Source organism: Elaeis guineensis, chromosome 4, assembly GCF_000442705.2.
Source record: "Elaeis guineensis isolate ETL-2024a chromosome 4, EG11, whole genome shotgun sequence".
In the NCBI taxonomy this organism is placed as follows: Eukaryota; Viridiplantae; Streptophyta; class Magnoliopsida; order Arecales; family Arecaceae; genus Elaeis; species Elaeis guineensis.
Window position 1 is genome coordinate 21,909,120 of NC_025996.2, and position 72,089 is coordinate 21,981,208.

The 72,089-nt window shown below is 39.8% G+C and overlaps 2 protein-coding genes and 3 long non-coding RNA genes across 19 annotated transcripts in view; 3 read left to right on the forward strand and 2 right to left on the reverse strand.

Annotated features, from left to right (window-relative positions):
• Positions 1 to 23,873: 23,873 nt before the first annotated feature.
• On the reverse strand, positions 23,874 to 37,558 carry LOC105043556 (uncharacterized). Of its 11 annotated transcripts, XM_073255832.1 has the most exons (21): positions 37,120 to 37,548; positions 35,836 to 36,232; positions 35,632 to 35,751; positions 35,434 to 35,538; positions 35,164 to 35,280; positions 34,658 to 34,756; positions 30,133 to 30,229; positions 29,756 to 29,941; positions 29,062 to 29,102; positions 28,897 to 28,965; positions 28,725 to 28,825; positions 28,521 to 28,599; positions 28,306 to 28,431; positions 28,160 to 28,228; positions 25,303 to 25,352; positions 25,055 to 25,136; positions 24,863 to 24,957; positions 24,356 to 24,772; positions 24,113 to 24,219; positions 23,978 to 24,030; positions 23,874 to 23,911 (listed from the first exon to the last, which is right to left on the reverse strand). In XM_073255832.1, exons 1-18 carry the CDS (start codon positions 37,380 to 37,382, stop codon positions 24,655 to 24,657), a joined length of 2,214 nt encoding a protein of 737 aa, XP_073111933.1. In that variant the 5' UTR covers positions 37,383 to 37,548; the 3' UTR covers positions 23,874 to 23,911; positions 23,978 to 24,030; positions 24,113 to 24,219; positions 24,356 to 24,654. The 11 variants fall into 11 exon arrangements, with proteins under 11 accessions (XP_073111933.1, XP_073111932.1, XP_073111931.1 ...); XM_073255831.1 differs by having other exon boundaries at positions 23,874 to 24,030; XM_073255830.1 differs by having other exon boundaries at positions 23,978 to 24,219.
• LOC109505781 (uncharacterized) lies at positions 24,659 to 35,324 on the forward strand. Of its 3 annotated transcripts, none has more exons than XR_012140732.1 (4): positions 24,659 to 24,798; positions 24,881 to 25,153; positions 29,408 to 29,481; positions 35,155 to 35,324. It is a non-coding gene; the product is annotated as an uncharacterized lncRNA (long non-coding RNA). The 3 variants fall into 3 exon arrangements; XR_012140733.1 differs by lacking the exon at positions 35,155 to 35,324 and adding an exon at positions 29,649 to 29,926; XR_012140731.1 differs by lacking the exons at positions 29,408 to 29,481; positions 35,155 to 35,324 and having other exon boundaries at positions 24,881 to 25,571.
• Positions 30,186 to 34,871, forward strand: LOC140857199 (uncharacterized). The gene is made up of 2 exons (XR_012140734.1): positions 30,186 to 34,384; positions 34,492 to 34,871. It is a non-coding gene; the product is annotated as an uncharacterized lncRNA (long non-coding RNA).
• Positions 37,559 to 63,541: 25,983 nt separating the features above from the next.
• Positions 63,542 to 64,318, forward strand: LOC105043410 (uncharacterized). Its single transcript, XR_831689.2, has 2 exons — positions 63,542 to 63,689; positions 63,840 to 64,318. It is a non-coding gene; the product is annotated as an uncharacterized lncRNA (long non-coding RNA).
• Positions 64,319 to 69,022: 4,704 nt separating this feature from the next.
• LOC105043409 (COP9 signalosome complex subunit 1) overlaps positions 69,023 to 72,089 on the reverse strand; it is a 14,265-nt gene continuing 11,198 nt past the window's right edge. Inside the window, exons 5-7 of one of the 3 annotated variants that reach the window (XM_073255841.1) lie at positions 69,601 to 69,835; positions 69,194 to 69,416; positions 69,023 to 69,092 (exon numbers count right to left, since the gene is read on the reverse strand). In XM_073255841.1, the coding sequence (XP_073111942.1) occupies positions 69,237 to 69,416; positions 69,601 to 69,835 (415 nt within the window). In that variant the 3' untranslated portion in view covers positions 69,023 to 69,092; positions 69,194 to 69,236. Of the gene's footprint in view, positions 69,417 to 69,600; positions 69,836 to 72,089 lie in introns of all 3 variants that reach the window. The other 2 variants (XM_073255840.1, XM_010920941.4) reach the window with 2 other exon arrangements.

Sequence of the window (72,089 nt, forward strand, 5' to 3'; positions counted from 1 at the left end):
ATTTGAGTCAATTACCGATAGAAATATAGATTATTCAACATGATCATCTACATATTTATGAAAAATTATATTTGTATGATTGATGTATATTTTATATCTACTGGTATGTGTACTATATGTTATTGAATTGATGTTGCTTGTATTATGATTACTTGGTACTTAATGATTACTAAGTGAAAAAAATTGAATTTAATATACTTGATCGAATGTGGGTGACATCTGGATTGATCGATTGTATAAGAATGTGGTGTATATGCTAGATCAGTCTCGATTGGAGTGGGCATTGTTAGCATGTCATGGGCTGAAGTATGACGATGACTAATCTAATATCAAAAATCAGATTATGATTTTAATAATATGAATAGGGCATGGATGGCATTTAGATTGTTTAGCCATGCAAGAAATGTGATGTGTGTGTTGGGTTAGCTCAAATTGGGGCACGGTATTGTGTTTGGCCTATCATGGGCTAGAGTTTAGTTGTAATTAGTCTAATACCAAAAAGACAAACATAAAGCATGATACAGGGGAGCATGTGGATTAATTGACTACATGTGAATATGGCGTATCAATCTTAGACCGAGATATTTGGCTATCATGGGTTGGAGCATGATTGTGACGAGTCTAGTACCAATTGAAGGGTATCTAAACTCGTTGGCATGTGTAAAATATGGCATTTGTGATGTCAGCCACAGATTGATATATAGTTGCCAACTAAGGATAGAAATATAAGATATGTTTGGCCTGCATGAGCTAGAGCATGAGCGGATCTGGTCTAATATTGAAAAAATAAGTTGTATGGATTAGAACTATGCTAATTAGTTAATAATAAATAATCTCATTAATTACTATTGAATAGAATTGATGATTGGTGATATATGACATAATTAGTAGAATTATACATGATGATATTATTCAACTATCATATTGACGATATATAATCTTATTATTTTTCTATCGGTTATATATATTTATTAAAAGATGTTTCAAATTCATACTGATGTGAGTGTGGGGATTCTTGCTAAGACTGTAAAGCTTACAACTCTTCTTTCTTTTTTAGAGTTGCGGGACATGATTTTTGATGAATTTGACCTAAGTTCAAGCAACGAAGTGATTTTATAGATCTTGCATGATCTCTAGGACTTTGCTTTAGGATCTATGTGGCTGTGTCATATGGTCGTTTCAGATGCTTGTTGAAAATTATATCCCAAAGTCGATCATCAGTCTGATGATGGTTGAGCTCATATTTATAAATTATATATGAATTGTTAAATAATAAAATATTATTTAAATTTTTCATCATTTTGTGTACATCTTCTTTGAACTTCTGTGTTATGATGAAGTCCTTAGGATATTTGAATCAATGTAGGAGGATATATCATCTAGTCCTTAAACCTAGTTCACGACCAAATGATATGCTATTATTAGGATGATAGCTATATCAAGTGTAGGTCATTGTATACCATGTACGTTGGTTATCCTCTTAACTAAGGAGGGTGGAGCACTGGCATAGCATACAAGTGAAATGCAGGAGTACATCTCACTGAACGTGACCAACTACGGAGTATTTTACTGTCAAGAGTAGCTCACAAAGGATATGGGTATAAATATCCATCCAATCTGAGATCACCATGATGACTTGCAAGCAACTCACTATACTTTGGTATCGGACAATCTAAATTTTTAATTCAATGATGAAATATTTTTGAACACAGTCAAATATTTATGAAGTAGGTGTGTGAATCCAGATGGAATTGATCCTCCGAAGAAGTAAGAGTTAATACATCAATATATTTTAATGCAATAAAATCTCGATCGAAGTAATCCATGTGATGGATTTGAAAAGTTGAATATAATATGGATGACTAATTCAGGATTGATAGTTAAACCTTAGGTCATCCTAAGCATTCAAGGTCAAATGGATAAATTATACGATAACATATGCCAATGAGTTCTTAAATATTGCTTAGCAATTATTCGGCCTATCTAGATATCGGGTATTATTTTTTTGTGACTTTGATTGGTATAGAAAATTATTTTTATGCTATTGGCTTAGGTTCAAACCTATGGAATCACACTCAAAAAAATTTTTTGATCGATCATATGGCTGATAGATGATTGAGAATCGTTTCAGGATATAAACATCAATTCAATTGATGATTAGCCTTGTGCAAAATTATAATAAATAATTTACTAATAGTTAGTAAATTAAGGATGATTGATAAGTAATTAACTACTAATTAGCTTAATTTGATTGAACATTAAGGTTTGGATCAACTCTAATTGAATTAGGTCCAATTAGGTTTGATCCATTAGGTTATAAGATGACCTAATTGCTAAGGATGTTCGATTCTTGATTTGATCAAAATTTGAGCTCAATTAATTTTTAATTTAATTAAAATTTAATTGAGATAATTTATTATCTAATTAGATTAGATTTAATGATCAAATTGGATATAACCTAACTTAGTTTGTTGAGAACCTAATTGAATCAATTTCAAGTTCAAATGGATTTGAATAAAACCCTTGCACCACCTTATCTCTATGCCCTTCTCTTCCTCACATGAGAAATACTTTTGCATGAAGATTTCTCACTCCCAAAAGAGGTTTTGTCACCCACTCTCAGATTTTCTTTGGATTAGGATGAGTTTCATTAGTGTTTGAATTAAAATGGTTTGAATTTGAGTTAAAACTACCTTGATCTTATCCTTATCCTATCCCTTGTTCGCCAACTCCTTGAGAAGGCTGATCTTTTATGTGACAAATGAGAAGAGAATTTGGTGAGAAATATCTCATGCCTCAGCCTTTGACGCCTCCTTGATAAGGATTAAGTGGTTTGAGTTTGAATTCAAAAGGAGTATGAATTTGAACTAAATCAACCACTTTATCCTGACCCTCATCTCATCTCCATGCCAACCATAAAACCCCTCCAATTTTGTGCGACAAAAGAAGGCTTTTACCATGAGATTGGTGTTCTTAGAGAGAGGGGGTGTGTGAAGGAACCAGATCTAGGGTTTCAGGATTAGATCTTGAAATTTTTTCAAGATCAAGCAGCGAAAGGCTAAAATAAATCAAAATTTATTTTTAAAATCAGAGAATCTCTAGATCTAAGATTCTATTACATGATTATTACATAGCATTAAATTAAAAATTAAAATATATAGAACATGAACTAAATGTTGATCATATCAACATGTTTTTATACTACATCTAATGTATGTATTAAACAATAGATCAGATCTATACCTTGCAAGTTAGACGTTCTAACCTCATTGATCTGAGCTTGAAGATGATGTTGCGAGCTGCACATATGTCTGACCTCTAGGAGTCATCCATACGAGTCACGAATCTCGATCAGAAGTCCTGCTCCAGGAAATCAGCACAGTATGCTAGTACTGCGCTGATCCTTCTTCGATGGTTGATCAGGTACCTCCTTCTTTTTGATTTGGACTCTTCCAAAGATGAGAAGTAGGAGGAGAAGTTTTAGATTTGAGACACTATTAAGAAACTCAAGATGGAGGAAGGAAAGAGATGAAACTAACAACCCTAGAAGAAGACCCTCTTCTTCTTCTCTTACTCTCTCCTAGACACCCTATCTTGTGTCTATTATATCTCCATGACCCAAAGGTCTTTCTCTCTAATTTTTGGATGTCTCTCAAATCTCTAAGTTCTCCAAAAATTTTATGAAGAAATTCATTTTATAGAGAGAGATATGATAGAGTCCTTGTCTGGGTCAAATACCTAGTCAAGGCTTATCCAAACATGGCAAGATAAGGGGCGCCCAACACTTAGGTGCCTCCTTATTTTTGTGCATGGACCACTAGCAAAGGGTGCACAATATGTATCCTAAAAGTCACAAAAATCTCAAAAAAAATCTGGATAAATTCGGTGCAAAAAAGAAAGAGTTTTGGATTTCTAAAACTCTATCTCATAGAATTTGAAATTCAAACTTATTCCTACTTTGATTTGATCCACAACCACTTTCCATGTATGAAGAAGAGAGGAAACCTTTTGAACATGGGAAAGACCTGGGAGAGGACTTTTGTCACACACAATAAGAGGGGATTGGCGTGGAATAAGAGAGAGGGCGTGGGGGCTTATGTGGCGCAAGGTGGAATCTTAGTTTTAATAGGATTCTATTTTATGACTTGTTTTAATTTGGTTTTTCAAACCAAATCAAACCAAAATTAGATCAACCCAATTAAAATAGGTCTTAACCCAATTAAGAACCTAATTTAATCAGATTAAATTAGAATTATATCTGATTTAATTTTTAATCAAATTAGAAATTAGATTGACCAAGTCCTAATTGAACTAGGACTAGTTTTTTCCTTGCACCTGGCTTATCCAATAAATCAATTGGACTTGATCCAATCAAGCCCAAACTAAATTTAATTAAATCATATTCAATTAAACTTAATCTCAGCCTATTGGATTAATCAAATTAAGCCAATTAGCAATCGAATTGCTAATCGATCCTCCTGCAATACTTGCACTAGGTTAAATATCAATCGTATTGATCATTTAATCCTAGAATAATTTTTAATCATTGATCAACATCCGATCAGATCATGAACTCTAATGTGTGTGACCTCATAGGTCCGAACCTAAGTCGGTAGCACATGAATAAATTTTTTGTACCAATCGAAGTGACATCTAGCAATGGTACCCGACGATCGATAGATCGAATGTGTAGAACAACATCCTTAGAATCCATGCGGATATAGTTTCCATATAATTCATCCCTTGACCAAAATGATCATAGGACACCTTAGAGTTCAGCTGTCAACTCTGATCAAGTTGTCCACATTGTATTTCAAAATATCAAATCCATCTGATGGATTACCCTGGCCAAGGTTTTGCTAAATTGAAATATAGTGACTCATTCTTCTCCAACTCTTGGAGTGGTCAATCCCATCTCGATCACACTCTGACTTCGCAAGTACTTGACTATGCCCAGAAGCCTTCCATCACTGAATTAAAAATTCAGTTAGTTCAGTACCAAAGCACAGTGAGTTGCTTGCAAGTCACTGAGGTGATCTCAGGTCTAAGGGATATTTATATCTATATCCCATCAGAGACATTCTCGACAGCAGAATGCTCTGGAGTTGATCACGTTCTATAATGATGTACCCTTACATCTCACCTGTATGCCATACCAGTGTCTCCACACTCTTTGGTTAAGAGGACAACCAACCCATATGGCCTACAGCGACTTATGCTCGATAAAAGCTGTCATCCTTATTAACAGCCTATCATTTGGTCGTGAACAGTTTTAAGGACTAATCGATAAATCCTCGCTTTATCGAATCTGAATAGTCCTAAGGACTTCATCATAACAACAGAGTTCATTAGAAGATGATAGCTTATGATGAAAATACCAAATATATTTTATTTATTAACAAATCAATTACCATACTTGGTTGCTCAACCGTCAACAGCTTGATGATTGGCTTTTGAGACATATTTTCCAATAATTCCACTTGTCCTACAGCCACTCGGTACAGTATCTAATACCCATCTTCGACTTGTGGTTGTCGAACTCCTTTATCGCCAGGACTTTAGTGAAGTGGTCGGTCAGGTTCTCCTTTTTGTCGATCTTCTGAAGATCGACATCACCTCGATCTACGATCTCCCAGACCAGGTGAAAGCGGTGCAAAATATGCTTTGGGTTCCTTCACCTGAGCTATGGCATCAGTGCTATCGCAGTAGAGCAGGATCAGACCATCGAGGGAGGGTGCTACTCCTAGCTCGGTGATAATTTTTCAACCACACAGCTTTCTTCACGGCATTTGATGCTGCGATGTACTCTGCTTCACAAACAGAGTCTGCCACAGTATGTTGCTTGAAACTCTTCCAGCAGATAGCTCTATCATTTAGAGTAAAGATATAATCTGACACGCTTCTGCTGTCATCATGGTCAGATTGAAAGCTGAAGTCTGTGAACCTCACAAGTTTCAAATCTGACTCATTATAAACCAACCATTAGTCCTTAGTATCTCTCAAATACTTAAGGATGGCTTTAACCACTTTTCAATGATTTTCTCCAGGATCAGATTGGTATCTACTCACTACTCCTAGTGAGTATGCCACATCTGATTTTGTACATATCATGGCATACATGATAGATCCCACGATCGAAGTATATGGAACTCTACTCATACGTTCTCTCTCTTCAGGAGTTGTCGGATAATCCTTCTTAGAGAGAGAAATTCCATGGCCTATCGATAGATAGCCCTTCTTGAAATTCTCCATGCTGAACCTCTTCAGCACAGTGTCTATGTACATGGACTGGGATAACCAAAGCATCTTTTTAGATCTATCCCTATAGATTTTCATCCTTAAGATGAGGATGCTTCACCCAAGTCCTTCATGGAAAACTGTGATGACAACCAAACTTTTATTCCCTGTAGTGCGGGGATGTCATTCCCGATTAAGAGAATATTATCTACGTACAAGACAAGAAATACCACAACTGGACCATTTGCCATTTTATAGATGCAGGGCTCTTCTTCATTCTTAATGAAGCCATATATTTTGATCACCTTATCAAAATGCATGTTCCAACTCTGAGAAGCTTGCTTCAATCCATAAATGGATCTCTGAAGCTTGCACACCTTGGACTCATCTGTGGATGTAAACCCCTCAGGTTGTATCATATACACCTCTTCAGTCAGCTCTCCATTCAGAAAAGCTGTCTTTACATCCATTTGCCAGATCTCATAATCTAGATGGGCAGCTATTGCAAGCATTATCCGAATGGATTTAAGCATTGCCACAGGAAAAAATATCTTATATAGTCAATACCATAAACGTTGACGATACCCCTTGGCAATCAAATGGGCTTTATAGGTCTCCACCTTTCCGTCTGCGCCCATTTTCCTTTTGGACACCCATTTACACCCAATAGGTTTAACCCCTTCAGGTGGGTCAACCAATGTCCATACATCATTGACCTTCATGAACTCTATTTTGAATTTCATGGCTTCAAGCTATTTTTCAGAATCAGATCTCTGCATTGCATCCATATAGGTGATCGGATCCTCATCGTTCTCATCGAGTTTGATGGGATCACCGTCCCAGACCAAAAAATCATAGTATCTGTCTGACTGATGTGGTACTCTACCAGATCACCTTAATGGTACAGGTACATTAGGCTCTAAATCTGATCTAATCAAATTTGATTCAGGTTCAGCTATTGGTGTCGGTCCTTCTACCTGTTGAACTTCATCAAGTTCAACCTTAGAGGCAACGATTCCTTCACCAAAGAACTTTTTTTCTAAAAAGATTACCTTTAGGCTAACGAATACCTTTTGTTCATCAGCATAGTAGAAAAATATCCTTTGATCTCTTTGGGGCACCCGATGAATGTGCATTTGTCAGACCTAGGTCCAAGTTTGTCTGTGACTAATCGTTTGACATAGATCGGCACCCCCAGACCCTAAGGTGTGAAAGTGCTGGCTTACACCCTGTCCATATCTCATATGGAGTCTTAATTACAGACTTACTTGGAATCCTATTTAACAGATAACGGGCTGATTCGAGTGCATATCTCCAAAGGATATCGACAAGCTGGCAAAACCCATCATGGATCAGACCATGTCTAACAGTGTCCGATTTCTCCTTTCAGACACACCATTATGCTGTGGTGTTCCTGGAGGAGTCCTGATGTATTGCATTTTTATAGTAATTATTATATTAGTTTTAATGATTTTGATGAAATTGATATAATAATTAACTAAATAAATGTAAGAACCTGATATGTTTTATGTCAATTGCAGGTAATTGAGCTAGGTCACACATAATTGGGCTTAACCATATTTTAAAGGTCAAATTAAGTGAAATTGATTGAGTCCGATTCAGCAGGGTTTGTCATCCAGAGTTATCAGGTCTTGCATCAAAATCAGAGTCTACCTCAAAGTAGAATAATCAAATCAAGATATCAATGGACCCCACACCTTATCCTTTTTGGCATCATCAGCCAGAAAAGAAATTAGAGATGCAGAAAATAAATCAAGCAGTTAATCTCTCCCATCTAGTCAACCAATCTAAATTCTGGATATTTTGGTGTGAGGACTCCTAAAAGACAATCTACAGGATCCCAAATTGAGCAAGATTAGATCCTACAGAATTTTGAGAGAAGCAAGAAAGGAACATAATTTACAGAATTAAATTCGGATTCCAGATGAGGTGGCTACAATAGGTTGAAGTTGGTAACAATGTTGGACACAACAAGAAACACCCGATACACCCAGATTCTTCTTAGTATTTCTTGGCACAAATATCTGATATGGCAACTAATTTTGGGTGGCAAAGAGCTATCTTGGAAAGAATTAAATAGAAGAAAATCAGAGTCCAAACTAATTCTGCATGAAGAGCAAACTGAGAAAGAATTGAAACTAATTCTTGAAAAACTTGATTTGGGCAGCCGAAACCTTACCTTGTTTTGCAGATTTTGTGGACCCAGAAAGGAAGAAATTCTTCTCCTCTAATTAACCATGCCTCCTTTCCTTCTTTTACTATGGAAATCATAATAAAATCAGAAAATTTGGGCAGTATAAGGAGTAGATGGCTGGTGGTTGCTTAAAGCCTATCCAAAGGAGGAGAGATTCTATACCAAATAAAAAGAATGATATATAGAATAAAATCATGAGAAAAATACCACCTTAACCCTAGCCCTAGCCCTATTTAAGGATCCTAAAACACCAGCAGGGAGGAGGAGAATCATCTTTGAAAGCTAGAAATCAAGCAAGGAGAGTTTGGAGTATCTGGAAGATTTGAAGAGAAGATTCATTCGGCTCTGCAATTCCTTCAGAGTTTTTTCTTTCTCTTGTTTACTTTGAATTTATTTTCTAGAACTCATTGTTAGGATGATTTTGGAGTTTTATTCAAGTAAACTTGAGTTTGATTTTGTTATGATGAAAAGCTAAATTCTAGCTAGGGTACCTGATGTAGCTTGAATTAAATTTCAATTCCAGAATCTTGTATTAATTTTCTTTGTTAATACAATTGTTTGTTATTTGCGCTTAATGCTTTTAAGTATTATTATCTTTGGTACTTGATTGATTTCGATTTATAATTGGTACTGGGAAGGAAGATTATAAATTGGAGTTAATAACAAACATCATAGGAATAATAATTGGAGCGGAAGCAGAAGATTTGACCTGTGGGATCTTGAAAATAATCACTGTGCTTGTTGAACTAATTGAAATCTATTTTACTATTGGAAGATAGATTATAAGTTTTAATTAGTATATTTAATAAGACTCGGGAGAGATTATTAAATAATTTAGGATTATTTATCCTTGCATTAATAATTAAATTTAGATTATTAATCGGAATAGCTGGAATTGATAATTGGTCCAAGTGAAATCAGATATACCCTAGTGCTTTATCAATCGAATTTTAATTCAGCTTTCATTGAGTTCTTTAGAGTTAATTTTATTTTCCATTATCATTCAGTTTCGATCGTTTAGATATTAGTAAAATTAGCGTTCATTTTTGGTAATTAAACTCAGTCCTCGTGGGAACGATCTCTTATTTATCATTATATTACTTGAGCGATTTCGTGCACTTGCGAAATAGGCTATCAAGTTTTTGGCGCCGTTGCCGGGGACTGGTGCTTTAATATCAAGAATAGTTGATTTTATTAGTAATCTAGATATTTTATTTCTTAGATATTTAAAAAAAAAAAATCACTGACATTTCATAATGCTTAACTAATATAGTATAACCAAAAATATAAAAAAAAAAAAATCAAACTTGATTGGACATCTTGTTTCTTTGCATTGCATCTCCATAATTAACTTTAAGGGCACTTAACCCATTAATCAGATAAGGTGGGGATTTGATCACCCTTCCTTAGCCCAAAAACCACATCCTTCATTCTGCATAACCTAGACCTTAATCTAAAATCAATTAAACGTTGGCCCTAGGATATTCGAGCTCAATAGGACAAGAAAGCCCTAAAGTTAGACCGGGTTCGAATTGATTAATTGCTCGGTGTCTAAGGCAAGTGGTTTAAGAAGGTGGTTTTCAATTGGTTCCATTGTCTGACCTGGCCAACTCAGTTGGTGTCTAAGGAAAGCAACAAGCAGGGGACCTCCCACATCTTACACTTACCTGGCCGAGACAGTTAGTCAGTTTTGGGCTTGGAGTGCTTGAAGGCGATCTTGGAACAGTTAGGAGCTGTCTAGATCTAGGTTAACCCTAGGATAGAAAGTCCATTTTGTGCTAACTTGTTTGCCATTAAAATTTAAACCTAATTAAAACACTCTTCTCTTTCATCTCTAGATTTAGGACTCCTTAGGACTCATCTCTAGAACTCTTTTCTCTCTCTTTCCTCTTCTCTCTTCTCTTAAAAAAAAAAAAAAAAAGAGATAATAATCTTTCAAAATTACAACTTGAAAAAGAGAATCGGGTCGACTGGTAAGAATTGAATCAAATCCCATTTCAAGTCAAGAAATTGAACGCACTTGTAAACAAAACATTAAAGCAGTCAGAGAAAGGAAGAAATCTGAGGCAAAAGTAGATCCAAAAATGGCTGAAGATCCAAGGAGAGAAGTAATCCTAGTAGGGAATAATGAGGTTGCTAGAGAGGCAAACCCCAGGGCACTGCGGGATTATGCCATGCCTACCGTGAATGGAGCTTCATCTAGCATCACAAGACCACCTGTGCAAGCAAACAACTTTGAGATCAAGCCTGCTTTGATCCAAATGATCCAGATAGCAATTCAGTTTGGAGGATTGCCCAATGATGACCCTAATGCGCACATTGCAAACTTTTTGGAGATATGTGATACCCTTAAGCATAATGGAGTGTCAGATGATGCAATTCGGTTAAGATTGTTTCCGTTTTCACTTAGAGACAAGGCTAAAGCATGGTTACAGTCTCTTCCTGCTGGCTCGATCACCACTTGGAATGACTTAGCACAAAAATTTTTGACAAAATTCTTTCCACCGCTAAGACTGCCAAGTTGAGGACTGACATCCAAACCTTTGTGCAATTCGATATGGAGACCTTATATGAAGCCTGGGAAAGGTTCAAGGATCTACTTAGGAGGTGTCCACACCACGGACTGCCTAAATGGTTGGTTGTGCAAACCTTCTACAATGGACTGAACAACCATACCAGAATTAATATTGATGCTGCTGCTGGAGGTTCATTGATGGGGAAGTCGCTTGATGAGGCCTATGATCTTTTGGAGGAAATGGCCAACAACAATTATCAATGGCCCAATGAGAGAAATATGGCGAGGAGACCTGCTGGGGTTCATGAGATAGACGCTATTACTGCACTCAATGCAAAAGTAGACACTCTTTTCAAAAAATTAGATCATTTGTCTATTAATGCTGTCAATACTTGTGTGCAGACCTGTGAGATGTGTACTGGGCAACATGCTACTCGAGATTGCCCGATTGACAGCTCATTCATGCCTCCAGTACAAGAACAAGTGCAATATGTGGCAAACCAAGGAAGGCAACAGAACAATCCATACTCAAACACCTACACGCCTGCCTGGAAGAACCATCCAAATTTTTCCTGAGGAAATCAACAGCAACAACAAAATTATCAGAATAGAGGATCACCTGATTTTCCACAGCAAGAAAAGAAGTCTAATCTGGAAGAATTGGTTGCAACTCTCACTAAGGCCACTACTGATTTCATGGGTGAGACTAAGGCAAACTTTCAAAACCAGCAAGCTGCCATTAAAAACTTGGAAATACAAATGGGACAGTTGGCCAATATGGTAGCTAACAGAACTCAAGGGTCATTACCTAGCAATACTGAAATGAATCCGAAGGAGCATGTGAAGACAATTACCTTGAGGAGTGGAAAACAACTAGGGGAACAACAAGGGAAAGAGCCTGTTAAAGAACAAGTAAAGGAACAAACTCAAGAAGAGACTATGGTCAAAGAGAAGCTAAAAGAGAAAAAGGAAGAGCCAGTAAAGCCCTACAATCCACCAGTTCCTTTTCCTTAAAGGCTCAAGCAAAGTAAGGATGACAAGAACTTTCTGAAGTTTTTGGAGGTCTTCAAGAAACTACACATAAATATTCCATTTGCAGAGGCATTAGCTCAGATGCCTAGCTATGCCAAATTCTTGAAGGACATCCTTTCCAAAAAGAGAAGGCTAGAGGACCATGAGACAGTCATGCTCACCGAAGAGTGCAGTGCAATCATTCAGAACAAGTTGCCATCAAAATTAAAGGATCCAGGGAGTTTTACAATTCCATGCAATATCGGCAATATCGAATTTACTAAAGCATTGTGCGATTTAGGTGCTAGCATTAACTTAATGCCTTTATCTGTTTTCAGGAAGCTTGGACTAGGGGATGTGAAACAAACCAGTGTCTCATTACAACTAGCTGATCGATCGGTGACATATCCTAAAGGCATGGTGGAGGATGTATTAGTCAAGGTGGACAAATTTATCTTTCCAGTGGATTTCATTGTCTTGGATATGGAGGAAGATAGAGAGGTTCCTTTGATATTGGGGCGTCCATTCCTTGCAACTGGCAAGGCACTTATAGATGTCCATGAGGGTAAGCTTACTTTAAGAGTGGGACAAGAAGAGGTAATTTTTAACGTGCTTAATTCTTCTAAATATCCTCTTGAGAATGATGAATGTTTTAGATTAGATGTGATTAATAAATTTGTTAGTGAAATAATTGACAATTCTGAATATGACTTGATTGATGGTGTTAAAAATAAACAGCATGTTGATGTATTAAATGATATTGAGAAAATACAGGATTCAGTAGAGGCTAAGCCAAACCCCAAGCTTGAGCTTAAGCAGCTCCCTTCTCACTTAAGATATGCATTCTTGGGAGACTCATCTATTTTTCCTGTCATTATATCTGCTCATTTATCTACGGAACAAGAAAAAAAATTGTTGCATGTGTTGAAAAAGCATAAGAGAGCATTAGGCTGGTCTATTGATGATATTAAGGGAATTAGTCCCAGTATATGCATGCATAAAATTTTAATGGAAGAAAACTACAAACCTTCAATTGAGCATCAACGTAGGTTAAATCCTAATATGAAGGAAGTAGTTAGAGCTGAAGTAATGAAGTTACTTGATGCAGGAATTATCTACCCTATTTCTGATAGTAGTTGGGTGAGTCCTGTTCAAGTAGTTCCTAAGAAAGGGAGGATGACTGTTATTACAAATAATAAAAATGAGCTGATACCCACTAGAACAGTCACTGGTTGGCGTGTGTGTATTGATTATAGGAAGTTAAACAAAGCCACACGAAAGGACCATTTTCCTTTGCCTTTTATTGATCAAATGCTTGAGAGATTGTCCGGATATCCCTTCTACTATTTTTTAGATGGTTATTCAGGATATTTTCAAATTCCTATTGTACCTGAGGATCAAGAAAAAACTACATTTACTTGTCCATATGGAACATTTGCATATAGGAGAATGCCATTTGGGTTATGTAATGCACCTGCAACTTTTCAAAGATGTATGATGTCTATATTCTCTGATATGGTTGAAAAATTCATTGAAATCTTTATGGATGATTTTTCAGTTTTTGGTCCTTCTTTTGATATGTGTTTGACTAACCTCTCCCAAGTTCTACAGCGTTGTGAAGAAACTAATCTTGTGTTGAACTGGGAGAAATGTCATTTTATGATGCAGGAAGGAGTAGTTTTAGGCCATAAGATTTCATCTAGAGGGATAGAAGTAGACAAAGCAAAGGTGGAGGTCATTGAAAAATTACCACCACCAACATCTGTTAAAGGAGTGAGGAGTTTCTTAGGGCATGCTGGCTTCTATAGAAGATTTATAAAAGACTTCTCTAAAATTACCAAACCTCTTTGTAATTTATTGATCAAGGATGCGTCTTTTAAAATTACTGATGAGTGTTTGGTTGCTTTTAACAGATTAAAGAGAGAATTAATCTCAGCTCCTATCATCACTGCACCTGACTAGAATCTACCATTTGAACTCATGTGTGATGCAAGCGACTATGCTATAGGAGTAGTCTTGGGACAAAGAAAGGAGAATAGACTTCATGTGGTGTACTATGCGAGTCGAACACTGAATAATGCACAGTTGAACTATGCCACCACAGAAAAAGAGTTGCTCGCCATTGTTTTTGCTTTTGATAAATTTAGGCCATATCTTATAGGAGCAAAAACAATAGTTTATACTGATCACTCAGCAATTAAATATTTACTTGAAAAGAAGGATGCGAAACCGAGACTAATTCGTTGGGTGCTCTTATTGCAGGAATTTGACTTGGAGATTAGGGATAAGAAAGGAGCAGAAAATCTTGTAGCAGATCACTTGTCTCGGTTAGAGTTAAGTAAAGAAATTGAGAACACTGAGGTACCCATTAATGAGTCATTCCCTGATGAGCAATTATTTGCATTACTCACATCTAGTACACCCTGGTATGCTGATATTGTTAATTTTAAGGCATGTGATATTATTCCTTCGAAATTTAATTACCAGTAAAAAAAAAAATTTTTACATGATGCAAAATATTATTTTTGGGAGGATCCATATTTATATAAGTATTGTCCAGATCAGCTTATTAGGAAATGTGTGCCTGATGATGAAATTAAAAATATTTTAAAACACTGCCATTCATTAGAGTGTGGAGGCCATTTTGGACCCAACAAAACAGCTGCTAAAGTATTACAGTGTGGTTTTTATTGGCCTAACCTGTTTAAAGATGCTATTGCTTTTGTTTCTTCTTGTGATCGATGTCAAAGAACTGGAAATATTTCTTTTAGACAGGAAATGCCACTAACCAATATCCTTGAAGTAGAACTGTTCGATGTGTGGGGATTAGATTTTATGGGGCCTTTTCCACCTTCTCATTCAAATCAATACATCCTGGTGGCGGTGGATTATGTATCCAAATGGATTGAGGCAGTAGCACTTCCCTCTAATGATGCCAAGAGTGTGCTCAAGTTCTTAAAGAAATACATATTCACACACTTTGGTATTCCAAGAGCTATCATCACGGATGGAGGTAAGCATTTTTGTAATCGTTATTTGGATTCTCTATTGATAAAATACAGTGTTACTCATCGTGTAGGAACACCATATCATCCTCAAACAAGTGGACAAGTAGAGATCTCCAACCGTGAAATTAAAAGAATATTGGAGACTACTGTCAACTCATCAAGAAAGGACTGGTCCCTAAAATTAGATGATGCGTTATGGGCATATAGAACAGCATTCAAAACGCCAATTGGGATGTCCCCGTATCGTCTAGTTTATGGAAAAGCATGCCATTTACCTGTGGAGCTAGAGCATCGAGCTTACTGGGCAACTAGGTTGCTAAATTTCAATATGGAAGCTACTGGGGAGAAAAGGTTATTGCAGCTTAATGAACTTGATGAGTTCCGCCTCCATGCATATGAAAATGCAAGAATTTATAAGGAGAGAACGAAAAGATGGCATGACAAACATATTATGAGGCGTGAATTCCAACCAGGACAAAAGGTGTTGCTGTATAACTCTCGCCTAAAGCTATTTCCAGGCAAGCTCCGGTCTAGGTGGTCAGGTCCATTTGAGATTATACAAGTTTTTCCACATGGAGCTGTTGAGCTGAAGAGTGGTGATAGGACCTTCAAAGTCAATGGGCAAAGGTTGAAGGAATACATAGATGGAGGATTTGAGCAACCAAAAACCTCCATAGCACTGACATAATGCATTGGGATAGTCAAGCTAACGACTATAAACTAGCGCTTCTTGGGAGGCAACCCAAGCAAAAATTCTTTTTATTTTCTTTATTTTTTGAGTCAATTTTAATCCTCACTATATTTTCAAGGTTTGAATGGACGTTGTTCACTTTTTGTAGGCACATTGAAGAAGACAAGAGAGATGAAATGACTGAGGACGAGTTGCAAACTCGCACAAGCGCATAGGCACGCTACAAAGGGAGTACCCCTAACCTTTAAGAATGCCTTACTATAATATGTATTGTGATGATGATCTTGTCATTGAGCACAATGTCCAATTCAGATTTGGGGGTGCATTTGCATGAGCATTTCGTGTTAATAATATAGGATTGCCATTATGTTTGCATCTTTATCTTTATTTTTTAATAAAATTTAAAAAAAAAAAATTTGGAATGTTGATTCATTGATCACTTGTAAGGATATGAGGGGGACAATTTTACTTTTGTGTTATTGTTTGGCTATCTTAGCTTTAAATTTGGAAGTCAAATTCAGGGATTGACTGTTTTAAACTTGTAAATACTTAAATAAAATCTCGTATAAGAGATAGTTACTTTGCTTCGCCAATCCTATTTGTGAGCTTTGTTGCAATAAAATGTAGACAATTTACTTGGGAGAAATGATATAGCATTCCTTTGGCATATCCTTTTTGACCCCTTGTATTTTCTTTTCATCCTATCTCATATCTACTGTTCATATTTTTTGAGAATAAATTGATTATAATGGTTAGAGCATACTGAATTTTTAGTTTTCCTTCCCTTCAAAAAAAAAAAAAAAAAAAAAAAAAGCACAATCTACTCCGCTGTTTCAAGTTGCCTAGTAACTAGGAGCATTCATGAGCCCCATGTTTGCTTTTACGTCAAACAGTGACTTGAATTATGAGTATGCAAAGCACTTTGAGTATATGACTTGCTGAGTAACCGGGTGCCTTCATCACCAATGTCGGTATTCGCGTAAAAAGGCAAATGATGACTTAAGGAAGAGTGCCAAAGTGTATAGGCTGTTCTAAAAGTATAAAATAAAACAAATAAAGGAAGGGATGTAAAGCATAAGTAATTGAGTATGTTCTGATTTATTATGGTTGATTTATTTTCACTTATGTGACCATAACCATCATTCTTGTTGCTTGCTTTCCATTTTTTTTTTACCCGAAAAAGTCCTATTGATCTCTTGAGTACGTTGTTTGCACTAGTGGAGATGGGCTGATAGGATTTTACATTCAGGATTGGATGTTTGAACCGAATTATTTTATTAAAACCTAAAGGAAGCAGGGTAGCTATTGATTGTGCGTAATTTTGTTTGAGTATGAATGAGTTTGGAATAGTTAGCTTGTGGGTTTGCTTTTCGATTTTGAGTTGGGGTGGTTAAGCCATGGCATTTGGGTATTACTCCTTTGTGTCTAGATGGATTTTGAGTATATTAATGTTAAATAAAATTTTTAGCATTAATTTTTTTGAGATTCTCCATTTTTGATTTGGACTTTTCTTTTGCTTGGGGACAACCAAAAACTTAGGTTTGGGGGTATTTGATGTATTGCATTTTTATAGTAATTATTATTATTAGTTTTAATGATTTTGATGAAATTGATATAATAATTAACTAAATAAATGTAAGAATCTGATATGTTTTATGTCAATTGCAGGTAATTGAGCCAGGTCACACATAATTGGGCTTAACCATATTTTAAAGGTCAAATTAAGTGAAATTGGTTGAGTCCGATTCAGCAGGGTTTGTCATCCAGAGTTATCAGGTCTTGCATCAAAATCAGAGTCCACCTCAAAGTAGAATAATCAAATCAAGATATCAATGGACCCCACACCTTATCTTTTTTGGCATCATCAGCCAGAAAAGAAATTAGAGATGCAGAAAATAAATCAAGCAGTTAATCTCTCCCATCTAGTCAACCAATCTAAATTCTGGATATTTTGGTGTGAGGACTCCTAAAAGATAATCTACAGGACCCCAAATTGAGCAAGATTAGATCCTACAGAATTTTGAGAGAAGCAAGAAAGGAACATAATTTACAGAATTAAATTTAGATTCCAGATGAGGTGGCTACAATAGGTTGAAGTTGGTAACAATGTTGGACACAACAAGAAACACCCGATACACCCAGATTCTTCTTAGTATTTCTTGGCATAAATATCTGATATGGCAACTAATTTTGGGTGGCAAAGAGCTATCTTGAAAAGAATTAAATGAAAGAAAATTAGAGTCCAAACTAATTCTGCATGAAGAGCAAACTGAGAAAGAATTGAAACTAATTCTTGAAAAACTTGATTTGGGCAGCCGAAACCTTACCTTGTTTTGCAGATTTTGTGGACCCAGAAAGGAAGAAATTCTTCTCCTCTAATTAATCATGCCTCCTTTCCTTCTTTTACTATGGAAATCATAATAAAATCAGAAAATTTGGGCAGTATAAGGAGTAGATGGCTGGTGGTTGCTTAAAGCCTATCCAAAGGAGGAGAGATTCTATACCAAATAAAAAGAATGATATATAGAATAAAATTATGAGAAAAATACCACCTTAACCCTAGCCCTAGCCCTATTTAAGGATCCTAAAACACCAGCAGGGAGGAGGAGAATCATCTTTGAAAGCTAGAAATCAAGCAAGGAGAGTTTGGAGTATCTGGAAGATTTGAAGAGAAGATTCATTCGGAGTATCTGGAAGATTTGAAGAGAAGATTCATTCGGCTCTGCAATTCCTTCAGAGTTTTTTCTTTCTCTTGTTTACTTTGAATTTATTTTTTAGAACTCATTGTTAGGATGATTTTGGAGTTTTATTCAAGTAAACTTGAGTTTGATTTTGTTATGATGAAAAGCTAAATTTCTAGCTAGGGTACCTGATGTAGCTTGAATTAAATTTCAATTCCAGAATCTTGTATTAATTTTCTTTGTTAATGCAATTGTTTATTATTTGCGCTTAATGCTTTTAAGTATTATTATCTTTGGTACTTGATTGATTTCGATTTATAATTGGTACTGGGAAGGAAGATTATAAATTAGAGTTAATAACAAACATCATAGGAATAATAATTGGAGCGGGAGCAGAAGATTTGACCTGTGGGATCTTGAAAATAATCACTGTACTTGTTGAACTAATTGAAATCTATTTTACTATTGGAAGATAGATTATAGGTTTTAATTAGTATATTTAATAAGACTCGGGAGAGATTATTAAATAATTTAGATTATTTATCCTTGCATTAATAATTAAATTTAGATTATTAATCGGAATAGCTGGAATTGATAATTGGTCCAAGTGAAATCAGATATACCCTAGTGCTTTATCAATCGAATTTTGATTCAGCTTTCATTGAGTTCTTTAGAGTTAATTTTATTTTCCATTATCATTCAGTTTCGATCGTTTAGATATTAGTAAAATTAGCGTTCATTTTTGGTAATTAAACTCAGTCCTCGTGGGAACGATCTCTTATTTATCATTATATTACTTGAGCGATTTGTGCACTTGCGAAATAGGCTATCAATCTCAGTAGGCCTTTTGGCCAAACTTGGTTATAAATTTATAATAAAGGATGATTTTTGTGATATCATTATGAATGATACTACAGTTATACATGGACAATTAAAACATGGTATATACATAATATCACGGCTTATTAGTGTAATGTACACACCTAGTAAACGCCTCAAAATAGATAATGTCAACGAATCCTACCTTTGGCATTGTAGGCTTGGTCATGTGAACAAGAATAAGATTGACAGGTTGATCAAGGAATGTGTCCTTGAGATAGATGATTGTGAATCATTGCCTATCTGTGAATCTTGTCTACTTGGTACGATGACTAAGTCATCTTTTAAAGGAAAAGATAAAAGAGCCAGTGATGTCCTAGGTCTAATACATACTGATGTATGTAGACCTATGAACATAAGTGCCAGAGGAAGATACTACTACTTCATTACATTTACAAATGGCCTATCGAGGTATGGATATGTCTATCTTATGAAGCATAAGTCAGAATCATTTGAAATATTCAAATGATTCCGTGCTAAAGTAGAGAAACAAACTGGAAAGAGTATTAAGATCCTTCGGTCAGACCAAGGAGGTGAATACCTCATCGATAAGTTTTTGACATATTTGGAAGAGAATATGATTCTCTTACAATGGACCCCTCTTGGAACACCACAACATAATGGTGTATCCGAGGGGAAGAATCGAACCTTATTAGACATGGTCCGATCTATGATAAGCTTTTTCAGTCTGCCAATATCCTTTTGGAGATATGCTCTAGAAACTGTCTGCTATATTTTGAATAAGGTGCCCAGCAAGTCTGTCGATTAAACTCCATATGAGATATGGACTGAACGTAAGCCGGTGCTCTCACATCTTAGGGTCTGGGAGTGTCTAGCTTATGCCAAGCGTTTAAAGACAGATAACTTGGACCACAGTCTGATAGATGCTTGTTTGTGGGATACTCAAAGAAAACTAAAGGGTACTACTTCTACCTCACTGCAGAATAAAAGGTGCTTGTCAGCAGCCGACAGTCTTTTTGAAAAAGAAGTTCTTTGGTAAAGGAGCTAATGCCTGTAAAATTAGACTTGATGAAGTTCATGAGGTAGAAGGACCAACACATACAGAATTGGATTCGATTGGTGAATCGAATCCGGAGCCAGTAGAGGCACCATTAAGGATATCCGGTAGAATACCACATCAGTCGCGGACAGATACTATAATTTTTTGGTCCGGGATGGTGATCTTATTGAACTTGATGAGAACGATGAGGATCCGATCACCTATGTGGAGGCCTTGCAAAGGTCCGACTCTCAAAAATGGCTTGAGGCCATGAAGTCCGAGATGCAGTCCATGAAGATAAATAGTATCTGGACACTAGTTGATCCGTCCGAAGGGATAAAACCTATAGAGTGTAAATGAATTTTCAAGAGAAAAAGAGGAGCGGACGGAAAGGTAGAGACCTATAAAGCCCGTCTAGTTGCTAAGGGTTACCGTCAACGTTATAGTATTGACTATGACGAGACGTTCTCTCATGTGACAATGCTCAAATCCATCCGATTATGCTTGCTGTCGCTGCACACTTAGACTATGAGATCTGGCAAATGGATGTCAAAACCATTTTTCTTAATGAAGAACTGGAAGAAGAGGTGTATATGATACAACCTGAAGGGTTCACATATACAGACGAGTCGAAAGTTTGCAAGCTGAAAAGGTCAATTTGTGGACTTAAGCAGGCATCGAGGAGTTGGAACATGCATTTTGATAAAGTAATCAAAACATATGGCTTCGTTAGGAATGGAGAAGAGCCTTGCATCTACAAATGGACTTCTGATTCTGTGGTTATTTTTTTTGAGATGTATGTAGATGACATACTGTTACTAGAAAATGACATCCCGACTTTGCAGAGTGTGAAGCTATGGTTATCATCATAATTCTTCATGAAAAATTTGAGAGAAGCATCCTACATCCTAGGGATGAAGATCTATGGAGATAGATCTAGAAGGATTGTTCCAATCCACGTACATTGACACCTTGTTGAAGCTGTTCAACATGGATAATTTCAAGAAAGGTTATCTTCCGATAGGCCATGGAATTACTCTTTTCAAGAAGGATTGTCCGACAACTCCTGAGAAGAGAGAGCACATGAGTAGATACCATATGCTTCGATAGTGGGATCTATCATGTACGCTTTGACATGTACGAGGTCGGATGTGGCCTATTTACTAGGGGTAGTGAGTAGGTACCAGTCAGATCCAGGTGAGAAGTATTGGAAGATTGCAAAAGTAATTTCTAAGTATTTGAGAAATACTAAAGACCAATGGCTTATCTATGGTGATTCTGATCTGAAACTTATGGGATATACTGATTCTAATTTTCAGTCAGATTGTGATGACAGTAGAAGCGTGTCGAGCTACGTATTTACCTTGAATGGAGGAGCTGTTTGCTGAAACAGTTTCAAGCAACATATTGTGGTCGATTCTGTATGCGAAGTGGAATATATTGCTGCATTGGATGCTGCAAAGAAGGCGATGTGGTGACGAAAGTTTATTATCGAGATGGGAGTTGTACCTTCCATTGATGGTCCTGTCCTGCTGTATTGTGACAGCTCCAGTGCTATAGCTCAGGCGAAAGAACCTAAGTCGCACCATCGCACTAAACATGTTCTGCGCCACTATCACCTAGTGCGAGAGATCGTGAACCGAGGTGATGTCGAGCTTCAGAAGATCGACGGAAAGGAGAACTTAGCCGACCCCTTTACTAAAGCTCTCGGGATCAAAGAGTTCGATGACTTCAAATGGAAGATGGGTATAAGATACTGCCCCGATTGGCTTTAGTTCAAGTGGGAGTTGTTGGAAATTGTGTCCTAAAATCAATCGTGTAACGATTAAGTTCATCCTTGTATATGAATTATTGATTATTGAATAATAATTATTCTGATATTTTTTTATTACAAAGTGATATCTTTCTTGAACTCTTGTACTGTGATGAAGTCCCTAGAACTATGATAGTGTACGATAAAGAGAAGATTTATCGTATGGTTCTTAAATAAGTTCGCAACCAAATGATACGTCATTACGGGACGATGACGTTTATCGAGTGAAGATCGTTGTGTGCCATATGGGTTGGTTGTCCTCTTAACCAAGGAGTATGGTGATACTGGTATGGCATACATGTTAGATATAAGGGTACATCGTCACTGAACAAGTGACTCACCTGCTGAGCGTTCTGCTGTTAAGAGCTACTCGTGAAACACATGGGTATAAATATCCTTCTGATGTGAGATCACTATAGTGATTTGCAAGCAACTCACTGTGCTTTGGTGCTGAACTACCTGGATTTTTAATATAGTGACGGAAGGCTACTAGGTACAGTCAAGTACTTGCGAAGTCTGTGTGTCGATCAAGATGGGATTGACCCCTTTGGATTATTGGAATTGATGTATCGCTGTATTTCAATTTAGTAAAGTCGTGGCCAGGGTAATCCATAAGATGGATTTGAAAAGTTGAAATACAATGTGGATGAAGCAATCTCGATTGACAGTTAACCTGAGACCATCCTAGAGCTTCCAGGGTCAAAAAGATGAATTATGCGGTAACCATGAGTATGGGTTCTGGAATATTCTTTTGCGATAATTCGATCTATCTAGATGTCGGGAACCATTGCTAGATGGTATCTCGATTAGTGCAGGAATTGGTTCCTGTGCTATCGACTTAGTGTTTGAACCTATGGAGTCACGCACACAAGTCAGACAAAGTAGGAAGGAATTGACCTATGTTTATATATCCAATCTGAAAGTATTTGACTTGATTGAACATATAAGCTAACATGATTGAGAATTGAGTTATGGGTCAAACAAGATTGAAGAGTTGACTATGTCTAGCTAGCACTACACATGAGGTTCAGATTCAATCCCGGAGATGAACAATTTCTATCTATGATCTATGGAACATATGAAAGATTGAATTTAAGTACTAATTAATTTCAGATTAGATCTGAATTAATTAAACTTAAATAGGTCCAAAATCCAAATTAGACTTGGTATAAAAAGTCCTAAAGAGTTTAGGATTGACAGCCTTTCGAAATTATTTCGAACCGACTTCGAATCGGATTCGAATCGGACCTGTTTTGGATGAGATATGAGTATTCCTACTTGCACTGGGAATACCCACTCATGAAGCACGATCAAAAATTGGTTTGGTGCTTATTTGGGACGTCCCAAGTGGGTGTGGGAGTGGATGCAAAGTGGATGTCATAAGTCATGGCAATTATATCTCTTATAGGAGTCCTCTTTCATGAGTATTGGACCAACTCAAATCTGATTTGAATAAAGAGTCCTCCTCTCATTGGATCATGAGAATCATTTATAAATAGAGAGGATCTCTACCATGGATGAGAGAAGAGAATAGAATAGCAAACTAATTAAATTGAGAAAAGAGAAAAAGAGAGAAAGATAGGCGTGTGAAGAGAGAGGTCCTTCATCTTCTACATCTCTCCCTTTATTGTGCCGCCTCCTCTCCTTGAGCGTGGATCCTTCTTGAGCATCCTACCTGCTGGTGTGAGATGTCACATCATCACATCTTATCCCTCGATTGATTGCATATACGAAGCCAATTAGATTGGAATTCATCCTGCTTTCCTGCAGCGTCTGACGTGCATGCGAAGTAGAAGATTTGCATATCCAGACCTCCGCGAAGGTTTATATCAGATAATTTGGGATTTGATCTCCGGTTTCACTGCGATTTAGGTAAGAATTTGATCCTTAAACAAGTAGAATATTAAAAAAAAATTTTAGATGTAACCTGAGCATTTTGGAGGAAAACTGTTTTCTTCTCTTCACATGCTATCTGTGCAACTGCAGTATGAACCACACTCATACCAGATGTTCAGACGTCCAAATAGATGCGGATAAAATGAATTATTGATTAAAATCGGACCATCTCTCGCATCATGCCCAACCCAGAGGTCCTTTCTTTCGCTTATTCCGGATTTCCGGCGGACATCAACGCTATTTTGAAGCTGGACATCCGGAGAGACGGCAACGCTGGACCACAAATGTAAACAAATCAAGCGACCCACCGGTTAGCAAGCATGCGTGTCTCTATGTAAAAATAAGACCACCGCCAGATTTCAGAATACCCTTCGGATTACACAGCAAAATCACATGGTAAATTGTCTACCTGTTTATTATTTTTTAACAGCAAACGGTTGCACTGTCAAAAATTTAGCCCAAGCAATCATCATCCAGACGACTGTCGCACAGAATTCATGAGTTCTCCCCGTAGATCTTCGGTTCCCGTCAACCAATAAAGCTAAAAGGCCCACCGATCAAAAGGTCATAGTCTCATCATGCACGTTTTTGTCACGTGCGAATTAATACGATCAAAAGGAATGGAACAAGAACACCTGGATAGAGTCTACTCCGGGATCTTAATCTAACGGTGACAATACATCAAGTCCACGAGAAGGATATCACCCATCAGCAATCCGACGGCGATCCTCTCGTCAGGTGCTCCCACCTGCGGCGAGCTGGAGCTGTTGTCAGCTCCGCCATCTTCCCCACTATCTGCTGGAACGTCGGCCGCCGTCCTGGATCGCTGCACCGCCCCCCACCCCCAAAACGGTAATTTTTGTCAGATTATCATTTAAAAAATATTTTTTAATTCCTTTTCAAAATCAAAAATTACCTTTCCCAGCAATCGCAGATGATGGAGGCCACCCGCGGATCCAAACCCTCCGGCAGATCCAACCGCCGGTCCATGAACCCCACCACTCCGACTACCTAATTACAAGATTTTTTCGGATCGGCAGCGGTAAGCTCACCGCCTCCGGCCATCAACAGAGAGAGAGAGATCGAGGAGATCTGGCTGGCTTTTTACCTGAAGGGAGTTGAGATGGCTCCACGGGACGGACTCCGTCATCAGCTCCCACAGTATGACTCCGAAGCTGAACACGTCCGACCTGCAAACAATTCCAATGTGAGTCTTCTCTTTTCCCCCAATTTTATTTACCCTGGATTACCCTCCGTTTTATTACCGTGCATTGTAGAAATCTGTGACTCTATGTATAGCAACAAACGATAGCATAGAATTTCTTAAAGTAAATCAGTAAGAAGTGAAGGGATTACATCTCATTTGAGCATTCGCCGCGGAGGACTTCCGGCGCCATCCACTGAGGCTGCGATTAACAATGGTTGAGAACATAATAATGTTTCAGATTAGGGTTAGCTCGATGTAGTAGGTTACTGAAATTACTATCAACAATCTGTTTCTTTTGATGATTTTAAGTAACATATGTTCGAATTTGCTAAAATGTAAGCATATTGCAGCATGCTGTGCTGGTCGTCTTTTGCTTGATTGCCTTGTTGCATGAAAGAACCGATTCCATGAGCGGAAATTTTGGCCTTTGACTGAGCTGTAACAATTTGGGCAATTTATGTGAATGATGAAACTTGGTAAAGACCCACAAAACAAGAATAATTAACGGTAAAGGAGGCAATCAAGTACATGTAGAAGACCATCTCAAACTGCTAAGAATAATAACTCGAGTAATACAATGTTAAAAACAGTTCCCATCAGCTGTAGGTAGGTATGGTCATAAAGGATGCAACCCGATATGTTGTGTTGCAAGAAAAGAGGATAACAACTGGCTGATTGAGACTTTTGATGTTTTGGTCATTGTTCTGTTGCTTCTGAAAATGGTAGAACATTCGTATGATGAATCTACGATCAATCCAATTTCTCATGCAATGTTTAGGTGTTGAAAAGGATCAAATATTGATTCTTCACTGAAACAAATGAGGCATCAAGTTTGTTTCTAGTGTGATAAATTGCCTCACCTCTGAAACTCTCAGAATGTATGCAACATAAGCAACCACAACTTAATATGCAGGCAGATATCATTTATTGTTTTCAATTATAAAGAATGCAATATTTCCCTTGGGTTGTCTATGTTTTTGGTTAGGTCCCAGTTTCAAATAGTACTAGGTAAAGGGTAATATCTAATTCCAAAAAACCTACCTTTTATGAACTAAAATCAAACATGCACAGCTTAAAAGCACACGTTTTACAACAAAAGTCCACCAAAGCTCAACCCTGTACCAAATATCTCCTCTGATGATCTCAGACCAGGCAAATAATCATTAACCTATATTTTGGCCTTTAAGATATGGAACTGCTACCATGTAATTACTATTTGACTAATTTTAAAGGGTTGCAACAAAAAATTGACATGTCAGTTTAGCCAATTTGGTAATGCTATTTATACAACAACAGGGCTGCAAGATGATTGACCAAGAAATGGAAATGCAGAAGAAGGATGAGGAAGAATACATCATCAAGCAAACTGAACTTAAAGAGGGATAATAGGCAACCAGTGGGGGCAACCTAACTAAATCTGTACAGCCTTATTTAATCAAAATCTGAGTTACACAAGACTAAATCCTGACCCTTTGTTGTCATCTACCTGATCAGTTTCATAGAAAACAAGCTACATTTTACTTTTATATGGTTTTGAACTAGGCTTTAGAGGTTGAGTGACACAAATCAAGTGTCAAGTAGAAACAGAAGATGAAGAAGTGTATGAGGAGAAATCTGGAATGAAGGAAATAGGGATGGAACAATGAAGCTAATGCTCCTTTTATAGCCTTGAAGAGTCAATACTACAAGGCAGGAGTTAGAAGAGGAGTCTGTGAGGATTATAGAGCCCCAGTAGTAGTTTAAGGAGTTTCTTGCATGGGTTTTGAACTAGGCTTTAGAGGTTGAGTGACACAAATCAAGTGTCAAGTAGAAACAGAAGATGAAGAAGTGTATGAGGAGAAATCTGGAATGAAGGAAATAGGGATGGAACAATGAAGCTAATGCTCCTTTTATAGCCTTGAAGAGTCAATACTACAAGGCAGGAGTTAGAAGAGGAGTCTGTGAGGATTATAGAGCCCCAGTAGTAGTTTAAGGAGTTTCTTGCATTTGCATATTGATCTTCTGGCACTAGTTATCATAGGCTAGCCATATTAGATGTCTAATTGTCAAGTAACTTCAGAAGAGATCATGGACTCCCACTTTAAGGTGGCATGATGAATAAACTAAACTAGCTTAACAAATCCAGCACCATTATGTTGTTGGCAGTTCAAAACAACCTATAAAACCACCATATACTTACAAGATTCCTCATCAAACGTGTAGCTTGATATTCACGATGCTGATTAAATGGATGGCTGGAACTTTGATCTGAAGAGGAGACAATAGAAGAAATCTATCTCAAATATGTTCATCGTTCTAAAATTTTATTTTATTTTATTTTTCCAAAACCATACAATTCTAGGATATGCTTTTAACGATTGAAGTCTAAGAAAAGTCTTCTTATGGATCCATCCTGAACCCTACAATTACTATCTCCTTAAGTTCGAACTTGGATGGACAAACCTCTGAAACCTAGACCTTTTACAAATGAATGCAATTCCTGAACTCTAAAAAGCAAAATAATTGTGAACCCTTCCCCTTACTACCTTCTTAATTGGTTTCAGCATTCAAGTATTCAGTATTACCTGGCACTAATAAGTTGTTTCACTTGAGAATAATATATTCCTTTGGACTTCTGCACTATCAAAGCCATGTTGTATAAATGAAATCCAAGTTTGCAAGTAGCAATTATGGCCATGATAGGGAGTTCTCTTGTTTCTGAGTCAGGGATAGGCTCAAAGTCAGATTGTGAGGATCTCTTTGCCTGTCGTCAGCGTATGCTTTCCAAGTAATTATAGAATAAATAACGTCAAGATATATGGTTTGATTGGAAGCATGTTCAGGATGAAGATTTTGATAATAGCAGCCAGCTGGTCCAGATATGAAACTTATGTATGGATTCATGCATGAGAACAATATTCTAGCATTCCATGTCTCTATGATTGGTTGATATATTATGGTATGTATCATGAGAATTGCATTTTTGATTCCTGCTGATATGTTTCTAGTGCAGTAGAAATCCCTTACCGTTCCTTGTGTGGATTTTGCTGTCAAGGTAGATGAACTCTTTAAACATGACAGCCCAAAGTCTCCAACCTGTTAAATAAAATGCCATTAATCTTGTTTTCTTGTGTATAAAGCTGCTTTCTGAAGTTATAAACACTATTCTATACCTTGACAGTCCAATTTTTATCAACGAGTAGATTTGATGATTTCAGGTCCCTATGTATTATTGGTGGATTTCTTCGATGCAAGTAATTCATACCTCTTGCCTGCAGCAAGGTCATTATTCCTTTAATCTGCGCATTCAAGAAGTATAATTGCCCTACCTGACTAAAATAAAGATCTAGTAGAAAAAGCATTACGATATTTGCTAAGGAAAACCCACAACATCAAATGCCATCTTCAAACGGCGTTTAGGATCCAATGCCTGATTGTTCTTGTGTAATATTCTGAAGAGGCTTCCCCTGATATCGAAAATAACATAATTCTGTCAGTCAAATGGAATTTTCTCTCCTGGAATATTGGGCACCACAAAACATTTTATGATTTTCCTTAGTCATCCACATCAGTTATGTCACTTTCATGTTACCTTGGTAAGAACTCAGTTACAATGGCAAGTCGCTCGGGTGAATATGCAGCTCCCATGAATAGCAATACATTTGGATGTCTTAATCTTTTCATTATACTGATCTGAAATAAGTAGCCAAAGATGGAAGTTTAAGCCATATCTTTAGTGTTGAGTTTGTACGTAAAATCAATACCTCCTCCTTGAAATCCAGCAAAGCCCCTTCGTGATAGTCCTTTCGTAGGTATAGTTTTATGGCAACATCCTAATGAATAAAAGATAAAATGGTCATGTCTTTCCGCGACTACATTATCACTAAGATGACAGATAAAGGAGGAGGAAACTTGTTCAATTAATGTACCGATCCATTCCATACTCCTCGATAGACAATAGCATAAGAACCTGGGATGATAGAATGCAAGAGGATTAAAGAACTGATTAGAATTCAAAGTATATCTGAGCACATTTTATTGTTATAACCTGTTCTAGAGATCTCTTGCCTTTCATTTTCTTTTGTGCTTTCAAGCAGTATGATGTGTTAGCACTAAATACAGATAGCTAGGGTGATAAAATCACCTGAAAACATTAAAAGTAGTACTCTCTGAGGATTTTGTTGTCACTATTTTATTTATCCTGCGATTTTGGTGGCTAACCTGTGTAATTTTATGCTTGTGAGCAAGCTGACTTTATCTATTTTGGCTAGACAGATCTCATAACTTTCAACATTGTGCTAAATGCATGATATTCTAATCATGGATGGAGATATTAACATAGTTAACTGGTAAGTGAGTTTTCTTCCCTTGTTTCATTGATATAGTATAAAGCCACTTTATATTCTAGGTGTTTAACTTCTTTTCAATCTAGAAGATACATAGGAACATGAAATCTCATATTAGGTGAAAATAATGGTGAGGATTCCATACATGCATCAGTTTAATCTTGAAACAGAAAACTTCCAAGCAAGCATTCTTGACAATGAGCTGCGGCCAAGACCAACAAATAACATGGCCAGTCTATGTCATGTTGTTGCATTCAAATAGCTTCAGAGGAAATACCTTCACCAATTTCCTCCCCTAACAGGAGGTCTTCCCATCGAATATCACAGTCTATGACCAACTTCAAATATTTTTCTTCAGTAGTTGATGCATCAGTCTTCTGTAGAGTTGAATGTGCTGCTAAATCTTGTTTGGGATTTTCTTGTTCATGCAATATATCGTCCTTCTTCCCGCTTTGTTCGACACCTACATTTAGAAGTGAAATTCAAACTCTGTTTATTTCTAGAAAATTTGTCACATTCAAGGAAATATTTTGCAAATTCTTTACTTGCAGCATAATATTCCTGCTTGCAATTGCTATTGACATCCTTTCCTCTAGGAAACAGAAACTTTTGACAGAGCATTCTACTCTTTCATTAGTACCATGAACGTCTGACCTGGGAATGTTTTTTTTAGAACATTAGGAAAGTCCAAGGTACAGCACTCTGCTATCTTCATATTCTGTGACTTAGCTTCATCAATAGGTCTATGAACCTGTAAGAAGGGAAAAAATATACAGTTAATGTGATGACTCCCCAAATTAGGACTCAAACTCAGGTTGGCAAATGATAATAGTTTAGTTGGCTAAATGTTAGTATCGATTTGTGGGTTCAGGATTTATGTTCATATGGTCATTCTTCATTTTGTTGTTGTGGGTGTCATTCTTCTTAGTTCAGCATACTGACTTATAAATCTGTTGAAGAGGAAAGCAGTTCTCTAAATCTTCTTGCCATCATATACCTTTGTCTGGACTTGTTCCAGGTCTAAGGAAACCCTTGAGGTTGCTTCCTAGTTGGAGGGGTGTACATTATGTGACCAACATGATAAGTCACTTCACGTGTCAAATCATCTTCTAGGTCCTGTGGCAGCCGAACACTGCCTCATGTTGGTATTGATAGAGAGGGCTGATATCTGGTCGAGAGTTGGTTACAGCAGATTATCTCAATTTGATGAATTATATCTTCATATGCATAGTATTGATCCCTTGATGTGTTGCTACTTTTGGTTAAGGTTAAGATGTATATGAAAGGGTGCTAGAAATTTTGTTGGAATATACTGAATCGAAAATCATGTCTTACAACTATTTCATACCATAAATTGCAACTAGAAGAGCCAAAGTACATTTAGCAGACTAAGATTCATTTCTAGAATCATCTATGAAGCTTCTTTTGATTCTCTGCATTTTACATCTATCCATAGTACTGGCATGGGAGGTTTAGACAATCAGGATGAGTCAAGGAACCTAAGTATCACAAAGAATGAAATGTTAGGTGGATAGATGGTCAAAATACCAGGTTAGGGTTAGAAATGAAAAAAAAAAGGGTTCATATAGGCATTGCACCAATCGCGGATAATGTCATAGAACATTGACGCATATGTCACAATGAAAGTTTGAAGCCTAACGTTCAGAAGTATTAGGAAAGAATGCAGGAAGACCCAAGAGGACCTGTTTTAAGGTGGTAAGAAGGGATTTCAAGGGCTTGTACTGCAAGTGAATTTATTCTTTAACTCTTTAATCTGGAAAGGGATAGTGAAGAATTATCCCTGCCTATCCCTGAGATAAGCACTAAACAACACACTTCCCCCTAGGTCTTTATCTCCAACATTTCATTCAACTTTAGCTATTTTGGGATGGTTTCTACCAAGGGAGGCTGGAACTTGGGGATAAGCGAGAATATGTGAGAGAGAATTTAAGAAGCAACTGAATTTCCCTCAATCTTTCCTTCCTTGAATATAATATCAATACTTTATTGTTATACTATTTTAGAAATACTTGGTAAATGAGGATTTACAAAGCCAACCTTAAATAGTCGAGAGAACTTTGGATAATTATGATGATAATATTAATTTATTATTTTCATTATGCAATATGTTAGTATGAATATAATATTAGTATGTTAATACTAATATAATATAATTTGAGCAAAACTAAGGTGTTCTCAAGAGGATAGCTAAGATGGTACTCTCATCTTCAAAATCAATGACAGACCATACCAAATTAAAAATTCAAACGATTGAATATGGCCTATGGTACGAAAATGCCTAGAAAACAAAATTCATATATCCCAGTAGTCTCTAATATATGCATCACGAAAATCAATGATATCAAATGCATGAGTGTAGTAAAATAAACGATAAGGCACATAATTGAAAATCCACATCATGATTATAATTTACACATCTTAAAACATGGGTATTTTAAATTCGCTAGGTTTTGGTGATTAGATCACCATAAAATATAATATCGTCGGACTAAAACTGTTCATTCTGATATCTACTTGATTATTAGATAAGAGAACACCGAAGAACAAATTTTGTTTTATATGCATTTTTTTATTATGTAGATCATGTCCAGTGATTTGGATCTTGAATGTAGATAGTATACATTAACTTTGAATGTGAAAGGATCATCTCAACTATCCTCTTGAGAGCGCCTTAGCTCTATTAATATAGTATTATATTGGTGTATAATCTAAAATTATGTTAATATTAATTGATTGAATATTAATATTGTATTAATAAATCATTAGTAATATAACATGAATTAACACTATAGTACCATCATATTAATATATTTTATTAATACTAGTAGATTGATATTAACTTAATTAACTTTTTATATATTTTATATCAATATTACATTAAAAATATTGTAAGCTAATATTGGAAGGGCATACTTGTCCAATTTGGAGAAATCATCTTTTTCTGTACTTATACAAAATCCAAAGTTCAATTCTTATCCTGTAAGAGCTCCAAACAACTTAACAACAAAAGTTTAATCATTATTTAGGATAATAACATTTCTCCCAAACAAAAATAAGATCCAATCCCCATTAAACCTACCTGAAATTAGAGCTACCTGGTATAAAGCCTATTTATCTCTGAAACCCTATTCTCTTTCCACACCAGGCCTTAAGGATTTAATGGAGGAGCCATTAGGTCAATTCAAATGTGAAGCCTCTGATTTTGGTTATGGTTATTGGGACATATTGTGCCACAATGAGAAGCAAATCTTCATAATGAAACAAATGAAATATCTAAAAGATTGATAAAAAGTTTTTCTGGATTTTAAATGAGATTACGCCAAAGATCATGTGTGAAAGTCATTAATGGTTTTGATAAGAATGCATCATCTAGATCATGCTTTTGTAGATTTTGACAAATGAATAGAATCATTATTTTGATGCTGCTATTAGTAAAACACATGATACAAGAACCAGACCAAACTGACACAGAAGGCAGCCTTATTTAAATTGATTATTCTGGAAAGAGGAATGATGTAAGAAAACCTAGATTCATAATGCCATGAGAATAAGTGGTGAGAAAAGAACTAACATGACGTGGATCGGATCTTAGAGAAGCTGATCATATATTTGAACAACATTTATAAAGCAAACACCAAATTGATGAGATCGATGTTGATGTTCATGTTTGTTGTTGTTTTGTATATCAAGCTGATGTCTAAACGGAATCTAGCATTTGATGTTGGAGTTATTGTCTGCGAATGATGCTGGCCTAACATCTCACCAACTTTTCCCTTGGAGAGTAGGGTATTCCTAGATTGCTCAATTCAGATTTTTTTTTTAATTATTTTTTTTAAGTCTTGATTGTTCCGCTCACTATCCAAATAATTTGATAAATGATTATCAAGGCATTTTCCTAAATCCTCCATTGAAATAAATATTCTATTCACCAGATTAGCAATGGTAAGCTTGTCTTAAAACTTAAATCACTTATAGAAACATGATCCATCGATAAATTCCTTTCTAGCTTATGCATAATTTTTAATATGAAATCATATCAATACGTTCAGTTGTATTTTTTCTCTCCCATGCACGAGGACTTTTAATGATGAAATGTAAATCAAAATTAGCTGTCTTCATTATTTATTTTGATTTATCCTCCACTCAAACATGCATTTCAAAATACATATGAAAATGCAAAGCTAATACTTCTTTTTTGTTAGTTTCTGAGAATGCAAGTCCATTTAGCAGTCACAAATTGAGACATTGATACTGGTGACTGTGTACATGATGGACCTTTTTTTTTTTTTTTTTTTTTTGACTCAGTGAAATCTCCTTGGAAGCATATAGCATTTGCAAGTTATATTTTAAACATTTTCTTTTTAAGAAAACGATATTATTGCATATAATGCCACAATCAAGGTTGCCTGGAAACAACTTAAGTACATTTATCTATTCACAAAAATACATGCTGGTATTAGGTTTTCATTCATCTAACTTAAAATTGTGTTTCAAAGACCATGGAATTATGTGAGCCTCCAATGGTCTGTTTATTCTGCTTAGAACAATCAACCGTAGAAATGATTACAGTTGTTTGTTTTTATACGGTTATGATGGATATAGTGTTACAGTTTCTTTTATGTAGCTGTGTATCACGTGATAAATGTTAATTAACATGTCCATGCATGGTCAAAACATTGACCAATCCAATTAACTTTGTTGATTTAAGATTTTTCATATTGTGCCGGGGGAAAAATTTGAAGCTCCCCAAGAACCAGATTGAGTCTTCACAGGAAAGCATGTCAATGGTTATCTTGGCATTGCAATCACCATAAAGTGTTTCAATCATTACTGGCTTGAGTTCTAGGCCTTTGAAATATTTAGTTCCATAATAAGACCCAAGCAGGTATTTTCCTTATTTCAGCACTTGAATAGTTTTATGTCTGCCATCCTTCACTATATAACAAACTCAGAGTGCTACAAATATTTATATTTGGACAATCTTTGCCACAGATGCTTAACTACGGGTTTCAAACACATTTTTGTACAAACTTTAGCAAGACCATTTATTGTTTGGCAAAATTAGCTGCTGGGATGATTTTGCTGGCTGCAACCAAAGAATCATCAATGTCAAAACTAAGTAATCATCAAGATCCACTGACTATGGTGGAAAACATACCACATCTAAATTGTCTGAGCGTCCCTTTGGTGCATGACTTTTACAACCACCAGAACCAGTGAGGTGCCCGACTGCTGTTGGTTGATGTGATTCTGTTTTCTGCATATGCATACAAAAATTAACCTAAAAAAAAAAATACAACAGCTGCTTGGAGAATCTGAAATTAATTTATCTGTAGATTTTCTAATAAAATTGTCCTTCTTGGACATTGGTATCTTGTTTCAACAAATAATACTCACTATGACTTCTTATACTTTGACCGGGAGGCACCTAGAATTCCTTATATATGCTTGCTATAATTAGTTAATTATTTATTTTTCAATAAATTTATCTGCAGGCACATCATTTGTCTCAAAATCAATAGAAATACTTGTAATATGAAAGCTCTCCTTATCCCAACATTGTGTTTTGGGCTTTGTTTTGTGTAGAGTTTAACATATTGCTTTAAGGTATCGTCTCCGAAAGTAGTTTTTTTACAAAAATAAGTGCAACTACAGGGAACTCACCTTCTTTGTTGAATTGGAGCCTGAATTCTTGGCCGGATTAGTTCGAATCCCTTTATCTGATTCTTGAAATTGGTAGGTGCTTCCTCGAATGTTCAGTTTACCAAAGACCTTTGTAACCTGTCATTCGCAGTGAATGTATAGAATCCATTATCAAACAGAAATACATCAGCAGGAGTGATAAACATATGACTGCTTATATGAACTGATACTGCTCTGATAGAACAGTAACACCAGCTAGTGATTGCATGTTTCAAGTAAAGCATTGCGCACGATTTTGGATGGCTGATTAAATTTCGACATGATTTCCTCATACTTATGGGCTGTTTCCTCAACAGCTCTCTTTCCAGCATGCGATCTGAAGATGGGCTTCAGTGCCTGGAAATTTTTCGAAGATATGCTTATAAACTGCTATATATATAGGCAATCTCTATTTGCTATATCTTATGGAAGGAAAAGAAACCAGCTTACTGGTAACTCTGTTTTCTCTGACTTCACATTTTCGTTTTCAAACATGCATTCACATCTTCCCAGGGAATTCCTACCCTCACAGTCACTAGGTATATGATTACGGGGAAAAAAATTTGAAGCCTGTTGATTGAAAATAAGATATAACTTTGGCACTTTAAAAGGAGAAAGAAAGGTATAGAAACCAGCTCATGCGATTACTAGTACCAAACTAGACACGGACGACGCAATTTGTGCTTGTGGCCGCCACTGAACTCTTCTAGAACTTGATTTGTATTCTCTTGGTTGGCCTTGAGCTTGATCCCAGCATACTCTCCATTTCTCCGAGTACGTATCATAAAGAGTAGCCGCATCAATTGAGACAGTAATGATTCCAATAAGCTCACCATCCTCGTATAACGGGCTCTGTGTTACCAAGGCTACAAATATTTCTCCAGACCTCTTCTTAAATGGAAATTGACCTGACCATGATTGACCATTACTTAACTTTTCCATGGCCTTCTGAAGATACGGACGACTCTCTTCATCAAGGAGCAGATCGGCAACCCTTAGGCCAGTTGCTTCACAATCCTTCCATCCGTAAAGATTTTCGGCTGACCGATTCCTGCACAGAGAATAGATATGAGTTCACTTGCGTTTGCCCTGAGTTCTATTGGAGCACCACTTGTTCCTTTCTATTTGATCGGACTTGGTTAGAGTCTTCTATGAGGTGCTGATTTAACAAATCCATGCGCTCATCTGTATCCAGTCATATTTAGTGGCTGGTGCAACATTTTGCTCGCATCAGTGGTTGTGCAAAATGAGTGTCTAAGCAGTAGTATTTGAGTTATATACGAGAAAGATGAAAAGAGTATCAGCAATTGATGGAGCACAACAGAAGGAACTATATCGTGGACTACTTTCTTCTTTCCACAGCTATTCATGAGAGAAAAGTAGCAAGGGAAGTAGAAAATAAAAGGAGAGGAAAAAAAGAAAACCTTGCAACCAGAAGCAGGGCAATCTTTCCAAGCCTAGCGAGCAGATTTTTGCATCTAGTTTGCTTAAGCTCTATGACACGTAGATTTCAATATTTCAACTAGCTTGATTCTAACATATGGTTCGTGTTGATTCCAGCTTCTCGTTTCAACGAGCTGGCAGAGTACTGGGCTCATCAGGATCCACCTCCCAACCGGTTTCATTTGTTTCTGGTGAGAATTATAGCTTACAAATGTCCGACCATTTCTGGCATCCAGTGCCCTTTAATTGCATGAATTGCAGGAACTACATCGAAGAAGGAAGACCATGCTACTAAGTTGCAATCTTTCTTAATGGCTTTACTTTTGAATAAATAGACAAAAGACTTGCCATAATAAAACACAAGCGTAGTATCTATAGTCATCACGGGAAAACACAGCAGCAGCAGACAATATCCAATAAAATTAAGGATTGGATTCTCCTAAATAGTTCAGCGGCAATAGTACACACTAAATATAGATGAGAAGAGAAACAGACCAGAATATGATCTCGCCAGTGACCGGCCGACAGACGTGGAGGGCGTGGCCCATGCAGTGCAGCACGTTGCGGCACGGATTGCGGGCGAAGAAGCCCGGCAGGAGGCCAGCTTCGCCGCCGCCTTCGGCTATAGTTTGCCGGACCTGATGCTCGGGCTCGACTTCTCGTTCTCGAAGGACGACGTCGAGTTGCTCCCGGAGCCTGGCCTGGCTCGTTTCCAGGCCCTGCAGTCTCTTCACCAGGGCCTCCGGCTTTTCCGCCATACTCGCTTTGGTTAGCTTGGATCGCCCCCTGTGGGAATTTAGGAGCTTTTGCCGCGACCTACAGGAGCATGCGTCTTATAGACGTAAGGGCTGGGACATTTACCGTGACCACCCGTTTGGTTAGTACTCAATTTTATTTTTCTCTACCGAGCTCAGGTGATGGATTGCTTAATATTTTTATAAGAAATGCTGCGGTGGTTGGTGGATTTTTGCAAGTAGCCCGGCTGTTGTGTTAGAAATCTACAGGCTGGGTGATTTTTTTTTTTTTTTTTTTGGGTGGAGGGTGCTGTTGCTCTAACACAGAACAATGGCTTACTCTAATTAGATGGTGATGTTCTTCGAGCTTATCTGGTCTTTGCTTCTTTTTTTGCTTTCTTTTTTTTTTTTTAATCTTTTTGTCTTTTCCAAGTTAAGTCATATATAGGGTTGAAGAGCCGTACCTTCTTATATAATTATTATTGGAAACGGGATCCTCTTGCACCACAGAGTACGATCATGTATCGCAATCACATCATTTATTTTAGAGATGGCTGACTCTTCTTCATTATCATGATGGACTCACTATATATCATACTGATTATGCCTCAGTAATGAATAAGAACTACCCATCTCCAAAATGGATAGTGTGGCTGTTGTACGTAACAATACCATACTCTATGGTGCACCTTTTGCACCGTATAGAATCCAATCTTTTTTATTAAGTCTGAACTCTCATGTATAATGGATGCTATCTCAATCACGAGGCTAGCCGCAAAGTTGGTATATTTGGAAAAGCAAGCCTTAGGTGTGCCATTCGACCCTAGAATCCCTTTTATGGGACCACATGTCACTTGTTTGGTGATAATGATCTTGATGGACCAAATTATATATATATATATATATATAATCTAGATACAAAAAGTGAATGATAAGGTGCCTTCGTGTTGGCAACTCGTGCACATCCCCACTCGAAAACCTTCATAAAACATGCCGCAACATAGGGCCTCACAATTTTAGTGGGTTTATTTACCATTACTATTTAATTGGGAGTCATCAAGCATGAGGGATATACTTAATCATGAAAAATCTGTTTAAAAAGATAATAAAAGGATCTCAAGATTCTATCATATGTGATAGTATATAATTTTTTTTTCTTTTTAACTATTTTTTAAATATCATATAACAATATAATAAATTATAATAAACAGAATATTTCAATAGCTAAATTTTTATTGTACATTAAACAATAAAATCTAATGATGTTTGAATAGAAAATCCTGTTATTAATAGTGGTATTGCTAAATATATGTGGAAAAATTCTTGTTATTAATACTAGTATTATAAGTGATGCATCGGATATGTATTCTTCTTTTATTCAAAGTCTATATGCAAAAAATCCTATCATTAATACCAACATTAATACTATAATACCAACATCAATTGTATATGTTGTATGGGTGTATTTTTTCTCTTTTTTGTCTAACCATTGAGCACATTAATTCTAGCATTATTAATATCTTTTGCATATTAAGTAACAAATTTTACTAATAGCAGAGTATCATTAAAAGAAATATCATCAATACTAGCATCAACATAGCACATGAAGAAATTTACATAAACTAAGTCGGTATCATTATTAATACGGGCATTATAAATAATGGCTATGGTATTTTTTTTCTATTCTCAGATATTCTTAAAATACACTATAATAATGTAATAAAATAAAAAATTTTAATAATCAAATTTTTATCGTGCATTAATCAACAAGGTTTAATGATGATCAATTTAAAAATTTCATTATTAAATACTAACACCTACAGGATGAAAAGAAAAATCTGCATAAATATCTTTTTTTTAGAAGTATCATTGATTCTAGCATCAGTAATATTGTCCCAGTGATGTACGAATATCATTTTTTTTCTAATTATTTTTTTAGTCATAGTCGAGCATGTTAATTTTGACGTCATTGATATCTATTATACACTAAACAATAAATTTTAATAATAATCCGGTTTTTCATAAAAGCACCATCATTATTCATATCTGTATGGTATATGGCTGAATTTCTATTTTAGATATGTAAGAGATGTATAAAATAACATGGGAAAACGTCGCTACATAGGCCAACAAAAATAATGGGGGTTAATTAACCTAACAATGATTATTATTATGAATCTTACCGCGGTGACCGTACCAATGCTTACCAACGTTCGTCCAAACACGCAAACCATGGAACCGAATCCTGAGCTACATGCGAGCGACACGTGTCGTCTGACATTTTCGTGTACCCGACCGATTGGCGAGCCGCGGCGGTACTCCGGCGGCTGTGGCGGCGCACGTGGGCGTTCCACGTCCGCATTACGGCTCGCTTTGGACCCAAGTGAGCTTGGAAGCGGTCTGGTGATCTTCTCGCGCAAAACTAGCCCTGGAATCTAACCTCTAGCACAGAAATGCCCTCGGGTTTCATGATGGGTAACCACCCAGCTGTATAATTCGCCTTCTGCTGAGCGTTTGTTTGCTACGTGTCGCCGCTGAAAGCGACCGCAGGCGGAGTACACACCGCCATTTTTTTTTTTTTGACAGCTGTACGCACCGCGAGTTGTCCTAACCTGCGTGCAGATTGATGACGTAAGATCCACTGCTCGGTTTAAAACAGCCTTCGGTAATTTTGAATCAATGAACATCTCGTGTTTACACCATGTTTAGTGGGCCCACCGAATTTTGCTGCGTGTACGAATATGGGTCCCATGAGAGTTCTGTGACTGTTTGGCTCTTGAGAGCAGCGGTAAGGCCAAGACGTAGTTGCCTCCTATAGAAGGAAAGGGGGAGCATCGTTCATGTGGCCTTTTTGGGGAAAAAAAGGAGGTAGGAGTGTTTGAATGGCGATGGGCGTTGGAAACTTGGGAGTGGGATGACGCTTTTTGTATAGCTTTTACTGTTTGAGGATTAAGGTTGTCTGATCACGTGTGGCTTTCCTATGCCAGGAGAAGTTCTGGGTGTGGAAGTGGGAGTTGGGGCGGTGGGTTGGCAGGTGGTGAATAGCCCCTACGGATGATCATGAGGAGGAGATTTGTCTTGCCATTGGTGCCATGGTCCGGGCCAACGGTATTGAGGGTACATCATAGTGTTGGGACAACATCGCTATCTAGATCAGATATTTATGTGATCATCATGTTTATAATTATAGGATCTAAAAAATTATAATGAAAAGTGATTTATCTTTTATAGACCCAATTCACTAGTTAGGTCTGAAAAAATTATTTTGATGAATTAAATATCATTACTATTATTCTTCAGATCATATTTTTGATAAACGAAAAAAATTACTACAGTCTAAATTATTTTTTAATCACTTGTTGTTACTTTTTTTTTTTTACTATGTTTATTTTTTATAAATATTTTTCAAGAGACTCAGAGATCGGAGCCTCAGAGAGATCGGAGCCTTAAAAACTTTGAAATCTTGGGACAAGGAACTTCAAAAATCAAACTTCCTATTTTTATATGGAAGTTATTGGCTTGTGGATGGTTTAGTAACCATCCATCACTTTTTTGTACGAACAGTTGAGAAACTATCCATTTCTCTATTTTTTTATTTTTCTTTAAGTCTATAATTAGACAATAATGGACTATATATATATATAAAGTAATTCTAATGTCATAAATTCAGCATCGAAAGCAGGAAGACAAGCATTAAAAGAAACTTTTAATATTAAAAGAAATTGATATTTTAAATACTTATTTGGAGGGTGATCGATGCAAATAGTATTTGTTAGCTTCCATCAGTGAATAGGTCTCACCGACCTTGGCGCATCACACAATTTTGACTACAAATATTTCTTCAGTCCAAATAACACGTACATATGTTTCTGGATAAAGTTAGCACAAAATGGTGATGTTATAATTTTTTTTTTTTTTTTTGGATAGAAAGAGAAGCTGCAACTTTATTAAGAAAAGGAAAAGTAATACAGAGTCCCCGTAAGTACAGCTTAGCAAAAGAATTTATTTTTTTATTATTTATTTTTAAAAATACCTCCTCTTTCAATTTATTTTTAAAACTACTGTCCACGCGTGAAATCGCCATTTCAAGTGGCGATTTCATGACCACCTAAGCTCACCTCTAGTCCACTTGGCAAGATGAGCCAGACAAAATTGAAATCGCCACTTAAAATAGTAATTTTTTAATTTTAATTTTTTTCTATTTTTTTGGACGAATCGAGAGGGGGCGGCGGAGAACGCAATATGGAAGGGAGGGGGTGGGGTGCGCGCGACCGGCCGACAGGCAGTACGGGTGGCCAAGGGGTAGCACGGAGGACCGTGGAGAACCGAAGAGGGGTGGGTAAGGACGGCAGCGCGGGCGAATGGAGGCGGTTGCAGATAGTGTGGGGTGCGCCGGGAGACCAGGAGCAGGTGCAAGGGGTGGTGTAGACGACCAGCGAGCCGGAGATGGTGCCGAAGATGCGATGGCTGCTAGGCCAGGGGCGGACGGTCGGGGGGTCGAGGCCAGAGTGATCGGGGGTTGGGGGAGTGTGGCGTGCGGGGGAAGAAGAAAGAAGAGAAAAAAATAAATAAAAATAAAAAATAAATTATAATAATAAGTATTAAAAAATAAAAATAATAATAAAATATTATTTTAAAAAATATATATTATTTTATTATTTAAATTTTATTTTTAAAAATATTTTTTAAAAATTAATAATATATTATTATTTTAAAAAAATAATAATCATTATGATATAAATTAAAATAATAATCATTATAATCAAAATATTTTATTATAATCATTATAATTATAGGGCGACTTAGGACCCCCTCTCTCCTTCCCTTAGAAAAAAATCCAAACACCTCACCCATCACTTAGAAATTTTTTAAAATAATATTTTAAAAATAAATATTATTTTTAATATTATTATTTTATTATTATTTAAAAAATATTATTTTATTACTTTTTAAAAATATTATTTTTAAAAAATAATATTGAAAAAAATGCTTAAGGTCCGGAGATGGAGATGCGACAGGTAGGGTGTCAGCATAGGAGGTAGGGTGCACAGAATCGAAGATTAAATCAAATTAAGAAGGCAAATCTAACCTAAAATCGAATTAAAAAAAAAAAGACTGTCTAAGAACCCATGGCAGGAGAGTGTATGCTGGAGAATATAATGACCCTATGTGTGGTGATGTGCCTAGATCTGAATAACTATCTTGTGTAGGTAAGGATAAAGGTTAGAGCGTAAGAAATTAAAAAAAAAATCTTTGAAACCTGATTGATAAATAAATCACCACAATTAGATCACAAAAGGGTAGAATGCCACACTCAAGAAAAGGAGAATGTGAGTAATAAGTTTTAAGATTTATAACTCGTCACTAACACACAGGGGTTAGATAAGAGAATTCAACAATACTCATTTTCATTCATTGAAGTCTGAATTGAATATATAGATCGCCTCCCTTTATATAGATATGAGAGGGAACATGAGGCAAATTCAGTAAATAGAAGGGAATAACAGAATTTTGCCATTATAAAAATGATGGTAGCTGCATCTTGCTACTATGAAAATGATGGTAGCTGCATCTTGCTACTATGGAAATAATGGTGGCAGCATTTTACTATTAAGGCTGCATCTTGCTACTATAGAAATGATGATGGCTGGAAATCATGGTAGCTACATCTTGCTATTAAGGCTGCATCTAGCTATAAAAGAAATGATGGTGGCTACTAAATGATGAAGTAGAAAAAAAATAAAACAACCTTCTAAACTCGGTCCTTTTTCAAGCAATAATTTCTTTTAAATTTCTGTCAAGTCTGATTCTCACCACATCATGCTTCTACGCACGTGAGCAAAGTAATCAATTTGGCACTTAGATCCATATATGACATCTGATCATCTCTTTCTTCGTGATGGTGCACATCATTTTTTTTCTTGTTGAGTAGGATTTGCCCTCAAATCTAAGTCTTCCCCATCATCCAAACTATCCTCCAAGTAAGGAGAAAGATCTCGAACATTGAATGTAGCGGATACATTGTAGTCACCAAGCAATTCAATCTTGTAAGTATTGTCATTCACTTTCTCAACAACTCGAAATGAACCATCAGCACGTGGTATGAGCTTAAATTTTCTTTGGCTTAAAAATCATTTCTTGTGAAGATATATCCAAACAAGATCACCTGGAGCAAAGTGAACTTATTTTCTTCTTTTGTTTGCTGCCTTCTCATAAACCACATTCTTTCTCTCAATTTGCTCCTTGATGCTCTTATGCATGGACTTAACCAACTCAATTTTCTTCTTTCCATCCATACAAATTCTTTCACTGATTGGAAGTAGTGCCAAATCAAATGGGGTGATAGGATTGAACCCATAAACCACCCCAAAAGGAGAATGCTTAGTAGCGCTATGAATACTACGATTGTAAGCAAACTCAACATAAGCCAGACACTGATCTCAATTCTTCAGATTCTTGTTAACAACAATGTGAAGAAAAGAAGAGAAGGTATGGTTTATCACTTCAGTCTGACCATCGGTTTGCGGATGGCAAGTCGTGCTGAAGAGCAATCTAGGATCAAGCTTCTTCCATAAGGTCTTCTAAAAGTAACTCAAGAACTTGACATCTCGATCAGACACAACGCTCTTTAGTACACCATGCAGACGCACTATCTCCTTGAAAAATAAATCTGCAACATGTGAAGCATCATCGATTTTGTGACATGGCACGAAATGAGATATTTTTGAGAATCGGTCCATAACCATCATAATCGAATCCTTCCCTCTTTGTGTTCTTGGCAGCCCAAGCACAAAGTTCATACTCAAATCTATCCATGGTTGATCTGGTACAGATAGCGGCATATACAACCCTTATGATGTCTCTTTGCTCTTCGCCTTCTTACAGGTGATGCACCTCTCAATGATGTGATGCACATCATGAATCATGGCTGGCCAATAAAAATACTCTTTCACCATCTCCAATATTTTTCTTCTCTTCAAAATGACTCATCAATCTACCACCATGAGCTTCTCTTACCAAAAGCTCTCGAATGAAATTGTTAGGAATGCGCAGCCGGCCTGACTTAAACAAGTATCCGTCATGCTTGTAGTAGCCGTTTACAACTCCTTTCTTGCACTCCTCATAAATGCTTGCAAAATTTGAGTCGCCCTTGTATTGACATATAATCAGCTCAAATCTCATTAGTTTAGCATGAAGCAATAAAATCAAAGCATACCTCCTGGAAAGTGCATCAGCCACGATATTGATATTTTTTTTTATATTTGATCATATAAGGAAAAATTTTTAAGAACTCCACCCACTTGGCCTGTCTATGATTCAGCTTGCTTTGTCCTTTCAAGTGCTTCAAAGACTCATGATCAGTATGGATGACGAACTCCCTTGGCAATAAATAATATTACTAAATCTCTAAAGTCCGAATCAAAGCATAGAACTCCTTGTCATAGATAAAGTAGCTCAAGCTCGCACTATTCAGCTTCTCACTGAAATATGCTATGGGACATCCTTCTTGCATCAGAACAGTCCCAATGCCCACACCGGAGGCATCACATTCTACATCAAAAATCTTGAAAAAGTCAGGTAGAGCTAGAATGGGTGCTGAACTCAACTTTTTCTTAATCAACTCGAAGCTCCTTTGGGCTGTTTCAATCCACTTGAATTCTCCTCCCTTCTTGATGCATTCAGTGATAGGAGCAAGAATAGTGCTGAAGTTCCTCACAAACCTCCGATAAAAAGATGCTAGGCCACGAAAACTCCTCACTTCAAATATATTGGTAGGAACAGGCCACTCCTTGATCGCTTTCATCTTTTTCTCATCAACTTCCACTCCATGTCATGACACAATGTAGCCAAGAAAGACTATGCAATCTTGACAAAAATGATATATTTTGAGGTTGCCATATAGCTTTTCTTGTCGCAGAACCTCAAAAACCCCCCTGAAGTACTCCATATGCTCTTTCTGATTCCTGCTAAAAATCAGAATATCATCAAAATATACAACCACAAAATCACCAATAAACTTACGAGCACATGATTCATCAATCTCATGAATGTGCTAGGCGCATTGGACAAGCCAAATGGCATGACCGTCCGCTTATACAACCCGAACTTGGTCTTAAATGCAGTCTTCCATTCATCACCTTTCTTCATGCGAATCTGATGGTATCCGCTCCTAAGGTCTATTTTTGAGAAGACCTTAGCTCCATGCAACTCATCAAGCATATCATCCAGTCACAAGATTAGATAGCGATATTTTACTGTGATCTTGTTTATCGCTCTGCTATCCACGCACATCCACATAGATTCATCCTTCTTCGGTACCAACAGAGCTGGTACTGAACATAGGCTTATAGACTCCCTCACATAACCCTTCTCTAAAAGAACCGCAACTTGCCATTGCAACTCCTTGGCCTCCTCGGGATTGCATCTATAGGATGGTCTATTTGGTAAGACAGACTCTAGAATGAGATCAATCTGATGCTCGATCCCTCTGACTGGTGGCAATCTTTTTGGTAACTCTTTTTAAAACACATCTATAAATTCTTCCAAAATTTTTTTCATTTACGGTGGAAGAGAGACTTCTTTACCTGGAACCTACTTGGCTACAAGAACAAAAATAATTTCATGATTAGTCAAAACTCGCTTCACTTCCCCCTTGTTGGCAAACAGGTTCTCTTTTTTGTCCTTCTCGATCACAAGCTGATCCTTTTGAACCTGTTGTGGGCTAAGTGGTGCCAACACTATGTTCTTTCCATCCTTGACAAATGAATAGGTATTTTTGAAGCCATCATGAATAGCCCTCCGATCGTACTGCCAAGGCCTTTCCAAAAGAAGATGGCTGGCTTTCATAGGAACCACATCACAAATAACCTCATCTTTGTAGGACTTGCCAATAGAGAAAGATACTACAACCTGCTTTGTAACCTTCACATCACCATCATCAATAAGGCATTGCAATCTATGAGGATGGAGATGCTTAATGGTCACCAGGTTAAGTTTTCTACCAAAGTAGTGGAAGCCACATTAGTACAGCTACCTCCATCAATGATAACACTACATACCTTATCATGAATGGTGCACCTGATATGAAAGATATTTTCGCGCTACTCATCATCTACTTTGATCTGTAAGTTCAGGTTGCGGCGAATAACCAACAGCTCTCCTTCACCTGTAAACTCCACATAATCTTCTTCTACCTCTTCAAAAATAGCCTCATCTTCACTTTCAATTTTCTCTTGTGACTCTCGAATGAACATCACCCTCTTGTTTGGATATTCAGAGACTATATGACCTAACCAAGATACTTGAAATACTTGATATCTCGGCTTCGCTTAGGAGGTTGCAAATTTTTCATCTTCTCTTTTTCTTTGGCTGCATTTATGATTTGCTTACTAGAATCACCCTTTTTTACTTATTTTGGAACCGCCTTAGGGATGGACCATGGTGATAAGGAAGATGAGTTGGTGGTCTTACTCGGCTTATTTGCACCATGCTTGCACTGTCTCTCCACTTTAATAGCAAGTTTGATCACATCGTCAAGGAATACATAAGATTGTAACTCCACCGCATCAGCAATCTCCTTGTTCAAGCCTCCTAAGAACCTTGCAATGGTCTATTCTTGATGTTCTTGCAAATCGTACCTCATCATCAGCGTTTCAAATTCTTTGACATAATCCTCAACACACATGTTCCCTTGTCTCAAGCTTTATAACTTGATGTACAGCTCCTGCTTATAATATTGAGGGACTAATCGCTTCTCCATGATCCACTTCATAAGCCTCCCAGCTTCGGATCTCCTCTTCTCCATCCCTCCTATGCTGAGTTTCATATTCTCCCACCAAAAATTAGCATAATCAGTGAATTCAAGGGTAGCAAGTTTATATTTTTTTATCTCAGAATAGTCTTGACATTCAAAGACCTTCTTCACATATTACACCCATTCCAGATATTTTTCAGGTGAGCTGGTTTCTTTAAAGGATGGGATCCCCATCTAAATATTGTCTCCCAAACTCTTTTACTGCCGTCTTTGCCATGGGTATTTTTTCACACCATCATCATCTCCAGATTCGTCATACTCCTCTTCATCATCATGATCAGCCCGTCGTGGTGCTGGATGGCCATGCTGCTGTGGTGGTGGGGGAAGTATTGCTAACCGCTTAAACACTTATGTTAGAGCCCCATAATCTGAGCTTGTTCCAGACTCATGCCTCTGGGAATAACAGGGGCCTCGTCTCTTCTAGACATGATTTGGATGTCAAACACTCCCTCATGCTCTGATACCAAACTGACGTACCCAGACCTGAATAACTATCTTATGTAGGTAAGGATAAAGGTTGGAGTGCAAGAAATAAAAAAAAGAAATTTTTAAAACCTGATTGATAAGAAAATCACCACAATTAGATCACAAAGGGATAGAATGCCACACTCAAGAAAAAAAAATATGAGTGATAAGTTTTAGGGTTTATAACTCGCTACTAACACACAGGGATTAGATAAAAGAATTTAGCAACACTCATTTTCATTTATTGAAACCTGAATTGAATATATAGATCGCCTCTCTTTATATAGATATGAGAGAGAACATGAGGCAAATTCAGTAAATAGAAAGGAATGATAGAATTTTGCTATTATAAAAATGATGATGGCTGCATCTTGCTACTATGAAAATGATGGTGGCTACATCTTGCTACTATGAAAATGATGGTAACTGTATCTTGCTATTAAGACTGCATCTTGCTACTATGAAAATGATGGTGGCTGAAAATCATGGTGGCTGCATCTTGTTATTAAAGCTGCATCTAGCTGCAAAGGAAATGATGGTGGCTACTAAATGATGAAGTAGAAAAAAAATAAAACAACCTTCTAAACTCGGCCTTTTTCCAAGCAATAATTTCTTTCAAATTCTTGTCAAGTCTGATTCACACCACATCATGCTTTTATGTATGTGAGCAAAGTCATCAATTTGACTCTTGGATCCGCATATGGTATCTGATCATCTCTTTCTTTATGATGGTGCACATCATGTGGCCTGTCATTCTAACGTCACTAAGACGATTTCAGATTCCTTAGAAAAAACCCAAATAAGGTAGAGTTGCTCTACCATAGGAAAAAGGCTCATATAGTCGCCCTACCATATGACAATTTTCTTTTCCCCACTCGACAAATATTTTAAAATTTTATTTTTTTCATTATAAAAAATAAAAAATAAAAAATAAAAATAAAAAATTACCACAACCCCCCACCCCCGACTGCTCCGCCTGTGGCCCTCCGACCGTCCGTCTGATGAAATATAAATTAAAAATAATTTTTTTAAACATTTTTTTAAAAATTATTTTTTTTAAAAAATATTTTTTTAAAAATTTAAAAATAAATTTTGAATGGGGGAGCCATGGATAGTGCCTGAGGGAGGGTGTGGGTGCTTGATGTGGAGATGTAGAAGGAGAAGCAAAAAATAGAAAATAATAATAATAATATTTGGCACAAAGTCGCGAGAGGAGAAAAAATAAAAAAAAATAGATTTCTAAAATAATAATAAAACCTAATTATTTTTATTACAAAAAATAATTTATTTTTAAATATTTCTAAATATTTTATTTTATTTTATTTATCATTTTATTTATTTTAATTTATTTTAATTTATTTTCTTATTTTTCTTATTTTTAAGTATTTTTAATATTATTTTTTTAAAAATAATATTTTATTATCATTATTTTTAATACTTATTATTATTTTTATTAATAAATTATTAATTTTAAAAAAATATTTTTTATTTTTTTCTTTCTTCTCTTTCTCCCGCACGTTACAACCGTGATAATTTTTTAGTCAACTTTTTGATCTGTGTTGCAGCTGCAGCAGACTTAGACTCATCATGGGCCGGCAATTTTAATGAAATCACCACTTGAACCGGTGGGTGAGGGCGGCGATGCGAGTGGCCAGGGGGGAGCATGGGGAGCCTTGGGGGGTGGGGTGTGAGGGACCGAAGGGTGGGTGAGGGCGGCAGTGCGGGTGAATGATTTTTTTTAAAAAATAATTAAAAAAATATACCAGATACCTCAGTCCATGATGAGTTTAAGTCTGCTGTAGCTGCAACACAAATCAGAAAGCTGACTCGAAACTGTGGTTGCCGCTGTACCTTGGCATAGTAATAAAGTATTTATTATTATTTTAAAAATTATTATTTAAAAAATAATATTTTACTTAATATTATTTTTATTTTTAAAAAAAATAATAAATTATTTTAAAAATTATTATTTTAAAATAATAATAAAATATTTTAGTAAAATCACACGCCCAAGTGGTGATTTTAATTAATAATAAATTATTAATTTTGAAAATAATTTTAAAAAATATATCTTTTTAAAATTATTTATAATTTATATTTATTTATATCTATTTATTTTTTTTCTCGTTTCTTTCTTTTTTTCCTCCCACCCCCTAGTCGATTTTCCTCTGCCGACGGTTGACCCATACGGCGCCACCGCCGCCCCTCTGTGCCTCCTCCCCTTTCACGATCATGCCGTTCATCGCTGCTTCGTGCTCCCCTTTCCCTATAGCCCCCCATCCGTCGCACCTTCGGTACTGCCCTTCGGCTCTCCGACTGCATTCCCCTTCCGACATCGCCTCTGATCCTCCCGACCATGCTCTCCTCCCCTCCATTCGCCCACTGATTGTGCTCTCCTCTTCTCCTCTCTATTCGTCCAAAGGAAAAAAAAAAACTACGCTGGTGCCAACAAACATGATCATAAAATCATCGGTTGAATCGGTGATTTCAATATGAATGATAATTTAAAAAATAAAATGTAAAAAAAATATTTTTGAAAATAAAAAATAAAATAATAATAATAATAATAATAATAATAAATCAAGCAAAAGAACCAACTCAAATTCGTACAAGACATCCATAAACAAAATTATAATAGTACAGGGACATCCAGGGTGTATGTGTGGCTCCCCAAGATTGGCCTTGAATGTAATAACCATCGGTACACCAATCCTTGGGCCTTTGCCAATGAAGTGACTCTGTATGCGAAGTGGCACGCCTCTGCAGCTACGCGGCAAGGAGAAATTCTTGCATGGTGCAAGGAACCGGTGCAAATCCCAGAGCATATGTACGGTAGATAGTGGGCTATTGAAAATTAGTTAAATACATGAGGTGGCGTGTTATCCATTGTAGGATTTGATGTGATCCAATTGGACCTGATGCATGCAATTTGAGGGGCACACATCGAGTTTATATATATATATTTTTTTTATTTTATATTTTTAAAATTATTTTTTTTAATTTATTTTTAAAATAATCGTCCATCTCAAAATCGTCGATGATTTCATGACCACTTTGGCCCTGAGATGGTCGGAAGCGAAAAAATCACCAGCTGCGCCTACAATTTCAAAAATTACCGGCTCAACCAGCGATTTCTCTTTTGTTTTTTTTTTTTTTTTTGTGGAGGGTAGATGGAGGGTGGATGGGGGGAGAGGGTGGCACGGACTGGGGAGATGGGGGGGGCAGCGGGGGTGCATAGCCGAGGGCTATGCGGGCAGAGTGGGGGATCGGGGGTGTGGGGGGCTAGAGGCCGAAGGGGAGAGATGGGTTGGCCGAGTGGGGAGGGAATGAAGAGAAAAAAGAAAAAAAAATAAAAAGAAAAAAAAATAAAAAAATAAATTTAAATATTTTTTTGTAATGAAATATTTAAATAATAATAAATTTAAACAAAAATAATAAGTATTTTCATATTTTATTTATTTAATTATATTTTTTATTAATAAATATTTTTTTCTAAAAATAATTTTAAAAAATAATCTTTAAAAAATAATATATATATATTATTTATTTATTATTTTATTTTTTTCAATTTATTTCTTCTCTCCTAGCAGCTCCATGTTGAGCACGCACTGCCACCCCCCTCGGTGCATATCAAAAAATTGATTCGGAACCATGATTGCCGCTGTACCTTACCAATATTAAATTATTATTAATCAAATTATAATAATTTTTTATTAATCAAATAATAATAATTTATTATTAATTAAATTGTTGGTTTGATACTGCTTCATTTTCAGGTGCAGAAGTCAGGATGCATAAGATTTTTTCAGATGGATGTTCGAGAGTCAAATTGTTTCGGATTTCTATGAAATTTAAAATCCCACTTACCAGAGGGCATGGGGGGCTAGGGTCGCAGGGGCCCAGGGGCCATGGGGCAGAGGCGGGTCAGCTGGGGGTTTGAGAGGAAGAAAAAGGAGAAACAAAGAGGAAAAAAAAAGGAAAAGAAGAAAAAGAAAAGAAAAAAAAAGAAATCATTTGACTTTTGAACCATCGCACCCCTGGTAAGTGGAGTTTTAAATTTCATAGGAATCTGAAACTATTTGACTCCTGTTGGTGCAAAAATCTGCCTGCATCGGAGAAGCTGGAGTCGAGAGAGTCGCGGTCGCTGCCGGGACCTGCAAAAGAAGTCTAAACCGGAGTCGGGATTGCTCCGACAAGACCCTCCGATGCTCAAGTCAGTTCTCTGCCTCAACAAGAATGGAGTGCTCGAACAAAAATTTTAGCAGAGTTTTGGGATAGAAATTAGAGCTTAGAGAATAACGTATCTGGGGTCCCCCCTTTTATAGGAGGAGGGCGCAACGGACTGACAGTGACGTTTGTAGCCGTTTGGCCGTGGGCCGCTCGGGGTCAGGAGGAGTTTGTTGTCAAGAGTAGTGGAGTGAAATCGTGGCCATCACCGAGACCTACCATGTGGAGTCTGTTGCGGGGAGTGGAGGGGCGTCCGTTATCGTGACTTGCCAGAGAGTGGAGGAACCGCGCGGTATCCGTCGCAGGAAGTGGAGCAGAATCGTGACCATTATTGTAATCTGCCAGGGAGTGATGGAGCCGCGTGGAATCCATTGCAGGAAGTGGAGCAGAGTCGTGGCCATTATTGTGGTCTGCCAAAGAGTGATGGAGCCGCGCGGAATCCGTTGCAGGAAGTGGAGCAGAGTCGCGGCCGTTACTGCGGCCTGCCAGGGGGTCCAGGCCTGTCGGTCGAAGTTCGGCTGGAGTGTCTGGCGGAGAGAGGTGGCTAGCTACCCGTCTGAGAGGAGCTCGGAGTCCGGCTCTCGTAGGAGTCCGGATGAAGTCTTCCTGCAGTCGAAGTCGGGGATGAAGTCCGGCTCCCGTAGGAGTCCGGGCGAAGTCTACTTGTAATTGAAGTCGGGGGCGAAGTTCAGCTCCCGTAGGAGTCCGGACGAAGTCTACCTGCAATTGAAGTCAGGGGCGAAGTCCGGCTCCCGTAGGAGTCCGGACGGAGTCTTCCTGCAGCCGGAGTCGGGGACGAAGTCCGGCTCTCGTAGGAGTCTGGGCGAAGTCCACTTGCAGCTGGAGTCGGGGGCGAAGTCCGCTCCCGTAGGAGTCCGGGCGAAGTCCACCTGCAGCGGAGTCGGGGACGAAGTTCGGCTCCCGTAGGAGTCCGGGCGAAGTCCACCTGCAATTGAAGTCGGGGGCGAAGTCCGGCTCCCGTAGGAGTCCGGACGAAGTCCACCTGCAGTCGGAGTCGGGGATGAAGTCCGGCTCCCGTAGGAGTCCGGGCGAAGTCTAGGAGGTGGTCAATCACCGTGGAAACTTGGGTGGAGTCCGTCCATCGTGAAGAATCCGGTCGACACTGGTGGGGGTTTATCCATCGGCAGAACTTGGGAGTGTTGCGAAGGCTCGGCCGCCAGAGAGGTTCGGCAAGATGTCGTCGGGGGTCGGAAGTCGGAAGAATCCCCAGAGGGTCACTCCTGTCACGAACTTCGATTGGGAGGTATTTTATACCCAACACCAGTCTCCCTATTTTCGAGTTCGAGTTTCGAATGAAGGAAGTACAGAGAAATTTTCACAGCCAAAGTTGTTCCCTTGAATCCTGTGCATGATCGCCCTCAGATATTCTGGCATTTAATGCACGCGTGCTGGAGTCTTTTCGAATCGAGGCGATCCGAAGGGACCTTTCAGAATTCTCGCTGGAGCATTGGCCCAGGTACGGCGCAGTAATGGCTCTGTCAGCTATCAGTCGCTTTTAGCCGCCTGCGGTGGCGAGTGGGACACGTGGCGAGTGTGGGTCGGCCTGGGGAGATCCGCGATCATTATAGCGCCGGATCTCAGAGTCTATTTAAACCCGCCTTTTCGCCTTCAGGAGTCTCATTTCGCCTGAGAGTTCTGTCGGTGTCTGCCTTCTCTCCGAGAGCTCTGACCCTCTTTGGCGTCCGCCTTGGCCCTAAGCGTTCTTCGAGTTATCCCTGTCCTCGCCCCTCTGCGTCCTTCAAGCGATCTAGGTTAGTCCCGGAACTTTCGTTTCTCTTCTTGCCATCTAGGTGCCCTTTCTCCTCTATTTTTCTTCTGTCGCATTCTTCTGGTTTGGTCCCCCGCAAACCTTTCACCTCTTGTCCCATCTGATTTCTCCAGGATTTTTAGGGCCTTTGATTGAAATGTCTTCCGGCACCTCCGCCTCTAGTGGTTCCAGGAGCTCGTCCGCCTCAACCCCCCAGAACCCCCACACTGTAAACGAACCCACATCTAGGGCTGGGCCTCGTCCGATTTTTGCACCGGGTGCCATTCCTTATTCTCTGACTCCGGAGGAACTTTTACTGATAAGGGTTCAGTATGGAGTTCCTCCGGAGTACGATCTGGAGCTTTCTGGTCCCACCGACTGGGCCAGCACCCCCCCTAGCCGTTTCTGCCTGTATCAGGAGGCCTTCCGTGCTGGGCTCCGGCTTCCGCTTCCGCCCTTTGTCGTCGCCCTTTTCCATTTTTTAGATATTTCTTTAGCTTCAGTCGCGCCGAATTCCTTTAGGTTTCTAATAGGGTTCCTCTCCCTTTGTCATGTAGTCAAAGTTCAGCCATCTCTTTCTTTGTTTAGGTATTTTTACACCTTCAAGCGTCACCCCTCGGCAAAGGACTAGTGGTATTTCTCCCTCCAGTTTGGCAAGAAGGGGTTGCTGAAAGGTGCTCCCTCTTCAATACATAACTGGAAAGGAAAGTATCTTTTTGTCCACTGCCCGACCTTGAGGCTGGGATTGCCCCCCTGGGGCTCCCTGAGAGACTCTGTCTGTCGGGCTCCTAGCCTGGGGGAGGATGACCTTCAGGCCGCCCGGAGGCTTTTTGGTTATTCGGCTCCTTTCCTTCCCAACCTTCTGAAGGAGCAGTTTTTGTTCAACATCGGCTTGAGCCCCCTGGACCCTGCGAGTATCCCATCTTTCTTTTCTTTTTCTTTTCTTCCACTCTTCTTCTCTCTCTCTTTTTCTTCTTTTTTTTTTTTTTACGTGTCACTTCTTCTTTTTTCACTCCATTACTGATCTCTTTTCCTCTCTCCTCTTTTTTTTTTTTTAAAGGAATGGACGTCGAAGCAGCACGGATGCTCGCCAGGGGCCTCAAGGCCCACAAAAGAAAAGACGTCGCAACCTCCGAATTGGCAAAGAAAGCCATAACGGAGGAGACGAGCTCGGCCACATCTGCCCAGGCGACCCTCGCGGTCGACGTTCCTTCAGACGTCGAACCTCTGGCTCCTCGGGCCTCTTCAAGGAGTTCCCCCGCTGAGGCTCCCGCTTCGGGGGTCCACTTCGAGGAGGCGCCAGGGGTTGAGAGGGGGAGGAGAAGGAAGTCGATGGCCCACAGGGTGAGTAGCCACCGAGCCGCCATTGAAGAGTCTCTTGGTTCCGAAGGAGAGCCGGGGGAGAATCCCTTTAATGACAGGGACCTAATAAAGCGACTGATCGACGGCTGCATCTTACCCGAAGTCATCCAGAGGATTGATCGCATCGACCCCGAACAGCGGGTTTGGGACTCCCTAGGGTCCTTTCTCGAGGTAAACAGATTCACTTCCCTTCTTCCCTTCGCACCTTCATTTAATTAGCTTCTCAACCTCCATTCAGACCCCCTAGCCGCCCTTGCAGATCAGGCACCAGCTCCTTGCCAATATCGAGGCGACGAACCGGGCGAGGAGGGACGCCATTCAGGCGGAGGAGAGTCACCGAGCCAAAGCTTCCCACCTCAAAGAAAAGGCAGCCGAGGTAGTCACCCTCCAAGAGGCCTTGGAGAAAGAAAAGCAGGCCTTGGAGAAAGAAAAGCAGACCTCGGAGGAGACAGTGAGGAAGGCGGAGGCCGAGGTCGCAAATTTGGCGGAGCAGATCCCGGTCCTGGTCTCGGAGGCCAGGATTCTTACGGTGGAGGAGTTCAAGACCTTTGTGGAAATGAGGGATCTGAACGTCAAGTTCGACCAAAAAGTATTCATCAAAGGATTCGAGCTCTGTCAAGAGAAGGTGGCCAAAAAATTTTTCGAGCTAGACCTTAGCTTCTTGGGCGAGGCGTCTGAAGACGAAGCCGGTCCCTCTCCCACTGCTACTGCCACTGCAGCCCCCCTTCCGGAGACACCGAGCTCCCCAACTCCTATTTCAGAGGTCTGAGACTTCTGACTTTGTATTTTTCTTTTATTGTAATTTTTCTTTTCCCTCTTGTCTTTAAGAAATATTCAATCAATAAAATTAGGTTTTTCCTTTTGGAGGGCTTCTCCACTCTGCTCCCCCTTTTTTTTTGTTTTGCTTTATGCGATGAGATGCACCTTGACGGTTTTGTCTCCCGATGGCAGTGTCCTGCCGAAGCGCTTTCCCTGCCACAGGAGATTCCGCTGAAGTCCACGATCCAACGTCTGAAGAAGAAAGTTCATCATTTAACAAAAAGGTCGAAGGAGATGGATGGCGAGCTTCGCAGGTTGAGGGAGAGCCACTCTGAAGCCACCGCGGAGGCCACCCACTTTCGGAACCTCCATGTGAAGGAGATCATGGAGTATAGCCGGAGGAAGGCGAACTTCGAAAAGGAGTTTGAGGAACACAAGAAGCGTGCCAGCGATCATCTGGCTCAAGCTGCAAGATCAGTTCTCTCAAAATGGAGCTGTCGGCTGCACAGGAGAGGATTGGCCAGCTGGAAGGAAGCTCATCCCGACTTTTGACTCGGACCGACAGCGACGGGAATGGTCGAAGAAGGTCTCCGACCTTCAGCAATAGCTCCAGGATACCGAGGTGAGCTATAACGCGTACAATGCCGGCTGGTGCAAGCAGGTGGACGACTATAGGGGGAAGCTCAGGATGGCGACCGACGAGGTTGCCCGCCTTCAAAGGCAGCTAGCTGGAGGAGCTCAGTTTGCTCTCGTTCAGGATCCCGACGAACTCCAATCCCTGAGAAGAACCGTAGAAGAGCTATCTGTCGTCCTTGGAGAGGGGAAGGTCGAACTGCAGTAATTGAAGATCCAGCTAGTATATGAGCAGCAGGCAGTCAAAGACGTAGAGGCGGAATCTGAGGTCCTGAGAAAAAGATGTCGAGAGGCGGAGAACGAAAGCCAGTGACTTCATCAGAGATATATGGAAATGCTAATGAGAGAGAAGGAATTGGAAGAAGAAGTCGAGAGCTTAAGACACTCCCTGATGAGGGTCGAAGTCGAGAGTTCGAAGTCAGAGGAAGCCAGGCCCCCTTAGGGCTCTTTTTGTCCTTCGTCCCTCTAAGTGTCTTCTTTTGTCGCTTGTCAGTTTGTTGTCGCCGTTGTTGTTGTCGTTGTTGTTTTTGTTGTTGTTGTTGTTGTTTTTTTCGATCTTCCAGGCTCTGTAATGCACATTTTGCTAATGAAATGAAAAAGTTTTTGTTACCTTATCCGTACGTCGTGTTGAATTATCGTGCGTCGGACTTCTTTCATTTTTGTCCCGTTGATATCGATGTTGTTCGAAGGTTCCTTGTTCATCTTTGTATTAGGTCGTCATTACCGAGTTTCTTATGCTTTTGATTGGTTCGGCATCGACGCCGCTTGGAGGTTCCTAGCCATCGCCGTGTCGATTTGCCTTTTGTTCGCGGCCGTAGATCTTACTTTCTCTTTCTCCCTCTTCATAGAGACGAGGTCCTTTGTGCTTTTAGTGTAGTTCGACCTCCATTTTTCGTTGGGGTAGCCCACCGCTATTCCTTCACATTTCCCTCCTTCTTCTCTTTTTTTTTTTTTTTAGGCAAGGGTTCTCCCTAGCTTTTTACGGAGTCGCGGTAGCGTAGAAGGGTCGTCGAGAAGGTTTTCTTCTTTCTTGTCGGGTCTCGAATGGCCGGACCTTAATTGGTGTCGAGACGAGGTTCTTTCCCTATTTCTGATGTGATCAATTTCAGCTCGGGTTAGGACGAAGTTCTCTTTCTGTTCCTAACGGGGCTGTGGGGGCACATATGGGCGCTGTATGACCTCTCCACCCATCCGGTCTACAAACAATCGGGCCTTCGACCTTACTCATGTTAGGATGAGGTTCTCCTCCTGTCCCTAACATGGCTGTGGGGGTGCATATGGGCGCAGTATGGCCTCTCCCCCCATCCGGTCTACAAATAACCGGGCCTTCGATCTTGCTCATGTTAGGGCGAGGTTCTCCTCCTGTCCCTAACATGGCTGTGAGGGCGCATATGGGCGCTGTATGGCCTCTCCCCCCATCCGGTCTACAAATAATCGGGTCTTCGACCTTGCTCATGTTAAGGTGAGGTTCTCCTCCTGTCCCTAATATGGTTGTGGGGGCGTATATGGATGCTGTATGGCCTCTTCCCCCATCTGATCTACAAATAATCGGGCCTTCGACCTTGCTCATGTTAGGGCGAGGTTCTCCTCCTGTCCCTAACATGGCTGTGGGGGCGCATATGGGCGCTGTATGGCCTCTCCCCCCATCCGGTCTACAAATAATCGGACCTTCGATCTTGCTCATGTTAGGGCGAGGTTCTCCTCCTGTCCCTAACATGGCTGTGGGGGCACATATGGGCGCTGTATGGCCTCTCCCCCCATCCGGTCTACAAATAATCGGGCCTTCGACCTTGCTCATGTTAGGCGAGGTTCTCCTCCTGTCCCTAACATGGCTGTGGGGGCGCATATGGGCGCTGTATGATCTCTCCCCCCATTCGATCTACAAATAATCGGACCTTCGACCTTGCCCACATTGGGGTTTGTTTTTGTTGTCCGATGGGGTCGTCCCCTGTCGTTACAAGTCTATGCCAAAAAGGAAAAGATGTGCAAGTCTGAAAAAAAATCTTGATTTAGAGCGGGATCGTTCGCAATACATTTACAAGTTTTCAAACCCTAGGGCTGTGGAAGGTCTGCTTCCTGTCAAGGTCCTCCAGAGACGGAGTTGATAATCCCAATTGGAGGCCGATCTCCGGGCCGCTCTTTCCTCCTTGGCGGCTCAGGCTGAGGCAGGGCCCTTGGCCGATCTTCTCTACCCTCAGCGGTGCCGAATGAACCTATCGAGTCGACCTCGTCGGATGAGCTCCTCGATTTTGTCTCGGAGCTGGATGCATTCCTCCGTGTCGTGGCCGTGGTCACGATGGTAGAGGCAGAACTTGTTAGGATTGCGCTTCCCGGGGTGCGTGCGCATCCTCTCTGGCCTTGAGAGCTGCTCTCTGACCTCCATCAGTACCTGGATTTTTGATGCATTGAGGGGGGCATAGCTGCGGAATCTTTCTGGGGGAGAGCCCCGCCGAGCCCGATGCTCCGGGCTTCCCTGCCTGCGTGCTCAGGAGGAGTCTGGACGTGCTTGTGCTCGGGAGGAGTTCGAGAATGTGGCCGAGCTTCTCTCGGCCCTTTTTCGACTGTGGGCTTACTCGAGTCTCCCGTCTGCCGCTCTCTCGCGGTCTCCTCATCCTTCATTTTGAAGGCTTCTTCCGCTCGGGCGTACCCTTCGGTCCGAGCCAACAGGTCAGCAAAATTCCTGGGGTACTTCTTTTCTAGGGAGAATAAAAGGTCGTTCTTCTGAAGGCCGCCTTTCAGGACGGCCATCGCTACCGATTGGTCCAAGTTCCGGACCTCCAATGCGGCGACATTGAAACGATTGATGTAGGCCCGAATGGACTCCCCCTCCCTCTGCTTGATGTTGATGAGGGACTCCGAATCCTTTCGGGGACGCCGGCTGCTAACAAAATGAGCCACAAACTGGTGGCTCATCTGATCAAAGGAAAAGATGGTATCCGGTTTCAGCACCGAGTATCAGTTTCTCGCCGCTCCCTTCAAGGTGGATGGGAAGGCTCGGCATAGAATGGTGTCGGACGCGCCATGAAGCAGCATCATTGTCCGAAAGGCGTCCAGGTGGTCAACTGGGTCCAAAGTCCCGTCGTAGCTTTCAAGTTGAGAGAGTTTGAAGTTCGGCGGGATCGGTTCTTGCATGATCATTTGAGAAAAGGAAGGGTCAGTACAAATGTCCTCACCATAAGCGGGGGGAGCGTGGCGGAGTTCTTCGATCCACCGGTTCATCTCCTAAAGCCTCCGGTCCAGAAAATCCTCTCGACTACAGGTCTCGAGGGTCTTCTAGCAGAATGAAGGTAGGGACCTTCCGGGGTGGAATCGTGATCTGATTGAGGGCTCTCCACCCTTGGATTCGTCTTTTCGGGAAAGACGGGGCGGCTGGCCCAAGTGGCCCGTCCTACCATCGAATTTTGGAGTTCTGGTGACGCCCTCTCCAGTCGCACTGATGCCTGCGGCTGCTGCTGCTGTTGCATGGCCTGCACAACTTCAGTGAGGCCTCTGACCTGCTGCACCAGTAGATCGAATTGCTCCGCGCCAATCGCCATTGCGGAGGAGGGGGAAGAGGCTGGGAAACTGGAGGTGAGGCCGGAACCTGAGATCTAACCGCGGAGGCCGTGGATCGCCGCGTGGATGCCTTGCGGGGAGGCATCGGGCGAAAACCTAGTGGGGGAAGGAGGAGTGGACGTCGGAAAAGATGACCGGAGGCGGTCCCATTGAGCGCTCCTTTAAGAACAAGGGTACTACGAAGACACAGACCCTTCCTCTAGCGCTAATCCTGTTGGTGCAAAAATCCGCCTGCGTCGGAGAAGCTGGAGTCGAGGGAGTCGCGGTCGTCGCGGGACCTGCAAAAGAAGTCTAAACCGAAGTCGGGGTTGCTCCGGCAAGACCCTCCGACGCTCAAGTCAGTTCTCTGCCTCAACAAGAATGGAGTGCTCAAACGAAAATTTTAGCAGAGTTTTGGAATAGAAATTAGAGCTTAGAGAATAACGTATCTGGGGTCCCCCCTTTTATAGGTGGAGGGCGCAACGGACTGACAGCGACATTTGTAGCTGTCTGGCCGTGGCCGCTCGGGGTCAGGAGGAGTTTGTTGTCAAGAGTAGTGGAGTGGAATCGTGGCCATCACCGGGACCTGCCACGTGGAGTCTGTTGCGGGAGTGGAGGAGCGTCCGTTGTCGCGACTTGCCAAAGGGTGGAGGAACCGCGCAATATCCGTCGCAGGAAGTGGAGCAGAATCGTGGCCATTATTGTGGTCTGCCAGGGAGTGATGGAGCCACGCGGAATCCGTTGCAGGAAGTGGAGCAGAGTTGTGGCCATTATTGTGGTCTGCCAGGGAGTGATGGAGCCGCGCGGAATCCATTGCAGGAAGTGGAGCAGAGTCGTGGCCGTTACTGCGGCCTGCCAGGGGGTCCAGGCCTGTCGGCCGAAGTTCGGCTGGAGTGTCTGGTGGAGAGAGGTGGCTAGCTACCCGTCTGAGAGGAGCTCGGAGTCCGGCTCCCGTAGGAGTCCGGACGAAGTCTTCCTGCAGTCGAAGTTGGGGACGAAGTCCGGCTCCCGTAGGAGTCCGGGAGAAGTCTACCTGTAATTGAAGTCGGGGGCGAAGTCCGACTCCCGTAGGAGTCCGAACGAAGTCTACCTGCAATTGAAGTCGGGGGCGAAGTCCGACTCCCGTAGGAGTCCAGACGGAGTCTTCCTGCAGCCGGAGTCGGGGACGAAGTCCGGCTCCCGTAGGAGTCCGGGCGAAGTCCACCTGCAGCCGGAGTCGGGGGTGAAGTCCGGCTCCCGTAGGAGTCCGGGCGAAGTCCACCTGCAGCCGGAGTCGGGGACGAAGTCCGGCTCCCGTAGGAGTCCGGGCGAAGTCCACCTGCAATTGAAGTCGGAGGCGAAGTCCTGCTCCCGTAGGAGTCCGGACGAAGTCCACCTGCAGCCAGAGTCGGGGACGAAGTCCGGCTCCCGTAGGAGTCCGGGCGAAGCCTAGGAGGTGGTCGATCACTGTGGAAACTTGGGTGGAGTCCGTCCGTCGCGAAGAATCCGGTCGACGCTGGTGGGGGTTTATCCATCGGCAGAACTTGGGAGTGTTGCAGAGGCTCGGCCACCAGAGAGGTTCGGCAAGATATCGTCGGGGGTCAAAAGTCGGTAGAATCCCCAGAGGGTCACTCCTGTCACGAACTTCGGCTGGGGGGTATTTTATACCCAACACCTCCCAAACATCCATATTAAAAAATCTTATACATCCTGACTTCTGTACCTGAAAATAGAACAGTATCAAACCAGCAATTTAATTAATAATAAGTTATTATTATTTGATTAATAATAAATTATTATAATTTGATGAATAATACTTTGATGTCGTCGAGGTACAGCGGCAACTATGGTTTCGAGTCATTTTTCTGATTTGCGTCAAGGGAGATGGCAGTACATGCTCGACGTGGAGCCACGGGGGAAGAAAGAAACCAAAAAATAAAATAAAAAATAAATATAAATAAATAAATAAAATATATTTTTAAAAATATTTTTAAAGATTACTTTTTTAAAAAATTATTCATTAATAAAAAAATATAAATAAATGAATAAAATATAAAAATATTTTTCCACGCCATTTGAAAGGACAACACCCTACAAATATTTTAAAAATATAAATAAATAAGAAAATAAATAAATACTTATTATTTTTATTTAAATTTATTATTATATAAATATTTCATTATAAAAAATATTTAGATTTATTTTTTTTCTTTTCTTTTTCTTTTTTTTCTTTTTCTTTTTTCTTTTTCTTTTTTCCTCGTCATTTCTCCTTGCCCTTCCTCCCAAACCCCCTACCGACCCGCCTCTGCCCCCTGGCCCTCGACCTCCCACAACCCCAGCCCCCCGACCCCCCACACCTCCTGATAAGTGGGGTTTTAAATTTCATAAAAATTTGAAATCATTTGACTCCCGAACATCCATCTGGAAAAACCTTACGTATTGACTTCTGCATCTGAAAATGGAATAATATCAAACCAGCAATTTGATTAATAATAAATTATTATTATTTAATTAATAATAAATTATTATAATTTAATTAATAATAATTGGACATCATCAAGGTACAATATGCGCTCTGTACGGAGTCGCAAGGAGAAAAGAAAGAAATCAAAAAAATATAATAAAAAATATAGATAAATAAATAAATAAAATATATTTTAAAAATATTTTTTAAAAAATATTTTTTAAAATTATTTTTAGAAAAAATATTTATTAGTAAAAAAATATAAATAAATAAATAAAATATAAAAATACTTATTATTTTTATTTAAATTTATTATTATTTAAATATTTCATTATAAAAATATTTAATTTTTTTTTATTTTTTTTCTCATTTTCTCGCTTCCCTTCCTCCCACAACCCCCCACCCCTCGGCCAACCTACCTCCCCACACCCCCCCACCCCGACCCCCGCATCACCCCCAACCACGCACCTTCACCCCCTCCCCCCGCAACCCCCTCTGCCCTTCTCCGATCGCACTCGATCCCCCGACCCCCGGCACCGCCCATGCCATCCCGACCGTGCATTTCCACCCCTCGCCATCCCCATCTATCCAATTTGTACCGCCCCCTAAACCCCACCACCTTCTCGTCCGTCTTTCATTTGCTCTCTATAAAAAAAAAAAAAAAAAAAAGAGAAATTTGGCAATTTCTGAAATCGCCGATGCAGTCGATGATTTTCTCTCCTCTTGTCATCTTGGCTCTCGGTGACCTCAGCATCAAAGTGGTCGTGAAATCGTCGGTGAATCGGTGATTTTGAGGTGGATGATAGTTTTAAAAATAAATTGGAGGGGGTAATTTTAAAAATAAAAAATAAAAATATTTAAAAAAAAAAACTCACGGGTCGAGCATTTTTCGAATCCACGTCAGAAATGCTGTTCAGCCACGCATTTTCTTTCATACTGCCAACCCGACACGGCTCACGGTATCAAAGCGGTTGCTTTTTTTTTTTTTTTTTTTTTTTTTTGGGCCTTTTCTTGTTGAGAAATGCTTCTCACACCAACGAATCAACCCAAATGAGACACCCAAGCCGATCCACCTGAAGGTAGGTCACTGAGAGCTGGGTGTCATTTGGGTCTGATCTGTCCGGTCCATTGAGTTTCCTTTTTTTTTTAACTTTATTTTATCTTTTCTTTCCAAGGCGGCCCAGCACGGAATCTTATGTGCTGTCATAAAAGTCAAAGAAGCGAAGCTTTTGAGGATAATTAGTGGAAGCCGTGAGGGGAAACAGATGGGAGTTGTTCAGCGGGAAGAAAGAAGCATTACCGTCGCCATCCGATCTCTGATGCGTGGTAAGAAAGGGTTTTAGAGTGGTTTAATTCTATGATCTATTTCAAAGTTTGTAGTTTGTTGTCCCTGTTTTGTGAATTCCATGACGTGGGAGGCCTTTGGAGGAAGGATGGATGTTGAATATTTTGAGATAGTTGAAGAAAATTGTCCAGGTGATGCAGGTGGTGCGGGACAACGTTTTGTTTGATGGTTTGAAGTGTGCCGAGGATGAGGAAAGAGTTGCAGATTTGCTTGTCTCAGAAGCAGATGGGATTAACTTTGCAGTTTTTCCATTGGGAATGGATGGCATTGGGAATTTTGTAATTAGGAATGGGTGGCTTGGGCAAGATATATCCTGCTTAGCCATCTTCAAGAATGATTAATTTTGATCATAATTTTATCATGATTTTATCTTCTTGGTAAATGAGTAATTGGAAAAAAATTTATGATAGTCCATCTGATTTAAGGGAAATGATATAAATTTTTGTCCAAGGACTGGATTGATGGTAGAGATGGAATCCTAGAAGACAAGCATTTGTATCTACAAGAAATTATTCTCCAGCTCATGTATTTGTTGTGCAACTCAACCTATTACTTCGTTGTATTAAAAGAGAAGAATTAAGAAGAGATCAGCAATTTGGTTGGCACCTATTGTTTATAGTTGTACTGTGGAAAGTATTGCTAGAAAGAAATCCTGCACAGGCTGTTATTGTTTTCAGTTGATTCAAGGAATCAAAGTTTCTTGGCTGGAGTGACCCACATCTGCTTCTAGTAAAAGATGATGGATGATGTATTGTACTTCATAAATGTATGCCTGCTTAGTTGATTATTTGTTGTACTCCTTTCATTTCAATTGTTGAATGAAATAAAACAATGGAAACCGATTTTCTTCTTTAAACAAAAAGTCCGGGTTGGAATCTTTTCATCAAAATATTACATTCCACATCTCAAATATAAATTCTCTTACTTTAAGTTGTGTTTGACTTGCATCATCACTATCAGAAAAATACATTGTCAAATAATAGAAGATTGTTTAACATATTAATCCGATTCAACTCTCCTTTTTTTGTTGTTTATTTTTGTACATGTCTTGATGCTAAGGAAGCATGAGCTTCAACATCTTTATTGAAATTATGAAATTAATGGAGCATTCAATAATATTGTAGTAACATTTTTCTTTCTTCACTGACTCTTGTTTGATATGCATTTCAATTTAAGCCACGAAATTTGTTCTGACGACTTTAAATATCAAGGGGAAAAAGGTTACCAGACCAGAAATAAAGGTCATTTGTTATTGCTCAAAGGTTTGCAGATTGATTTCTCTCATCAGCGCAATTGTTTACTGTCACCTGATGATGCACAATCATTAAGCTGGCATCAGGATTCTTGGGTATAAAATACCCACAGCCGAAGTCCTCAGCAGAATCAGCTCCAGGAGGACTCCGCCCGAACTCCTACGGGAACCAGGCTCCGATCGCAACATCAACTCTAGGAGGACTCCGATCGGACTCCTACGGGAGCCGGGCTCCGCCTACGACTCCAACTTCAAGGGGGACTTCGTCCGGACTCCTACGGGAGCCGGGTTTCGTCGCCAACGTCAACCGCCGATAAGATCCGTCCGGACTCCTACGGGAGCCGGACTCCGCCGACAACTTCAACCGCAAGTAGACTCCGCCCGAACTCCTACGGGAGCCGGGCTCCATCCTCAACATCAACTGCCGGTAAGCCTTATTCGGACTCCTACGGAAGTCGGACTTCGCCTTTGACTTTAATTGCAGGAAGACTCCGTCCGGACTCCTACGGGAGCCGGGCTTCATCCTCGACTCCAACGGCTGCAGACAGACTTCGTCCGGACTCCTACGGGAGCCGGACTCCGCGACAACTTCAACCGCAAGTAGACTCCGCCCGAACTCCTACGGGAGCCGGGCTCCGTCCTCAACATCAACTGCCAGTAAGCCTTGTCCGGACTCCTACGGGAGCCGGACTTCGCCTTTGATTTTAATTACAGGAAGACTCCGCCCGGACTCCTACGGGAGCCGGGCTTCGTCCTCGACTCCAACGGCTGCAGACAGACTTTGTCCGGACTCCTACGGGAGCCGGACTCCGCCGACAACTTCAACCGCAAGTAGACTCCGCCCGAACTCCTACGGGAGCCGGGCTCCGTCCTCAACATCAACTGCCGGTAAGCCTTGTCCGGACTCCTACGGGAGCCGGACTTCACTTTTGACTTTAATTGCAGGAAGACTCCGCCCGGACTCCTACGGGAGTCGGACTTCGTCCTCGACTCCAACGGCTGCAGACAGACTTCGTCCGGACTCCTACGGGAGCCGGACTCCGCCGACAACTTCAACCGCAAGTAGACTCCGCCTGGACTCCTACGGGAGCCGGACTTCGCACCTGATTTTGATTGCAGGGGACTCCGCCCGGACTCCTACGGGAGCCGGGCTCCGCCCGCGACTTCAACTCCGAGAGGACTCCGCCCAGACTCCCACGGGAGTCGGACTCCGCCCATGACTCCAACCTCAAGGGGGACTCCGCCTGGACTCCCACGGGAGCCGGGCTCCGTCGCCAACTTCGACTGCCGGTAAGATTCGTCCGGACTCCTACGGGAGCCGGACTTCGCACCTGACTTTAATTGCAGGGGACTCCGCCCGGACTCCTACGGGAGCCGGGCTCCGCCCGTGACTTCAACTCTGAGAGGACTCCGCCCGGACTCCCACGGGAGCCGGACTCCGCCCACGACTCCAACCTCAAGGGGGACTCCGCCCGGACTCCCACGGGAGCCGGGCTCCGTTGCCAACTTCGACTGCCGGTAAGATCCGTCTGGACTCCTACGGGAGCCGGACTTCGCACCTGATTTTGATTGCAGGGGACTCCGCCCGGACTCCTACGGGAGCCGGGCTCCGCCCGCGACTTCAATTCCGAGAGGACTCCGCCCGGACCCCCACGGGAGCCGGGCTCCGCCCACAACTCCAACCGCAAGGAGGACTCCGCCCGGACTCCTACGGGAGCCAGACTCCGTCATCAGCTCCGACCGCTGCCGAACTTCAGCCGACGGATCTGCACTCCCATGCAGGCCACAATAACGGCCACGATCCTGCTCCACTTCCTGCGGCGGATTTCGCGCAGCTCCATCACTCCCTGACAGGCCGCAGTAACGGTCACAGCACTGCTCCACTTCCTACGACGGATCTCGCGCAGCTCCACTACTCCCTAGCAGGCCACAATAACGGCCACGATCCTGCTCCACTTCCTGCGATGGATACCGCGCAATTCTCCCATCCGCTGGCAAGTCGCGACAACAGACGCCGCTCCACTCCCCGCGGCAGACTCCACGTGGCACACCCCGGTGATAGCCACGGGTCCACTCCACTACTCTTCGCAGCAAACTCCGCCTGACCCTGGGCAGCCCACTGCCAGACGGTTACAGATGTCGCTATCAGGCTACTGCCCCCTCCGCCTATAAAAGGGGCTCCAGATACGTTATTCAATAAGCTCTCATCTTTCATCTAAAAACTCTGCTAAATTCTCCGTTCGAGCACTCCATTCTTGTTGAGGCAGAGAACTGACTTGAGCGTCGGAGGATCTTGCCGGAGCAACCCCACCTCCGGTTTAGACTTCCTTTGCAGGTCCCGACGGCGACCGCGACTTTCTCGACTCCAGCTTCTCCGGCACAAGCGAATTTTTGCACCAACAAGGATGAACAGCCATTTGTTTTGTGACCCCAGTTCAGTACCCCAAAATTTGTAGCTTGGTAATGCACAACTTATTAGCCTTCAAGATGTTTTTCAATAGCAACAAATAATTCAACCTTAAAAGATCTCTACCATCCCATAGTAATTATGCTATTAAGCTTGCTTGACACTCAAAATTCATTTGAAGAGTAGCAAAGTTTTCTGGAGAAAATGGGCATTGGTCCGAACATGAGGCTCTTAATCCTGAAGGCTTTCTGCAATGAAGATAGGAGGGAAGGAGTTTTGATGGTTGAATTCGTTTTCCAGTGATCTTCCAGTGGTTTTAGCTCCCGGTTCAAGGGAATCAGTGGTACTAGATTGTATTATTTGCCAACATCCACCGGCAGGTAAGCTAGAGGCTTTGCTTTCTAAGAACTCGTTTGCCATTCCAAATTGCATGGGCGGTCATTTGTCTTGATCTTCCCTGTGGGTAAGAAAGATCATTGGAAAAGAAGACCTCAATTCCTATAGATCTTTTTTTCTTCCTATAGCCCAAAAGCTAAGGATCTAAAATGGGTTTGGATAGAGTCTTAGGAAATGCAAGATGAATAGATCAACAAGCTTGATTTCTATAGGATTTTTAGTCCAATTCCATGGGCATATCCAAACAGGCCTTTTTTTGTTTATTTTTCTTTGGTTGCCTTAAGCTTGGTGTGGCTACGGGCTAGCCCATCAGAGAAACAACATGCTGCTCCATGCACCTTGGCTTCATTTCCGCCCTTGCACACCCCTGGCTTTCTTGGCTGACTTCGCTCCTTCAGGTATAGAATAGTGGAAGTAGGACTTTGGATTGATTCGAGCCTCCAGAACATTTGTCCTTCACCTATTAGAATGGATGAAATTATGGTTTCCATTCGATTCAGACCTTCAAATGTTTCATGACTCTGAGCCAAAGTACCTTTTAGAGGGAACACTTTTCAGTTCCCCTCAACCCGTCGCCAGTTAGAGGAAATTAATTACATTTTCAGGGTGAAACAAGTATCCAACTGCATTTTCCTTCCCTAATATCCACCGTGGCTGCCAGGACTCATCGAGGTACATGCATCACCATGTTACATCGCAACACAAACTCGCATCCACACTTCCTATCCAAAAACATCAGAGGCCTAAGGAAAGCAGCAATCTAAACACACTATTTGGAAGAAAATGTATATAGCAGCGCTATATTGGGTATGCACAATATTTACAAGGAAAACAGACGGCTGAATGGTTAAGCTGTTAGACCTCAAAGCCTGAGCTTTCAACCACATCCATTAGAAAAAAAATTCTGAAAATGTACCACTCTAGATGCCACCACTGTCAAAATTCTATAATAGAGCATTGTAGATCATTGCAGGATACCAGGATCCAACCAAACCCCAAAGAACTCCATGCAGCGAGTAGTTTTAGGTAGTAGCAGTCATACGATAGTGTTACCATATGCATTCTGTAACGTGTGGATCCCTTAATGGATACAAAGGGAATAAACAACAGCTGCAAGGAAAGTGAACTTGGTGACTTCAGAATTTAATGTCCGAATTTTCTCCATCTTTCCTTTGACAGCAGGTTTATATTTTTTATGGCGGCTGATGTTACCACAGACTGCAAGTATTCGAGCATAAATGCAGCGGACCACGCAAAAATATCCAACCTCAAAAGGACGTACACAAATTTATAACCACCATGAAAAGTTTTCAACTTCAAGCCCCCATCCTGCAAATACATGACATCTGCACAAATTTTAACCATGGATTTCACAATCAAATGCAAAAGAGGAAATCATCTTCCATCCATAAGAGGTGAGACCCCAGTACCAGAAAACCCTCAGCAAAAACCCAAGGAGATGTGACTTCCATTTCAAATTTTCCTTGTTGCTGCCCTTTGATTGTATTCATGCTTGATGAGATTGGCTCTCAGCAACATTGCCCTAACATCTCTTTCAAATTCAACACCAGTTTGTAGGACACGCTGGAACGTCGTATTTCTTTGGTCAGCATGCCTTGCATAAAGAATTTTGTTGTGCGAGTCTATCCGGGCCTGCAGATATTCCACAAAATTAATTTAACATAGCTGAAATAACAACGATAATGCTGATATTCTAAAGTTAAACTACGATTTAACAGCTCATCTGAGAAATAATTCCGATCAAGCTATGAGTGAACATAAAGCACAAGCATTTCTATACTGGATGAGACTTAAAAACAGAAAAATGCTATCTTACTTGAATCTGGTTGTCGGTGATCAAAGCTTCGAGTTCTTTCTCCAACCCAGCAACACCAGTTTTAAAGGCACTGGCCATTGTGTGAAGATCCACAGAAATGAATGGATGTGTATACTGGATGATAGCTTTGTGGCGAATTTGAGTATAGAGTGTTTCAACATGATCATGTAAATGGATATCCAGCAAAAGGTTTGGTTTAAGGTTCTCTAGATACTCCAGACATGAAGCATAGTGACTGCAGCGGAACATTTTTGTGGTTAGAAACAATAAAAGTCTCACAAAAAAGAAGAATATGAAATGCTTTGACAGACAGCAACTTTCACTCCACGAAGCTATAATGTATCATTTTAAGAAGCAAATGTCATTAAGGTTACTTGCAGGTGAGCATAGTCAGGTGAAAGCCATGATAAGCAAATTATTAATGTAACTGTCATGATTCTAAATTTTGGCAATAATATATTCAAGAAACAAACTTGAAGAATTTGATGTTTCTAGAGGAACATGGTACATATTTCTGATTTTTCTATAAACAGAAAAATCCATATCTGATCTATTTGTAGTGGAACACATGTAAAGAAGTCCTAGTTCAATTAGGATCTGCATTATTTTTTGTAATAAATTAAATACACATGCGTAAGATATTGACAGATTCAGAGGGATCTTTTTGATACACTGGTTCCAACCTCTCTCTCTCTCTCTCTCTCTCTCTCTCTGCTCTCTTCAACTCTCCTTATTTTCATACCCTGCAAGATATTTTCTCATATCTGAGTCCTGCAACAGATACATTCATAATCTAGCAATCATTATTAGCGCTTTTCACTATGTTCACCCTCTTAAACATAGATTCCGACAAAATCTTAACCACCTAACAACAAGCAAGCAAGATCTGCCCAACAACAGATTGCTTTTAAGGAGGCATGAAACAAATTTGGGTATGAACATAATGATAGAAACTATAATCTATGGTTAACTGGCATAATCAATGAATATGTACGTCCATGCACGCATGCACGCACGCACACATACATACATTTCTGGTACTTGCCACAAGAATAAAGATCAACTACAATTGCAATAACTAAAGTGGAATCACACATATACACAATAATTAAGAGGAAATACTTGCAATAACTACAGTGGAGCCAAGTCCATCGGCCATACTATGAGGTTATGGTAGACATTACTTCAACAAGATTAAATAATGCACAACTATTACAAAGAACAATTCAGAATTATGCTAGGAAGCTAAATGACAGTTAATAGGTAACTCATCTAAGGCTTTAAAGAAACGAGAAAGAACCAGCACCTGCTCTTTGCTGACTCAGAGAGAAGATACAAGAGAGAATCATTAAAGATGGATATGTGCATCTTAAGAAATAAATCCAAAATTCAGTGGACACACTATGCAAATTGAGTAGAAACAAAGTTGAATAGCAGGCTTCGGTCAGGACTGACAGCCATGAGATACAATAGCATGCACGATCATAAATTACTTTGGACCATTATATACAAGATTGAATCTGATGAAGACAGATCTAATGAAAACTGATGCCTAATGGATGAAGTAACGAAGTGATTTGATTGATGAAATCCTGAGTTTATAAGAAAACAAGAAGGGATGCAATGTTGAGAAGTTTCATGCACACAAGACAAGCCTCATAGAGACAATGTGCCTATGTGGTATAACTAGGAGGATCAGAGTGAGAAATAAGTTATAACAAAGAAAATATAAAAGTTTTGCCAATGAAAGAGCAGTAGAGAATTGAGTCAATTGACAGAAATGGTAAGCAAGCATGCAACAGAATTTTGCAATCCAACTAGAAAAAAATGCTCAAACTTATGAACAGGTCACGGAAGAAAATAGGATGGACATGGCATTCGAAGGATACAGCTGACAATTTCTTTTTATTCTGAATTCTGTTCTTTTAATTTACATATTTGTAGCATTTAATATGAAAGTACATCCTAAGTTAAACTATTGTTCACAAAGGTCAATCGTGTAAAAATGTTAACCTAAAATGGTTAGGAGGGCCAATTCGGACTGCATCTAGTTGTTCAGAACCAGATATTTTTTTAAGTCCCTGCCAAACCTGAAGACAGAGAAAGTTGGACAAATGCATTTCCAGCTTAAGCAATTGCATCATGAACAGCACTCCAAACTAAATGCCAAAAATATCCACAAATATCATAATACAAATACTTAGGATAAATACCTTCACCCTCTAAATTCCATAAAAAGATTTTCACCATGATTTCTGATTTTTTTGTGTTTCTTCATTCACCATATATGCAAGACATGAATTCCTATCAATGCTAATATAAGATTTTCCAATGAACTGCAACTTAATTAAATCATCAATAATGGACACAAGCAATCACATAATCCAAACCCATATGACAACCCCTATCTAGTCATGGATCTTCTTATTTCAATGCTCTTTTCACCCTAGCAGTTTTGCTTTATCCAAGAAAGAGAAAGAAGCAAGGAC

Bases quoted from the DNA above. Each gene is read 5' to 3' on its own strand.
- LOC105043556 (XM_073255832.1), bottom strand. From the start codon at position 37,382: ATGGCGGAAAAGCCGGAGGCCCTGGTGAAGAGACTGCAGGGCCTGGAA. The intron at 35,752-35,835 runs GTACTAGTAATC...TTCAATCAACAG, and splicing joins CGTCGTCCGTGTCTAGTTTG to GCTTCAAATTTTTTTCCCCG. The intron at 28,600-28,724 runs GTAACATGAAAG...TTTCGATATCAG, and splicing joins GTAACTGAGTTCTTACCAAG to GGGAAGCCTCTTCAGAATAT.